Source organism: Leptodactylus fuscus, chromosome 7 (assembly GCF_031893055.1).
Source record: "Leptodactylus fuscus isolate aLepFus1 chromosome 7, aLepFus1.hap2, whole genome shotgun sequence".
In the NCBI taxonomy this organism is placed as follows: Eukaryota; Metazoa; Chordata; class Amphibia; order Anura; family Leptodactylidae; genus Leptodactylus; species Leptodactylus fuscus.
This window is the reverse complement of record NC_134271.1, coordinates 137,209,844-137,281,932: the sequence shown is the minus strand read 5'-3', so window position 1 is coordinate 137,281,932 and position 72,089 is coordinate 137,209,844. Positions and strand designations below refer to the sequence as shown.

The 72,089-nt window shown below is 44.0% G+C and overlaps 2 protein-coding genes across 2 annotated transcripts; both read right to left on the bottom strand.

The window, feature by feature from the left end:
- Window positions 1-15,785: 15,785 nt before the first annotated feature.
- On the bottom strand, window positions 15,786-16,670 carry LOC142214566 (taste receptor type 2 member 20-like). The gene has a single exon (XM_075283509.1). The coding sequence runs from the start codon at window positions 16,668-16,670 to the stop codon at window positions 15,786-15,788; it is 885 nt and encodes a 294-aa protein (XP_075139610.1).
- Window positions 16,671-27,874: 11,204 nt separating this feature from the next.
- LOC142214565 (taste receptor type 2 member 105-like) lies at window positions 27,875-28,747 on the bottom strand. The gene has a single exon (XM_075283508.1). It carries the CDS (start codon window positions 28,745-28,747, stop codon window positions 27,875-27,877), a length of 873 nt encoding a protein of 290 aa, XP_075139609.1.
- Between the last annotated feature and the right edge of the window lie 43,342 nt (window positions 28,748-72,089).

The following is a 72,089-nucleotide window of genomic DNA, read 5'->3' as shown; positions in this document are numbered from 1 at the left end:
CTGAGCTCGTCAAAGACGTCTTTGAACTCGGTAATAAATTCCGGAATTTTGATATCATTTTTGATAGTACAAATAGTATTAATATGAGAAGTACAGGAATCTCCCCATCTAACCAACTCTGAAGTTTCCCAATTAAACACTGGATTATGTACACGCAACCAGGGTAAACCAAGAATAACGTCTGCAGCAAGTTTTTTCATAACAAAAAATGACACTTTTTCAACATGTAAACTGCCGACAAAAAACTGCACCTCAGCAGTACAGGCTAAGATTTTCCCTTCAGACAAAGGGGTTAGATCTGCTCCAGATACCTGAAATGGGTATTGCAAGGGAATTAATTCAATTCCTAGAGCTTGCGCCACCACTTCATGGATGAAGTTCATGGCGGCACCTGAATCCACCATTGCCTGACATGCAAAAGTTTTACTACCATTAACAAGAATAGCAGGGAGTAAACATTTCTCAATATTATTAGGAGGTACCTGTGTGCCTGAGTGACCCTCCCGGCAATCACTCAGGCATTGGCGTTTTCCCGGCGGTGGTTTAGGTCTGGTTGGACAGTTTCTCAGGATATGTCCAGGCTTGCCGCAATACAGACACAGAGCGTTTTCTAGGCGATACTTTCTCCTGGAGGCGGTTGTGGACCCCAATATCATCGGTTCTTCTTCAGGTATAGGACTAGAGGTAGGGACAGCAGAAGGAGGTATAGGTTCCGAAAGGACAGAGCAGGATTTAGCTGAGGACCCAGGTTTGCTTAATTTCTCTCTATGCCTTTCCCTAAGCCTCCTATCAATAGAAATAGCCAAGGACATAAAGTCTCCTAGATTTTCAGGGACTGGATGACTTACTAGAGCATCTTTTACAGAATCAGATAAGCCTTGTCTGAAAAGGGTTAACAAAGGTCTGTCTGTCCACCCTGACTGAGAGCTCCACTGACGAAACTCCGTACAATAGTCCTCGGCAGTTCTAACTCCCTGCTGAATAGACAACAGATGGGACTCGGCCAAGGCAACTCTATTAGGGTCATCATAAATCTGACCTAATGTTTGAAAAAACGTATTTAATGAATTCCATTCAGGAGCTCCAGCAGGTAGAGCCAAGGCCCAGTCTTGTGGTGACCCTCGTAGAAGGGACACCACCAGCGCCACCTGCTCTGCTTCAGAAGAAAGGAAATTAAAACGAAAAAATAAATGGCAAGATTCCCAAAATGTTCGGAATCTGTCTGGTTTACCGTCAAAACGGTCAGGCAAGAGCATTTTAGGATCCTGACGGGTATTCAATATGGGAAAAACTGGTGTTTGAATAGAAGAACCTGCAGCGGCTGATGCTGGATCAGGCAAAGCCTCCAGACGCTGCAAGACTTGGTTAATTAACCCAGCCATGCCCTGCACCTGCCTTGACAGTTCGTCCAGTTGGTCAGTTACGGAGTGTTCGGCATCCACACTAAACCGCCGGGCGGCCTGTCTAGGGTAAGGGCCAGCCATTATGTAAGGATTGGAGTCAGGGTCAGGCAGTGCAAAGTGACACAGCTGGGAAAGCAACACTGTGCAACTAATGACAAAAGGGGTCGCAGGCCCTGCAGCTACAACTATGCTGTAATATCTGAGATGAGGCAGACCCATGCACTTCCTAATTGAAGTGCACCTACCACGGCTCCTAACCTTCTATCCGGCGGCTAGGATAAGGGGAGAGGAGGCCCTGAAAGTCCTAGGGACTGGAGTCACAGGGGTCACACCTAAACAGAAAGCACAGTGTAACTGCAATGCAAAACAAAAGACTAAACAGCATGGAACCAGGGAGGACCACAAGTCCCAGCAAGACACAGAAGAGAAGGCGAGGTCAGACGAGCAAGAGGTCGAGCCAGGAGATATAATAAAGGTACCGAATCAAAAGACAAGGGATAGTCAAAAATACAAGCCGGGTCAAAAAAACCAAGAAACATATGGAATACAAACAGACAAGGAATCAGACTGAGCAGGGGGACCAGGAAACCCAAAGTGAATGGCTGGCAAGGATCCATGCCTGGGTGGGGATTAAATAGCAGCAGAGAACACACCTGATGGCTAATGGCATGGAGACTGAGAGCAAGGAAAAGATTAACCCTTAATGACCTAAGCACACCCAATAGAACTCCTAACACGTCTCCCAGGGAGACGCCGCGCAGCAAGGAAACCGCGGCGACTCCGTATCCTGACAGCGTGAGTGTGATTATTTAATATCGCATTCTGTTGTGGACGGCCAACCATTTCAGCGACTGGCACAAGGTAGATTCATGGCTATGCTTTCAGTCCTTAGTGTATATGTTCATGTTTTTGGAATAAACAAATAGATGCAACATGGACATAAGATATGGCCATGAGTTGTGTCCTAACTTTGATGACATTACTGGTCCTGACTAGGGATGAGCGAGTAGTATTCGATCGAATACCTCGCCGGCATAGGAATGCGTGTAATCGGCCAAACACCAAGGGGTTAAATGCTTTGAATATTCATTTAACCCCTTGTTGTTCGGCCGATTACACACATTCCTATGCCGGCGACATATTGGATGGAATACTACTCGCTCATCACTAGTTCTGACGTCTAAAACTTGAAAACTTGATAAACATCTCTACCAGTGTCTTATCCAATTTTTTGGTTCCCTTAATTAAAAAATAGGAAGTGCATATATGACATATAGAGACTAGAATACCAAATAGATAAAGCCAAATCGATTTAGCGAAGACCAATACGAACACAGAAGTAAATATCAAAATATTCGAAGCCAGTAAAGTGGAGACCAATACTATTGCACCAATATGAGCGTCCATGTTGGGAGATCTGGATCCCTCCATATTCTCTTGGATTCTTATCATGTGTTTACACAGCGAGATGAGGATGCTCAAGGCCGATACTGAGCAGAGCAAAGTGCCCAGGACACAAATAGTCATAAAGATCAATAGTAGCCAAGAACATTTAGCACTTTCCTTCATGATTACTTCTGTAGACGTTGTGTTTAGGAGACACTTCGGAATTTGTTCTACTGCAGAATAAAGAGTCAAGAAGAAATATCCTAGGAAAAAAGTAATGTTAAGCTGGGGAAACAATTTGGGAAATCCTCTTTGAAGACAAACGTAGAACCTGTGGTTAATATTGACAATCTTCAGGCAGAAATGTACACTGAGGAGGGCGGAGAACCATAAGGTGCCCATGTTCAGGAACATTATAAGATGTGCCATTATCATATACTCTTTACTACTTATCCCAAATAGAAATTGGAACATTGCATAAACTTTCAGGATTCCATGCACAAGGTTGAAGACACTGATGCCGAAAATGAGTTGATCACTTAATAGAAACCTACTGTTCTTGAAGAAATCCAGAAAAATCACAACAATGATGAAGAGGTTTCCTGGAACCGAGAGTAGGAAAATCAAAAAATTGACATAGGTGAGGGAAATGCTTGCAGTATCCATCGCTCGCCTTCTTCCTTAGGAATGTTTTTGAAATGTTCCTTATTTTTCATACTATTTATGCACATAAACCATACGAAATGCAAATGGATGATACGACCACAACGTGAGAAACGTGTTTGTTTGTTTTTTCAAATGTTTTGCATTGAAGTATGGCATGGGGAAAAAATGGAAATCTTGTATTTGAAAGAAGTCCTCATTTCCCGTCACGAGTTTGTTACGGTTTCTGCATACTTTGCAGGGAGTATTAACTCCTACGCACACTAAGGTGTACTTGTGGAGATGTATGGTGCCTGCTAAGGAGCTGGATGGGTGCCATAACTGTTTTACACCACAGGGACTTAGCAGAAGGGTCTATGATTGAGGACACCTCTCTGTTGTTGTGGTCCTCCAAGCTAGTGTAAGATGTTGTGGTGAGGTGCAACCATGGCATCTAAGTAGTTTCTTTCATATTCACTTTTGTTTTAGGCAATGAAGGCCTGCCGCTAGTATATTACTATTGAGTTCTGTCAGTGGAAGGATCTCCTCTCTGGTCACCTAAGTATCCCACCATCGTAGCATATTGTGGGACTCATAAACTAACAGCAACCATAAATAAGATCAACCTTTTAAATGTTACCATGCAATAGTAGTAATATAGTAATACAATTACCAAGAAAACTACCGAACTAAGTTATGGGGTTTACTTATTTAGTCAAAATGATAAGCCCAAAAATCAGTTTGCACATATAGGTGTTCTTCCTTGCTTTTCCTCTTGACTGCAATGTCCAGATTTCTTTGAAACAAGATGAACAGATTTTCAAGATAACATCATTTTGAAAAAATTTTATCAGGAAGCTATATACTTTATGTTTCTATGTATGGCCATTCAGTAGTTGTGTTCTAAATTCACAAAATTGTGTTGAACTGGTTTCATACAAAATTGAAGTCCTTAAACGGAGTCTATCACTGCCCCAAGCTACTTTAAACCGCTCCCATAGTACTGTAGATGTTATTAGCAGAATAAAAATCATACCTTTCTTATGTTTCAGGGCTCCTGGGATGCAGCGTAAAAGCACTTTTATTCTTTAGTCAATGAGGATCTTGGAGCATATAGGGAGCTTTCTTCTATTACTGAGCAGTGAAACATCACCAGTAAATACGCCCATCCTGCATTCAGCTCCTCACCCTGGGCAGGGTGAGTCGATCCTCCCACAGATCACTCACTTCTCCTCATTGGCCTGGTAATATACTGGCCAACTGCAATCATAAGATATCTACTGCAAAACCACTGCAGGGATAGCTTTCACACATGAGATGTGTCATCCCTATGAATAACACATCATTACTTTGTTAGGCTTAACAGAATATGCGGTGTAGAATTGGACTGTAATATTCAAACTTTTGGGGAATAATTCCCCAATTTTGTCTTATGGTGAGGATCTGAGGGCACTGCCATCCAGTACTTATCCCTCTGCCTGATGCTGACAATACACTTATTGTTGTATAAACAGCAGAGCATACATCCTGCCATGCTTGCCAGTGTGTGCACGGACCCAGAAGCCTACCATGGTAGGGTTGGTGTTCTTGGCCAGCATGGTGGTCGTCATCATCTTCTTCTTGAAACAGATAAGAGTTTCTGGATTGTGGCCACTACCACTCAAAATATTGATCCAGTGGTCTGTGAAAACCAGGTGTTGTCCTTGTCCTTGTTGACAGTGGCGTGCACCTTTCGCCAGACTTACAAATTCAAGGAAAAGTCCAAGTTCTCCTAAATATGGCGATATATACTAGGGAGAGCTTTCCTAGAGAAATAAAGGCAACGAGGTATTCTCCATTGAGGTTGAGTGCATGCCATCATTTGTCAAAAAGCAGTGCAATGTACTAAGTGGTACACCAGCGACTGCACTAGTAGCTTGGCCGGGTGCAAATTAAGTTGTACAGTTGCCAGTTGACTGGGACCATATCGCTGTCTCCTGACCACACATTCCATTATGGATGACTGACATTAGAAGAGGAGCGGAAAAAGTGATAATGTTGATCATGATAGCCATGTGTTAGTGTTATGTGTAGATGTGGCTTGCCTATAGGAAGACCATGGGGAGGAGGGAGGTTCCCCTTAGTCCTGCACGGGTATGCTTTTCAGATGTTGTGCCTGCACAATGGCTGGAATTACTATCACTACTGCCACCCACCTCTTCATTTGATGTCACTTTGTCACCTTTGCCCTTTGTCTTACCTGCAAGAGAATCATCATTGGCAATGTCATCATCTTCATCATCTTCCCTGTTTTTTTTTTAACACATGATCATGGCCATGCGCACCCTCATATGCCTCACTTTAATTGGTGTGGGGCATTATACAATGTGAGGCCCACAAAGTAGTTATACTATATGGAGGGATAAGTGAACATTTTACTGTGTAGGAGACAGGGGGCAATATACAGTGCAGGAAACATAAGGGGGGATTATACTTTGTGTGGGGCACAAGTGGGCATCCTCTTGTGTGAGGGTTGTAAGGGGGCAATGTTCTATGTGGGGGACATACATGGCCATTATACTGTACAGGAGGCATATGGGGGCAATATACACTGCAGGAGATATAAGGGGGATTATATTTTGCATGGGGCATAGGTGGTTTGTAAGTGGGTAATATTTTATGTGGGGGACATACAGGGACTTTACATTGTGTGGGACATAAGTAGGAATTATGCAAAGTGGGGCCCATTAAGAAGACATTATACTATATGAGGGCATAAGGGGATATGATAATGTGTGTGGGTGGCAAAGTACTGTGTGGTGCTGACATTAAGGAAATTATTATACTGCATAGGGCACAAAGGTGGCATTATGTTGTGTGGGGACATTAGAGTGTTACTATACAGTGTGGGGAGACTTAAGAGGTCATCTGTGCTGTGCTTTCCAATTTTATGCTCAAAAAAACAAGAACATTTATTACAAAATGTTCAATATCAGTCTTCCCCTCACTAAACTCTCCCCTCTACAATCTATTCTGAATGCAGCGGCCAGGCTCATCTATCAGGCTAGACGCTACAGCGATGCCTCTGGTCTGTGCCAGTCATTACATTGGCTGCCTATTCATTATAGAATACAATATAAAGTTATCACTCTCCTCCACAAGGCTCTCCATAATGCCGCCCCTCCCTACATTTCCTCCCTCATCTCTGTCTACCGTCTAACCCGTGTTCTCCGCTCACTCAATGACCTAACACTTACATCCTCTATTATCAGAACCTCCCACGCTCGTATACAAGACTTCTCCCGAGCTGCACCACTTCTCTGGAATGCTCTACCCCGGACAATCAGATTAACTCCCAATTCCTACAGCTTCAAACGCAAACTAAAGACACATCTTATCAGACAGGCCTATCACAATTCCTAATGTAAACCCTTCCGTACTATAATTAGAATCCCCAAAATTTAACCCTCCTCTGTCCCCGCTCCCACATTACCCCACTGCCATCTCAGGCTAACTTTATATGTCCAGGCTCCATCCACATGTTACAGGACACGACTGTCGATGGCTCATAAAGTCTTATGTTTGTGTAATGACAGTCACCTCTATTACAGAAGTGTCTGACCTCTGTATAAGTAATACCGCCCCTGCTACCTCTTGTGTCACCCCCTCTACCTCATAGATTGTAAGCTCTTGCGAGCAGGGCCCTCAGTCCCCTTTGTGTGAAATGACTTTCTTTGTTATGTATCTTTCTGTCTGTATTTGAACCCTACAAATTGTACAGCGCTGCGGAATATGTTGGCGATATATAAATAAAATTTATTATTATTATTATTATTATTATTATTGTTATTATTATTATTATTATTATTATTATTATTATTATTATTTTACCTGTGTTCTATAACATGAGCAGAAGAAGGAAACCTATTAATCCCTATGATCATGCCCTGGCTTTGACAAACGTATCACAATATCACTTATTCGGACCCATAAGACGTAGACACCGGTTCAGTATCTCTGTCAGCGTCTTATCTAACTTTTTTGCTCCTTTAATCAAAAAGTAGGTACTGAAAATATGACATATAGAAACCAGAGTACCAAGTAGATGTATCAATGTAACATTCATAGCTAATACGAACAAAGAAGTAAATATAAGAATATTAGCGGTCAGTAAAGAGGAGACCGTTTTAATTGCACGGATATGGACGTCCACGTTGGGAGATCCGGATCCCTCCGTATTCTCTCGGATTCTGTTTATGTGTCTGTACAGAGAGATGAGGATGGTCAACGCCGAGACCGAGCAGAAGAAAGCGCACAAGACACACATTGTTACAAAGACCAATAACGACCAGGAACATCTTGGAGGCATCTTTATGGATATAAATGTGAGCGTTGTGTTTTGTAGACATTCCTGGTTTCTTGCCAGCGCTGAATAAAGACACAGGAAGAAGTATCCTAGAAGGAAAATCATCATAATCCAAGGAAACGACTTAGGGAATCTTCTCTGAAGACCGATATAGAAGCAATGGTTAATATTGACAATCTTCAGACAGAAATGTACACCGAGGAGGGCAGAGAACCACAAGGTGCCCAAGTTCAAGTACATCAAGACATGTAACGTTTTCTTATCATATTCATTTCTAGGCAATTGAAATACATCTTTGCATTGTATATACCCTTTCTGAAGTCCGTGTAATAGGGCGAAGATACTGAAGCCAAATATGAGCTGATCGCTTAGGAGAAGGCTCCTGTTCTTGAAGAAATCGAGAATATTCACAACAATGATGAAGATGTTTCCTGGGAACGAGATGATCAGAGTCATTAGATTAATAGGTATGAAGGGATTCATTGCAGTGCCCATCTTTCTCCTTCTGCATCCAAGCAGGTTTAGTAACCACTACATGTTCTTCATATTATTAATAGCTGAAATATGCAAATTGGATGTGACCACATCAGCATAGGCACGTGCTCCACCATATCAGAAAGATGGAAAGGTTGGATTTTAGCACTAGTTTTGTGTCTCAGTGCAGTTATATGTGTACTGATGCATGTGAACACCTACTACACGGTGTGGGTACCTCGATGGTTCGAGGTACAAGGGGGTCCAATCCATTAGTCTGCTGTTATATGGGCAGTGCACACTACTACATCTCTTGTTCTCTATGCTGATGTGAGGTTTCTGTACTCTGTATGGGGGTCTGTAATTCTATTCTCCAGGATGTAATTAGGAGAACAGTGCACTCTGTATGCCGCCCTCTAGAGAGTCTCCGTACTGCCTATATAGGCACACACTCTCTCTGATGTGTACGATTATCCCCTGACCCTGGTCTATAGGCTCTCACTCTGCCAAATCAGTATCCCTGCGCTATGCTGAAGAGGCACAATAGGCTGAAACAGTGCTGTCCATGGCTGGGAATCTGTTCCTTTTGGAATTTGGCAATTAAATCCGCATCATGAATAATTAGACTTTATACTATATTTGCATATTTTTTACCAAGAATCCCTAGCGGAGCAGGAATGACTTGTAAGTCTCCGTACTGTCTATGTAGGCACACACTCTCCCTGATGTGCACGATTATCCCCTGACCCTGGTCTATAGTCTCTCAGTATCCCTGCGCTATGCTGAAGAGGCCCAATAGGCCGAAACAGCGCTGTCCATAGCAGGTAATCTGTTCCTTTTGGAATAGAAATACTAATTTGGCAATTAAATCCGCATCATGATTAAACAGACTTTTTAACTGAGTCATGCATGATGTTAAGGAGGCTGCCCTCTAGAGGGCAGCATACAGAGGCACTGTTCTCCTAATTACATCCTGGAGAATAGATTTGCATATTTTTTACCCAGAATCCCTAGCAGAGCAGGAATGACTTGTAAGTTTCCGTACTGCCTATGTAGGCACACACTCTCCCTGATGGGTCTGTAGTTATTTTTTGGTCATTGACATATCTATTAGGGTTTTAGGGGTTCCACAGGTCACCCTCAACATAAGACTGATTCAACTTTTCGATGTCCTTTCTGGTTTCTTTCATGGTTGGCAGTATGTGCATTGTAAATGTATTATCCCTGCCCACTGGGGCCCCGAAAGGGAGAAAGGTAAAGATTTATGAAACACAGATTTCACTGTCAGAAAGGTTTTGATTTAACCTATAGTTGAAGTGGGATTCTGTAGAGGGGCATGGTTACCATGTGCATAGACATGTAACAAACAAATCTTCATGTTGGTTTGAGTATAGATAGAGAAGAAAAAGGAAATGCCTCTAGATATTACTATGCCCAAGTACTTATACTGAAGAAAAGATTTTACCCTAAGAACACCATCAAAGCAAAGTTCTTTATTCACACCAGTATAAGCCTATATTTGTCCTGTATGATTGTGGGCCGTTTTTTAATGACAGACGTTATGGAGCAGATCCACTAAGCCAAATTATATGCTGAGACTTCCTGTTTTCAGTAGGAGATTTCTTTGCAGCATATACCTCACTTACAGCACTCTGAGGCAGATAAGATTCAGAATCTACCAATTTCACAGATTACTATAGATAATTATCTACTCCTCTCTACACAATGATCTCCGCCCAGGTCACAGAGCATGAATTGAAAACTTTCCCAAACAAAAGAATAGGGTTGTGCAGGTATATTCCCTCTACAGGAAACAGGAAGTCACAGAATGTTCTAGGCTGAGTGGCAACAATTGTCATTGCAAGATTTTTAGAATTAAAAAAAATATATATAGATATGAATTTGAAAAATGAAAAAAAAAATCACAAAAATGTCTGGGTAGCGCGCGGGAGGATGGTGCGTAGGACCCACTTTGGGGGGTTCAAGGGGGGGCACAGCCATGCGAGGCCGGGGGAGCACAGGAGAAGGGTTGCCCTCCACGGCTCAGCGCCACCGCCAACTCGCGGCCGAAGTCGCAGGCAGGCGCTAGCTCTGTATATGTAGAAAGGTGCCCAGTACTACAACTCTTGCCTCATGTATACATAGACAATGAATTAGTTACTAATATGAAGACTTGTAAAAGTAAATACTGCACTTTCCTGAGAATTATTCACTGGCTGGAGGGGACGTATGGATGAGACACATATGTAAGTCTTGTAAGAACTGTATTATTTGTATTATTCCATCATAGAGTCAATCTGGTACACAGGCATTGCAGTCAAATTAATATGAGATTGGTTTCTCTACCAACCAGAATTTGCAAAGAATATTGAAGGAGATTTGTTTGCATATGTACTAGATGATATTTCTAAGTATTCAGCCATACCAGGATCACAATGGACTGATCCATGTAAACTGAGAAATATCATTTGACTGCTATTAAAATGAATAGTGCCATGCCTGGGCTGGAAACCAAAGCAGCAATTTCCGAAGAGTACAGATGGAGAGTCATTTAACTCTATGTGGGTGCATCATTTGCACTGTAAATCCTTATCAATCTCTGCACCCAGGTGTAAACCTAAATATTCTGCTGCCTGAGGCAAGGAGTGACATAATTGCAAGCCCTTACCATCACTGTCACCACTAAAAAAATATAGACATACATTTTTTTTTTAGCCAAGAATGGCTACAAATGGAATGGAAAACTCTTCTACGTGTCTCTTCAATCCACTCCTTTGAATGCGCATGCGCGATTCCCATTACTCACACATGCACTAAAGACCTCGATCTCTATACAGTATGTATAGTCATGATCCTTAGTGCAGTTTCTCTGGGCCCTTTAAAATTGGCCAAAGGGGACATTCTGTTTCCATTTTCGTCCAATCTGTCTTGGATTACATGAAGAGACACAATGATGTGATCAAAACTATATCCACAGAAGATCTGTGCTTAGTTTTTCAAGATATTTGGAATAAGGGCGGGTTCACACCTGTGCCCAGTCTCCGCTTTGTGGGTTTCCCTCTTCTGCCGTCAGGAGACGTAAACCCGGCAGTCATTGTCCGCCCGTGAGCGTCTTCTGGTCTCCTGTATGTCCGACTTTGTGTGCTATGACTAAGGGACTCAACATCATGTCTTGAAACGCGTAAGCTGTGCTTCCTTTTTCTTGTTCCTGGAACATGTATATGTTTCTATTTTATATTTAATGAAGTAAAAGTTATATTTTAATAATTTGATTGCCGGACGAAATCTTTTTTGGAATTATTGTTGTTGACCCCTACAGTCTGGGGTTGTCCGTTGCAATTGATGGACATTTATATAGTCAGATGTAGCGGTTAGTTTTGGAACTTTTCATTAAAAAAAATCGGTTTCGCTGCGGAGACCAGAAGACGCTCACGGGCGGACACTTTGCAAACCCATTCAAATGAATGGGTTTGAAAAGTGCCTTCCAGTTTCCATCTCCTGTCCAGTTTCTCGGGCAGGAAATGGAAACCTGCAAACCGGAGACCGGGCGCTGGTGTGAACCTGTCGTAAGTTGTGATGAGCAGCTATCCATTTGCATTGAAGGAGCAGGCCGAACATTCACATTGGTAACTGCATGCTCCTGCCTACTCTTCTCCGACAATGATAACTAAACATTTCAATGTGATCAAGTTACTCAGTCACATTTAAAGTAGGACACTAACCTACTCTCGTTGTGACCGCTAGTAACCCCATTCACAGATTTCTTAGTGGCCGTAGCCTCCTTCCTTTCCTCCCACTTTCTCAAACTGAACATGGAGAAAACGGAGTTCATCATTTTCACCCCACCCCGTATGGCCCCTCCACCTGACCTGTCTATCAAAGTTAACGGAACCACACTTACCCCTGTCCCACAGGCCCGATGTCTTGGGGTTACCCTGGACTCTGACCTATCCTTCAAGTCACACGTTCAAACCTTCAACACCTCCTGTCGTCTCCAGCTCAAGAACATCCACCGAATCCGCTCCTTCCTCACCCAGGAAACTACCAAGATGCTCGTCCAGGCCCTCATAATCTCCCACTTAGACTACTGCAACACCCTTCTCCATGGACTCCTAGCAAACACCCTCACCCCCCTCCAGTCCACCTTACACTGCGCTGCTCACTTAATTCACCTCACCCCCCAATCCTCATCGGCTGCTCCCCTCTGCCAGTCCCTCCACTGGTTACCCATAGCCCAGCGAATAGAGTTCAAGCTACTAACGTTAACATACAAAGCCATCCACACCCTGTCCCCTCCATATATCTCCGAACTAATCTCCCGCTACCTGCCCACACGTAACCTCAGATCCTCCAATGACCTCCTACTCCGCTCTGCTCTCATCCGCTCCTCACACAACCATCTCCAAGATTTCTCCCATGCATCCCCCATACTCTGGAACTCCTTACCAAGACACATAAGACTGACCCCACAATCACAGGATTCAAGAAGGCCCTGAAGACTCCCCTATTCAGGAAGGCCTACACCCCCCAATAACACTATCACCGCACTGCCATCTGTACAGTCTCCCCCTCTCCTTCTGTCTCTCCCCCTTCCCCCATAGATAGTAAGCCCTCACGGGCAGGGCCCTCTACCCCACTGTGCCAGCCAATCACTGTTAGTATTATATCTACCTGTATATTCTGTGTATTGTATGTAACCCCCAAATGTAAAGCACCATGGAATTAATGGTGCTATAGAAATAAACAATAATAATAATAATAATAATAATAATAATAATAAAGTTACTCAGTCACATTTAAAGTAGGACACTAATCTGCTCTCGTTGTGACCGCTAGTAACCCCATTCACATACTGTGGCTAATGCCGGGGTTCCTATATGACGTATTCTGGTGCACAGACCTTCCAAAATGTGCAAGAATTATTAAGATCTACTGATATCTTTGGTGCATCTCTAGATCCTCTATCACAATAGAATCCTTGGTTCATTATGTTTCTGTTCAATGAATGGAGAAGTGAGAAGACAGAAGACAGCTGCAGATGAGAAGTTTATTTTATTTTTCATACTTCTAACTTTTTGTGGATTTGTTTTGTATGTTCTGCAGTATCATTTTAACTGCATTGAGTTTGTGGGACTCTTTTGATTATCATCATGGTTTTTTTTTTTTTTTAACAAAATGAAGATGCTAAAGAGGTTTGTGTCGGTGAATTTTTATTTCAGTCTTTGTTATATTTTATTACTGCCTTAGTAATCAAATCAAACAAGCTTTATTGGCACGTCCGAATAGATATTGGTGGGTATGGGGGGGGGGGGGTTGATTTGGGGTATAACAGTCCGTGGAGTCTCATCTTCCTCTTAGTTGGTGGCCGCTATATGGGGAGGTGGGGTGGGTGGTTTGGGGTACAACAGTCCGTGGAGTCTCATCTTCCTCTTAGTTGGTGGCCGCTATATGGGGAGGTGGGGTGGGTGGTTTGGGGTATAACAGTCTGTGGAATCTCATCTTCCTCTTGTTTGGTGACAGCTGGACACGTATTGGGCAGCGATCTCCACAGTGGCCTCTTCTTCTCCCAGTAGGATTTAGAGTTTCCTCTTCTCGTCTGCAGATATGAAGTCTGGGATGTGGGCAGAGAGTCTTTGGTAGTAGACGGCCCTCACAGCTGAGTATAGCAGGAACTGGGTCTCGTCTTCTAGGGCCCCCTAGTCACAGTGCTGGCACAGTCTGTTCTCCCATGGCTTGTACATCTGCCTGTGTCACCCCGTCTGTATAACTGTATAACTGACAGAATCTATTACTAATACAGCACTTAGTGATAACCACTAAAAGTCTAACACTGACCTCCAGTTTATTATCCCCTCGTACACCACCACCATCATGAGTACTGGAAAGAGCTGGATGCAAACCAGTGCCAGGCTACCTGAAGTGATGATTTGATACCACAGATGTGGACATGTACATAAGGCCTAAAGATGCAATACTCATTGTGTCTCGCATCTAGCAGCCCCCAGCCTTGAGGAATTTAGGAAAATGTAAAGTAATCCACTCTCAATGTGTGGCCTCAGTCTTATACTAAGTAATCTCCATGAACTGATCTTAATATCCTCCACATGTCATATACCGAGAGTATAGGTTTGTATTTGCTACAGTAAATACACAGACACACATGTTACACGCTAATTTTTATTCTTACATTTTAACATGAAAAACTTATCAGTAAATGAGGCCTATTGTAAATATTCTAAGTGTAACAGTAAAAAACAGAGCAATCAGACAAGAGACCGCAAAAAGAGAGTAATATAGTGATGAAATATCAATTAACTGTCATGATCTGCACACACGAGAATCTTCAAAAGTAGGAAAGAAAAATCAAAGCATAGCATAACCTGTATACTATAATCTGTTTAACAAGATAAGATAAGATAATCCTTTAATAGTCCCACTGTGGGGAAATTTCAGCATGTTACAGCAGTATAGTAATACAGATACAGGATAATACACAGTAATATATTACAGACGTAGACACACATATACTGAGAAGAGAAGATATACTAGGAGTCCATAGCAGCTAAGGAACAGAAGAAGGAAGAAGGAAAACTTCATAATCATAATCATTAGTTCTCTGTGCGGAGTGTCTTCGCTTGGTCTGATGTAGATTATACAGCCTGGTCGCGGTTGGAAGGAAGGACCTGCGATAGCTCCTTCTCACACTTGGGGTGAAGCAGACGGTCACTTACAGTGCTGCCAAGTGCCATCAGGGTCCCATACATGGGGTGGGATTTGTTCACCTGCATGGAGGTCACTATGGACAGTATCCTTCTGTCACCCACCACCTATACTGGGTCCAGGGGGCTCCCCAGGACAGAGCTGGCCCTCCTGATCAGCCTGTCAAGTCTATTTCTGTCCCTGGTTGATATACTGCTCCCCCAGCAGGTCACACCGAAAAAGATGGCTGAAGCAACCACAGAGTTGAAAAAGGCCCTAAGAAGTGTCCCCTGGACTCCGAAGGCCCTCAGCCTCCTGAGCAGGTAGAGTCTGCTGTGGCCCTTTCTGTGCAGCGCCTCCATATATATATAATCTTAAAAAATTATAATCGAACTGTATCTCTAAGACCCAGTTCACATCTGCATTCAGGTTTCCGTTTGGGCAGTCCACTTGAGACCTCCACCAAATGGAAACCTATACGCATATAAAAGTGGTTTCCTGGGAAACCCGTGGACCCCATAGACTGTAATAGGGTCCGTGTGGTTTCCGCTCGGTTTACACACAAGTGGAAACCACATGGACCCCATTAAATTCTATGTTTCTGCACCCATTACAGTCTGTGGGGTCCATGGGTTTCTATGCGTATAGCTTTGCATTCGGGGAGTCCCCAAGTGGACTCCCCGAATAGAAACCTGAACGTAGATGTGAACCGGGCCTCATAGATATATAATTTAGGAAGTTAGTAGATCTTTTTACTGGATGCCAAAAACTAAGAGTTGAGAGTTGGATACATTAAGCTTGCACCCAAACTATAATAAAGTGGTTAATACTTAGGATTACCGGTCCTGGCCACTAAAACATGTGAACTTGCTCAATATATCGATCATTGCCTTATCTAGTTTTTTTGTTCCCTTGATTAAAAAATAGGAATTAAACGTATGACATAGAGAAACTAGAATACCAAATGGAAAAAGCAACAGAAAATTATCTGTAGGCAATATGAACAGACATATTAATATGAGAATATTGGCAGCCAGTAAAGAGGAGACCGTTTTAATTGCACGGATATGGACGTCCATGTTGGGAGATCCGGATCCCTCCGTATGCTCTTGGATTCTCTTTATGTGTTTGCACAGAGAGATGAGGATGGTCAACGCCGATACTGAGCACAACAAAGAACATAAGACACATATTGTCATGGAGATTACCAATAACCACCATCTTGAAGACTCCCTTTTGAATAGAACTGCAGACGTTGCGTTTAATAGAGATTCCTGATATCTGTCCAGCACGGAGTAAAGACTCAAGAAGAAGTATCCCAAGACAAAAGTAACGGTAATCCAAGGAAACAATTTAGGAAATCTTCCTTGAAGACGGATATAGAACCCGTTTTTAATATTGACGATCTTGAGACAGAAATGTATACTGAGGAGGGCAGAGAACCATAAGGTGCATATGTCCAAGTATATTGTAATATAGATAGCTTGCTTATTATACTCATCGCTGGAAAACTCAAACACAGCATTGAACTGAGCATACGTTTTCAGAAGTCCATGGAGAAGGCTATAGAAAGTAATGCCAAATATCAGCTGATCGCTTAATGGAAGTTTTCTGTTCTTGCAGAATCCTAATATAGTCACAGCCACAATGAAGAAGTTCCCTGGAAAGGAGACGATCCAAGCCACGAAATTAATGGCCATGAAGATAACGATCAAAGCCATTGCTCTCCTTCAACAATCAAGAAGGATTCACAATCTCTAAATGTTCCTCGTGCTATTCATATCTGAATTATTTTAAAGTCAAATTGAACGTGACCACATCACGAGACTGTTGCTCATTCGTACCATCAAAATGGAAATTTCTTATTTTGAGATAAGCCACGCGTTTTGTGTCTCAGAAATGGCCTGACTTGTAACAATGTGAAGGTTATAATTATGTAATGTATGAAAAACATTGTTATTAGAGATGAGCGAGTAGTACTCGATTGAGTAGGTATTCGATCGAATACTACAGTATTTGAAATACTAGTACTCGATCGAGTACCACTCACTATTCGAATGTAAAAGTTCGATGCAGAACCAGCATTGATTGGCCGAATGCTATACAGTCGGCCAATCAACGCTGGTTCTTCCCCTACCTTTCATTGTCTTCTCCGCGCTGCCATTCGCTTGAAATCCCAGTTTTCGTCGGTATGCAAATGAGCTCAAACAGTACTGGAGGCGTCCCCAATGCTGCAAGAGAACTCTCTCCAGCATCGCCTCCATCTTCTTCAACAACGGCCTTTTCACGCGTCTTCTTCTGGCACGCGGGGGGGGGGTCAAAATTCAATGCATGTGCAAGCCAGCTCTGCCAGTGGGCCTCGGGGACCTGAAAAGACCCTACAGTATAATACCAGTTCTGTTTCGGACCAAATAAATCTAGTCTGAAAAGAAACTGCCAGGCGAACCTCACAAGTATTCGCAGGACATTCTCACAAGCTTTGGCCATTGGTTAGCCATGATTTTAGATCCTTGCTATAAAGACAAAACGAGAGAATTTTTTTCTGCATCCAAAATTGGGATATTTTCAGGATAACTGTACCTGGTTTTCTGCAGCTTTCACCAAGATGATGGTACTGCCTGCTGAAGGTCTAAACTGGATGCCCCTTCCACTCCACCCTTAGTCAATACTCCACTGCCTCTGCCAACAGCAATTCCACCAGGTTCAACATGTCCAGGCACCACCATGATAACTCTTACTCACTATGCAGAGATACAGCTGAGGAATCTCAGGTACTGACCCATCCAATCAGTGTATCTACGACTGGATATTATTTTTGATAATGTACACTGCCAGGAATAATATGGAAATACGGGACAAATAAAAATATTTGAAGTATGAGGCTGAGGCCCCACATTGCAGAAATGCGGCATTTTTTGTCGCAGATTTTGCTGTTTTTTTGGGGGGTTTTTTAGCCAAAGACAAGAATGGATTGAGCAGAAGGTAAAAAAATATAAGAACTTTTTCTATATTTCCCATTCCTTTTGTAGCCATTCATGGCTTTGGCTCAAAAATCTGCAGCAAAATATGCAACAAAAGAAGCTGTGTTTCTGCAACGTGGGGCCTCAGCCTAAAAGGGATTTTCCAGGAGTTTTAAATTGATACTATTCTTAGGTCATCAATTCCAGAGTATAATGCGGTGGCCATTTTGGTTGGTCCGAGTGGAATCTACTAGAGATGAGCGAGTACTGTTCGGATCAGCCGAACCGAACAGCACGCTCGCATAGAAATGAATGGACATAGCCGGCACGCGGGGGGTTAAGCGGCCGGCCGCCGTCAAAGCGGAAGTACCAGGTGCATCCATTCATTTCTATGGAGCGTGCTGTTCGGATCGGCTGATCCGAACAGTACTCGCTCATCTCTAGAATCTACATTTTGTTCAGTTTCATAAATAGACAAACAATTTGCAATATATGGGTCGAACCTGACACGGTATGAACAGACTCACCAATCTCTGCTCCTATTACACAGAGTGCTATTTCTTTATCTCCATACTGTAGAATTATTCTATATGTATTTCTTGTCCTGTATATATATTCTGAATGGTTCAGAAACAGAAAAGACTTTACATGTCTCTGTATGAGATTAGAGGCATACAGGAGCACAATAGGTGCCTATAGAAGTCTATGGGAAGAATATGCAAATCTGACTTCCATGATGTAATTAGGAAGACAGAGTCTCAGTCAAACAAACCTATAGAGGGCGCTCCCTTTAACATCATGCCGACCTTCTCAAAGGCCTTTGTTTGCAATTATGTTGGGATTATACCAGATACAGTCTTCTCAGCCAAGGACAGCTGTTTCGATGTATTTGCATCTCATCAGCTTGGTGCAGAGAGGACTGATCCGGCAGAGGTGAGAGGCTTAGACAGGGTTGAGGGGATATCTTGCACCAATAGAGGGCGCTGACTGAGAATGTGCAAGAATGTGCAAGACATCCCCTCAACCCTGTCTAAGCCTCTCACCTCTGCCAGATCAGTCCTCTCTTTGCCAAGCTGATGAGATGCAAATACATCGAAACAGCTGTCCTTGGCTGAGAAGACTGTATCTGGTATAAACCCAACATCATTGCAAACAAAGGCCTCTGAGAAGGTCGGCATGATGTTAAAGGGAGCGCCCTCTATAGGTTTGCTTGACTGAGGCTCTGTCTTCCTAATTACATCATGGAAGTCCAGGCAACCTACCTTTTTTGCCGACCGGGGCGGACGACAGAAAGCCCCCCCCCCCCCGGGAGGAGGGGGCGGAGCGGAGCGGCGGGGCGGAATGAGGGGGTATGGTGGAGCGAAGGGGGCGTGGCGGAGCGGCGTTAGCAGGCAGGGAGAGGACCTGATCTCTGCCTGAGCGTGAAGGGAGGCAGCTGGAGCAGCTCTACGTCCACAGGGCCTCCCCAATCAACCGCTCGCTTCCCGTGCCGGGCTGCTGAGATGGTGACGCTAAGCCAGTCCAGCACAGCTTGTCCTGGACTGGCTTAGGTAAGCAAAAATGCGCCCCCCCCCCCCGGGGCCCTGGCATAGCGCCGCCTGAAGTGGTTGCTTCAGGTCACCTCATGGGAGGTGCGGCGCTCTTGAAGTCAGATTTGCATATTCTTCCCATGTTCCTTTGCACAGTGGAGCGCTCATGGCTTAATAAGACATCACACACCTAAATGGTGGTCTCTCCTTATGGAGTGATAATATCCCCTCAACCCTATAGAAGTCTACTAATACTGCAGTATGACTCTATACAACTCACAGTTCATAGAGAACATTAATCTGTTAGTGTAGAAATTATCTTTTATGACTTATATCATTCTATTCATAGAATAGTCAGTCTAATATACGCTGCATTACAGGCAGATTGGTATGAGCTTGGTTACTCTGCCAGGCAGAATTTGCAAAGGATATTGAAGATTTGTTTGCATATGTTCTAGTTGGTATTTTTAGTTATGGTGCCATGTAAACTGAGAAATATGATTTGACTTTATTAAAATCATTGCCTAGTGCCACGTCGGGTTCAGATAAAAATAGCAACGTTTGCTCTGAAGTACAGATGAAAGGTCATTTCACCCTCTGAGGTTGTATCATTTGTGTACCCTCATAATTTACAAGTGGGGTTGAGCTGATCTTAAGATTTCAGGATCGATTTTAAAATCTGATTTCCAATCATTTTCCAGTCAATTGCGATTGTGAAATTTGCTTTTGAGATAACCTCTGACCTCGATCCCGCCGGAAAAGATCGGGATCGGAATTCTGATCACGATTGTGAAATTTACTTGTTCGACGATCGAAATCCGATCTTTTCTGATCCGGATTGCTGAACCCTATTCACGAATCCCACTTTACTGCAGGAAAGTGAAGGTCTACTTATATTAATACCAAACATGCCGAAACATAAAAGGTGCCCACACTCTAGTGATCAAAAACACACATTAACTAGTTAAGACTGTCTCACAATGGGGACCCTAAACAAATCCTCCGTTATATTCTCATTGTATCACCATTAGAGATGAGCGAACACTAAAATGTTCGAGGTTCGAAATTCGATTCGAACAGCCGCTCACTGTTCGAGTGTTCGAATGGGTTTCGAACCCCATTATAGTCTATGGGGAACATAAACTCGTTAAGGGGGAAACCCAAATTCGTGTCTGGAGGGTCACCAAGTCCACTATGACACCCCAGGAAATGATACCAACACCCTGGAATGACACTGGGACAGCAGGGGAAGCATGTCTGGGGGCATAAAAGTCACTTTATTTCAAGGAAATCCCTGTCAGTTTGCGATTTTCGCAAGCTAACTTTTCCCCATAGAAATGCATTGGCCAGTGCTGATTGGTCGAGTTCCGTACTCTGGCCAATCAGCGCTGGCTCTGCTGGAGGAGGCGGAGTCTAAGATAGCTCCACACCAGTCTCCATTCAGGTCCGACCTTAGACTCCGCCTCCTCCGGCAGAGCCAGCGCTGATTGGCCGAAGGCTGGCCAATGCATTCCTATGCGAATGCAGACTTAGCAGTGCTGAGTCAGTTTTGCTCAACTACACATCTGATGCACACTCGGCACTGCTACATCAGATGTAGCAATCTGATGTAGCAGAGCCGAGGGTGCACTAGAACCCCTGTGCAAACTCAGTTCACGCTAATAGAATGCATTGGCCAGCGCTGATTGGCCAATGCATTCTATTAGCCCGATGAAGTAGAGCTGAATGTGTGTGCTAAGCACACACATTCAGCACTGCTTCATCAAGCCAATACAATGCATTAGCCAGTGCTGATTGGCCAGAGTACGGAATTCGGCCAATCAGCGCTGGCTCTGCTGGAGGAGGCGGAGTCTAAGGTCGGACCTGAATGGAGACTGGTGTGGAGCGATCTTAGACTCCGCCTCCTCCAGCAGAGCCAGCGCTGATTGGCCGAATTCCGTACTCTGGCCAATCAGCACTGGCTAATGCATTGTATTGGCGTGATGAAGCAGTGCTGAATGTGTGTGCTTAGCACACACATTCAGCTCTACTTCATCGGGCTAATAGAATGCATTGGCCAGCGCTGATTGGCCGAATTCCGTACTCTGGCCAATCAGTGCTGGCCAATGCATTCTATTAGCCCGATGAAGTAGAGCTGAATGTGTGTGCTTAGCACACACATTCAGCTCTACTTCATCAGGCTAATAGAATACATTGGCCAATCAGCGCTGGCCAATGCATTCTATTAGCTTGATGAAGCAGAGTGTGCACAAGGGTTCAAGCGCACCCTCGGCTCTGATGTAGCAGAGCTGAGGGTGCACAAGGGTTCAAGTGCACCCTCGGCTCTCCTACATCAGAGCCGAGGGTGCGCTTGAACCCTTGTGCAGCCTCGGCTCTGCTACATCAGAGCCGAGGGTGCGCTTGAACCCTTGTGCACACTCTGCTTCATCAAGCTAATAGAATGCATTGGCCAGCACTGATTGGCCAGAGTACGGAATTCGGCCAATCAGCGCTGGCCAATGCATCCCTATGGGAAAAAGTTTATCTCACAAAAATCACAATTACACACCCGATAGAGCCCCAAAAAGTTATTTTTAATAACATTCCCCCCTAAATAAAGGTTATCCCTAGCTATCCCTGCCTGTACAGCTATCCCTGTCTCATAGTCACAAAGTTCACATTCTCATATGACCCGGATTTGAAATCCACTATTCGTCTAAAATGGAGGTCACCTGATTTCGGCAGCCAATGACTTTTTCCAATTTTTTTCAATGCCCCCAGTGTCGTAGTTCCTGTCCCACCTCCCCTGCGCTGTTATTGGTGCAAAAAAGGCGCCAGGGAAGGTGGGAGGGGAATCGAATTTTGGCGCACTTTACCACGTGGTGTTCGATTCGATTCGAACATGGCGAACACCCTGATATCCGATCGAACATGTGTTCGATAGAACACTGTTCGCTCATCTCTAATCACCATATAACTTGGGTAGGCGTGTCTGCAGTAGACGTCTTCACTGTCAATGGTCATATACATATACAACCCCCTACCTGTATCTGAAGTCTCCACGAATCAGCCAAGACCCTGTAGAACCAACTCCTCCCCCACCATATTATTGGCAACGCAATAGGCCAATCCAGTGTATAGAAAGTTGTACTGTTGGCGTGTGGAGAACATGTTGGAGTATATGTTGGTGTGTGAGGCAAATGCATGTAAAAACAGGGTAGAAGAATTGCCTGCACAATATGTTGGAGAAAACTTACTACTAGACATGGGCGAATCGATTTGTTACAAGCCAGTTTCCACCCAAGTATTCCAAACTGTTTGCTTTATAACTAAGCCGATTACTTTGAGAACTAAAGTGGCCATCGCGCCATGGATTGCGAGCGTAAGCAGCCACAAAAAAATGGTCGCGGGTATGTGCAGTCAGCTCTGCCCGAGACCTGATGGCAGAGTCAACTGCGCATGTGTAGAAGTTTGACCCCTAGTTCCAGAAGAAGACGCGGAGAGAGGCCGTTCCAGATGAAGATGAAGGCGGCGCTAGAGATTTCTCTCGCAGCATTAGGCACGCTACAGCAGATTTTAATTAGATTTAATCAGGCAAATAGATCGATCATAGGAGTGGTGGGAGGGAGAATTTTCGTATTGTGCTGTGAGTCTGTCACTGCATAGAATTAAACCAGTTAACCTATTCATGGCCAATAATCTAATTTTGTTCACTCTTTGTTCAACAAAACGCTCGCGGAAAAAAGAAGCGGGCTGCCCTTTCTTCAGGCAGATTCCACAGATGATTCAGCCGCGGATGTCCACCTCGCGACACCTCCCTTCCAACTAGGCCCATTCATTTGGGCCTACTCCTGAGCGGGAAGCCGCGACTGAATGTGTTCACGGGGAATCCTGTGTGAACTAGCTCTTAAGGGTTTTTTTAGGTACTAAATATACAACAATCTTGCCAGCTACCACCACTGCCACCAGTCAGCCAGACATGTCCTGCAGCCTGGTCCATCATATTACGCCCTGCCACACATGTTTCGACAGCTACCACCGCTGCCACCTCTCAGCCAGCCCTGACAGTGTTATACATTATGTTTTAAGCCAATTTAACCCCTTCCCAAAACCCACTGCATAAGAGGCAATAAATATTTCTTTGTGCTGGCAATTAACTTTCCAAGGAAGAGATCAATTTGTTTATTGATTTTTATATCTATATCAATAAATATATTGATCTTTTCCTTGGAAAGTATACGTGCACATCTGGGCAATAGCGGAGGGTGATCTACAGTCACCCACTACAGAGTCAAAATCCAGTTGTGGTTATGTTGGGGACGGGACCCTCACCTCCGAATTTCATGTTAATTTTTAGTGCTGTTGATTATCAAACAAAATGAATTTGTTAATTATGAATCATGTGTTATGAGTTAATTATTCAGGCAATAGCCATATAGGAATTGTGTTTGATATTATGCAGATTAGCACATTTAGTATAATTGCTAGCTATTATACTGGTGAAGTATAGGTTAGTAATATCAAAATACAAGTGTGCATGGACTTGGACATAAGAAGTTTGTTTCTGCAGCCCTGGAACTCATCCTCTACCGCTTCCCATGGTATATTTGCACATACAGGATTGGTGGTCCTGCTGGTGGAAGTCCTCATAGTCCACAGTAAAATTTTCATCCAGTGGCGTGAATAGGAATGGCAGGGTCCCAAGGCGAACATTGGACATGTGGCCCCCCCAACCTCCTGACCCTCCCCTCCCGCACAAACTGCATTCCTGCACACACTATTATGCCCCATAGTGCTCCTACACACACTATTATGAGAAATAGTGTCCCCTGCTCACAGTATTATGTCCCTTAGTGGCCCCTGCACACAGTATTATGTCCCATAGTGGCCCCTGCACACAGTATTATGTCCCCATAGTGGCCCCTGCACACAGTATTATGTCCAATAGTGGCCCCTTCACACAGGATTATGCCCCATAGTGGCCCCTGCACACAGTATTATGCTCCATAGTGGCCCCTGCTCACAGTATTATGTCCCATAGTGGCCCCTTCACACAGGATTATGCCCCATAGTGGCCCCTGCACACAGTATTATGTCCCATAGTGGCCCCTGCACACACTATTATGCCCCATAGTGCTCCTACACACACTATTATGAGAAATAGTGGTCCCTGCTCACAGTATTATGCCCCATAGTGGCCCCTGCACACACTATTATGCCCCATAGTGCTCCTACACACACTATTATGAGAAATAGTGGCCCCTGCACACAGTATTATGCCCCATAGTGGTCCCTGCACACAGTATTATGCCCCATAGTGGCCCCTGCACACAGTATTATGCCCCATAGTGGTCCCTGCACACAGTATTATGCCCCATAGTGGCCCCTGCACACAGTATTATGCTCCATAGTGGCCCCTGCACACAGTATTATGTCCCATAGTGGCCCCTGCACACACTATTATGCCCCATAGTGCTCCTACACACACTATTATGAGAAATAGTGGCCCCTGCACACAGTATTATGCCCCATAGTGGTCCCTGCACACAGTATTATGCCCCATAGTGGCCCCTGCACACAGTATTATGCCCCATAGTGGTCCCTGCACACAGTATTATGCCCCATAGTGGCCCCTGCACACAGTATTATGCTCCATAGTGGCCCCTGCTCACAGTATTATGCCCCATAGTGGCCCCTTCACACAGGATTATGCCCCATAGTGGCCCCTGCACACAGTATTATGTCCCATAGTGGCCCCTGCACACACTATTATGCCCCATAGTGCTCCTACACACACTATTATGAGAAATAGTGGTCCCTGCTCACAGTATTATGCCCCATAGTGGCCCCTGCACACAGTATTATGCCCCATAGTGGTCCCTGCACACAGTATTATGCCCCATAGTGGTCCCTGCACACAGTATTATGCCCCATAGTGGCCCCTGCACACAGTATTATGCCCCATAGTGGTCCCTGCACACAGTATTATGCCCCATAGTGGCCCCTGCACACAGTATTATGCTCCATAGTGGCCCCTGCTCACAGTATTATGCCCCATAGTGGCCCCTTCACACAGGATTATGCCCCATAGTGGCCCCTGCACACAGTATTATGCCCCATAGTGGCCCCTGCACACAGTATTATGCCCCATAGTGGCCCCTGCACACAGTATTATGCCCCATAGTGGTCCCTGCACACCGTATTATCCCCCATAGTGGCCCCTGCACACAGTATTATGCCCCATAGTGGCCCCTGCTCACAGTATTATGTCCCATAGTGGCCCCTTCACACAGGATTATGCCCCATAGTGGCCCCTGCACACAGTATTATGTCCCATAGTGGCCCCTGCACACACTATTATGTCCCATAGTGGCCCCTGCACACAGTATTATCCCCCATAGTGACCCCTGCACACAGTATTATGCCCCATAGTGGCCCTTGTACACAGTATTATGCCCCACGAACAATTATTATACTCTGAGGTCTTTTCAGACATCAGATGATTGGAGACCCGGGGGAGGCAAAAAACAAAAAAAAACAATGTTACTTACCTCTCCCTGGCTCCAGACCACTTCCTGCAGATCTGGACCAGACCTCACCTGACCCAGGCTGTCGTCGCGATGCATAATGACGCTGGCCTTGGCCACGTGATGTCATGATGTCACTAAACATGCCAGAAGCCTGCTGGAGCACAAGTGATATAAGTAAAGGTGTTTTTTATGTGTCCTCACCTCCCTAGGCCCAGCGATCATCAGATTCTGGGATCTGAAAAGACCCCAGAGTATAATGATAGAAGTGTTTGTGGGGTTTGCGGGCCCGCAGCCTCACTTACTGTTCCCCGCTCCAGTCCACAGCAGAAGGGGAAGTGCAGGCGGCCGTGAGCCGGAGCAGGGATTAGTAAGTAAATAGGACCTGTTACCTGCTGAAGTTACTCCAACAGGTAACTGCCAATTTTAAGAAAAAAAAAAAACATCAGGGGCCCCCTAATGTCCCAGGCCCTGTGGCAGTGGCTACCACTGCTACCCCAGTATTTACGCTCCTGTCTCCATCCCACAGCTGTGGTTTTGAATGCCCTGGAGTCAGTGCCTAGGCCATATGCTCCGATGTCTAAAGCAATTAAATGGTACTTGGCATCTGCAATGGCCATGAGGATGAATGAGAAGTACAGTTTACAGTTGTAGAATTCAGATACAGTTTCGGGAGGCTTCTGAATCCGAATGTGCTTCCCATCCACAGCACCAACGCGGTTCGGAAATTGTGTGACTCGTCAAAACGTTTCGGCAGCCTCAATCCAATGTTGTGTTCATGGCTTCAGAATGAATTGATCTTGAAGCACTGGCCACAGGACTTTGCAGGTCTCACAGCAGGCTACATTTACAATTTATGCATTTTGTGAAGGAACATGTATGCATGAGGCATGTAAGTTATGGTCATGTACAGACAGGGGTGAACCTACCTTTTTTGCCGCCCGAGGCGGACGACAGAAAGCCGGGAGGAGGGGGCGGAGCAAAGGGGGAAGGGGGCATGGCGGAGCGGCGTTAGCAGGCAGAGAGCAGGCAGGACCTACTCTCTGCCTGAGCGTGAGGGGAGGCGCTGGAGCAGCGCTGCGTCCACAGGGCCTCTCCAATCCACCGCTCGCTTCCTGTGGCGGGCTGCCGAGACGGTGACGCTAAGCCAGTCCAGGACAGCTTGTCCTGGACTGTCTTAGGTAAGCAAAAATGCCCCCCCCCCCGAGCCCTGGCATCAGTCGCTTCAGGTCTCCTCATGGGAGGTGCGGCGCTGTGTACAGACACAACAGATTTTAATTTCCTGCTGTTTGATATTACATCACAAAAACCATTAAAAGCCATCTAAAAAATCAAGTAGATATTTCTTCATCTATAAAATGCCGGAGGAATATCTGTTTAAAGTGCCGCCCCAACCACAATCTCTGCCGTGTTGCACTGTTCTTGAGGCCCTCCAAACATACTCTGCTTCCAAGCAGTGCAAAGATTTCAAATTGCAATAAAGAGGGGGGGGGGGGGGGAATTGGATTTCAGCTCAGGATTTCACAAAAAGGAGCCACAATTTATTAATAAAATATATTACAATATTTATAAATGAATTATTTTCATTTCTTGAATTACCGTGTACGTATCGGGCATGTAACTTATGACCATGTACAGAGGCAACAAATTTTAACTTGTTACAATTTGATATTACATCATACAAACCATTACAAGTCATCTAAAAAGTCAAGTAAAAACTTCTCCAACTATTTATTTAACATGTTAACTCTGTATACACCTACGCTTGGGATTCCTTTCTTTGGGTCTGCTCGGGGACCTAAAAGACGGAAACCCATAATGGGGTCCGATGGGACTTTTTTGAAGCGGAATGGAGAACGGAATCCCCGAATGGAATCCGAGCGCTGGTGTGACCCCAGCCTGTTTGCTAAATCTACATCATCGTAACTGGTTATTTCCTTGAGCACCAGTTCAGTATCTCTACCAGTGTCTTATCCAGTTTCTTCGTCCCCTTAACTAAAAAGAACGAGCTAAGTATATGACATATTGAAATTAGGATGCCAAAAAGAGACCCCAAGGGATAGTCAGTGAAGACCAATATGGAGACAGAAATAAATATAAGAATATTGGCAGCCAGTAACGTGATGACCGTTTTCATGGCACGAATATGAGCGTCCATGTTGGGAGATCTGGATCCCTCCGTATTGTCTTCGATTCTTTTCATGTGTCTGAGTAGAGAGATGAGGATGGTCAATGCCGATACCAAGCAGAACATGGCGCACAAGACACAAATTGCCGTAAAGATTGCCAAGAGCCAAGAACATCTTGAAGAATTCATGTATTTAACTCCGGATGTTGTATTTGGTAGACATTCCGGATATGCTACCAAGGCGAAGGAAAGACTCAAGAAGAAATATCCTACAAGAAATGCAAGAATAATCCAAGGAAACATCTTAGGAAACCGTCTCTGAAGATAAATGTAGAATCTATGGTTAATATTGACAATCTTAAGACAGAAATGTACACTGAGGAGGGCAGAGAACCACAAGGTGCACAAGTTCACGTAGATAAAGACAAGTTTCTCATTGTTAAGATACTCATTATTGGGGAGTGCGAGTAGATCCTTGGAAAGTATATATTCTTCATCAAGTTCATACAGAAGGTTGAAGACACTGAAGCCGAGTATGAGCTGGTCACTTACTGAAAGTCTTACGTTCTTGAAGAAATCTAAAACATTCACAACAACGATGAAGAAGTTTCCTGGAAATGCGATGATCACAGTCACAATATTGATGGACTGGAAAATATTCCTTATTGTATCCATCTCTCTAGCTCTCTCCTCGGGTGCCGGAGCAGGTTTAGCAACGCGTCTCAGACTTCGTGATAGGATTGCGCTAGAATACAGTGAACTATATCAAGTGTATGATCGCAACGTGAGACACGAGTTACTGATTTGCAAGTATACAATGACGGTGAATGGAAATATTTATCCTGGTTTCTTCGTGTAATCCTAGACAGACTGGATGAGGGTTAGCGCTGGGCTTTGTGAGGACGATATCATCACTTCTAAGGCCTGGTTCACATCTGCGTTCGGGATTCTGTTCAGAGAGTGCGCTTTGGGACCCACCGAATGGAAACCTATACACATAGAAAGCAGTTACCTGGGAAAACACCCGGACCCCATAGACTATAATTAGAGATGAGCGAACAGTGTTCTATCGAACACATGTTCGATCGGATATCAGGGTGTTCGCCATGTTCGAATCGAATCGAACACCACGTGGTAAAGTGCGCCAAAATTCGATTCCCCTCCCACCTTCCCTGGCGCCTTTTTTGCACCAATAACAGCGCAGGGGAGGTGGGACAGGAACTACGACACCGGGGGCATTGAAAAAAATTGGAAAAAGTCATTGGCTGCCGAAATCAGGTGACCTCCATTTTAGACGAATAGTGGATTTCAAATCCGGGTCATATGAGAATGTGAACTTTGTGACTATGAGACAGGGATAGCTGTACAGGCAGGGATAGCTAGGGATAACCTTTATTTAGGGGGGAATGTTATTAAAAATAACTTTTTGGGGCTCTATCGGGTGTGTAATTGTGATTTTTGTGAGATAAACTTTTTCCCATAGGGATGCATTGGCCAGCGCTGATTGGCCGAATTCCGTACTCTGGCCAATCAGTGCTGGCCAATGCATTCTATTAGCTTGATGAAGCAGAGTGTGCACAAGGGTTCAAGCGCACCCTCGGCTCTGATGTAGCAGAGCCGAGGCTGCACAAGGGTTCAAGCGCACCCTCGGCTCTGATGTAGGAGAGCCGAGGGTGCGCTTGAACCCTTGTGCACCCTCAGCTCTGCTACATCAGAGCCGAGGGTGCGCTTGAACCCTTGTGCACACTCTGCTTCATCAAGCTAATAGAATGCATTGGCCAGCGCTGATTGGCCAATGTATTCTATTAGCCTGATGAAGTAGAGCTGAATGTGTGTGCTAAGCACACACATTCAGCTCTACTTCATCGGGCTAATAGAATGCATTGGCCAGCGCTGATTGGCCAGAGTACGGAACTCGACCAATCAGCGCTGGCTCTGCTGGAGGAGGCGGAGTCTAAGATCGCTCCACACCAGTCTCCATTCAGGTCCGACCTTAGACTCCGCCTCCTCCGGCAGAGCCAGCGCTGATTGGCCGAAGGCTGGCCAATGCATTCCTATGCGAATGCAGAGACTTAGCAGTGCTGAGTCAGTTTTGCTCAACTACACATCTGATGCACACTCGGCACTGCTACATCAGATGTAGCAATCTGATGTAGCAGAGCCGAGGGTGCACTAGAACCCCTGTGCAAACTCAGTTCACGCTAATAGAATGCATTGGCCAGCGCTGATTGGCCAATGCATTCTATTAGCCCGATGAAGTAGAGCTGAATGTGTGTGCTAAGCACACACATTCAGCACTGCTTCATCACGCCAATACAATGCATTAGCCGGTGCTGATTGGCCAGAGTACGGAATTCGGCCAATCAGCGCTGGCTCTGCTGGAGGAGGCGGAGTCTAAGGTCGGACCTGAATGGAGACTGGTGTGGAGCGATCTTAGACTCCGCCTCCTCCAGCAGAGCCAGCGCTGATTGGTCGAGTTCCGTACTCTGGCCAATCAGCGCTGGCCAATGCATTCTATTAGCCCGATGAAGTAGAGCTGAATGTGTGTGCTTAGCACACACATTCAGCTCTACTTCATCAGGCTAATAGAATACATTGGCCAATCAGTGCTGGCCAATGCATTCTATTAGCTTGATGAAGCTGAGTGTGCACAAGGGTTCAAGCGCACCCTCGGCTCTGATGTAGCAGAGCTGAGGGTGCACAAGGGTTCAAGTGCACCCTCGGCTCTCCTACATCAGAGCCGAGGGTGCGCTTGAACCCTTGTGCAGCCTCAGCTCTGCTACATCAGATTGCTACATCTGATGTAGCAGTGCCGAGTGTGCATCAGATGTGTAGTTGAGCAAAACTGACTCAGCACTGCTAAGTCTGCATTCGCATAGGAATGCATTGGCCAGCCTTTGGCCAATCAGCGCTGGCTCTGCCGGAGGAGGCGGAGTCTAAGGTCGGACCTGAATGGAGACTGGTGTGGAGCGATCTTAGACTCCGCCTCCTCCAGCAGAGCCAGCGCTGATTGGCCGAATTCCGTACTCTGGCCAATCAGCACTGGCTAATGCATTGTATTGGCGTGATGAAGCAGTGCTGAATGTGTGTGCTTAGCACACACATTCAGCTCTACTTCATCGGGCTAATAGAATGCATTGGCCAATCAGCGCTGGCCAATGCATTCTATTAGCGTGAACTGAGTTTGCACAGGGGTTCTAGTGCACCCTCGGCTCTGCTACATCAGATTGCTACATCTGATGTAGCAGTGCCGAGTGTGCATCAGATGTGTAGTTGAGCAAAACTGACTCAGCACTGCTAAGTCTGCATTCGCATAGGAATGCATTGGCCAGCCTTCGGCCAATCAGCGCTGGCTCTGCCGGAGGAGGCGGAGTCTAAGGTCGGACCTGAATGGAGACTGGTGTGGAGCGATCTTAAACTCCGCCTCCTCCAGCAGAGCCAGCGCTGATTGGTCGAGTTCCGTACTCTGGCCAATCAGCACTGGCCAATGCATTTCTATGGGGAAAAGTTAGCTTGCGAAAATCGCAAACTGACAGGGATTTCCATGAAATAAAGTGACTTTTATGCCCCCAGACATGCTTCCCCTGCTGTCCCAGTGTCATTCCAGGGTGTTGGTATCATTTCCTGGGGTGTCATAGTGGACTTGGTGACCCTCCAGACACGAATTTGGGTTTCCCCCTTAACGAGTTTATGTTCCCCATAGACTATAATGGGGTTCGAAACCCATTCGAACACTCGAACAGTGAGCGGCTGTTCGAATCGAATTTCGAACCTCGAACATTTTAGTGTTCGCTCATCTCTAACTATAATGGGGTCCGTGTGGTTTCTGTTTGGTTTCTGAACAAAATATGTGGCAGCGCTGAGGCAGTTTCCCCACCGTGCCGCAACCAAGGGCACCACATCCATCCATGTACAGCAACCAAAACCGTCCGTGGCACGTAACAACGTCCCCAGCCAGTGCTATACACACAAACTCCAACAGGCGGCCCCACTATCTATTACCTCCCACCACCCCTCACCCCCTACCAGTCCCAGAAGGAGACCAGCAGCCTCCGTTCATCGCAGCGGAGGCTCCGTCCCGGCACTTGACAAACAGTATATTATTCCTATCTTATTTATACCGCGTGGACGTATGTTGTCAGCCATCGCAGTATCAGAATGGACTGATCCATGTAAACTGAGAAATCTGATTTGACTCTTATTAAAATAATTGAATGTTGCCATATCTGGGTAAGAAATCAAAGTGGAAATTTCTGTAGAGTTCAGATGAAGAGTCATTTAACTCATTAAAGTCGCATTATCTATGTATTCTCATAAGTATCCAAGGAAAATTGTCCGTGATCTTATCTCAGGATAGATTTTCCTGAAAAGGAACTTGACCAATACTATCCCCCTCGCCCCATCATACTTACCTATCTCCTGTCCAGATCTTCTGGGCAGGGGAGATGACTTCCTTCTGTAGGTATGGCTCCTTCCCTTCTTTGACATCTGCCAGCGCATGCGCAATAGTGACGGAGTCCCAGAATTGCGCTGCAGCAGGCACTCCATCTTTATTGCGCAGGCGGGGGAGCCCGGAGCAGCCCCCCAACACCAATTAGATATACAGTGGGGCAAAAAAGTATTTAGTCAGTCACCAATAGTGCAAGTTCCACCACTTAAAAAGATGAGAGGCGTCTGTAATTTACATGATAGGTAGACCTCAACTATGAGAGACAAAATGAGAAAACAAATCCAGAAAATCACATTGTCTGATTTTGTAAGAATTTATTTGCAAATTATGGTGGAAAATAAGTATTTGGTCAGTAACAAAATTTCATCTCAATACTTTGTTCTCTCTCCTTTGTTGGCAATGACAAAAGTCAAACGATTTCTGTAAGTCTTCACAAGGTTGGCACACACTGTTGTTGGTATGTTGGCCCATTCCTCCATGCAGATCTCCTCTAGAGCAGTGATGTTTTGGGGCTGTCGCTTGGCAACACGAACTTTCAACTCCCTCCAAAGGTTTTCTATAGGGTTGAGATCTGGAGACTGGCTAGGCCACTGCAGGACCTTGAAATGCTTCTTACAAAGCCACTCCTTCGTTGCCCTGGCGGTGTGCTTTGGATCATTGTCATGTTGAAAGACCCAGCCACGTTTCATCTTCAATGCCCTTGCTGATGGAAGGAGGTTTGCACTCAAAATCTCACGATACATGGCCCCATTCATTCTTTCATGTACCCGGATCATTCGTCCTGGCCCCTTTGCAGAGAAACAGCCCCAAAGCATGATGTTTCCACCCCCATGCTTTACAGTAGGTATGGTGTTTGATGGATGCAACTCAGTATTCTTTTTCCTCCAAACACGAAAAGTTGTGTTTCTACCAAACAGTTCCAGTTTGGTTTCATCAGACCATAGGACATTCTCCCAATACTCTTCTGGATCATTCAAATGCTCTCTAGCAAACTTCAGACGGGCCCGGACATGTACTGGCTTAAGCAGTGGGACACGTCTGGCACTGCAGGATCTGAGTCCCTGGCGGCGTAGTGTGTTACTGATGGTAGGCTTTGTTACATTGGTCCCGGCTCTTCTCAGGTCATTCACTAGGTCCTCCCGCGTGGTTCTGGGATTTTTGCTCACCATTCTTGTGATCATTTTGACCCCACGGGGTGAGATTTTGCGTGGAGCCCCAGATCGAGGGAGATTATCAGTGGTCTTGTATGTCTTCCATTTTCTAATTATTGCTCCCACAGTTGATTTCTTCAATCCAAGCTGGTTGCCTATTGCAGATTCAGTCTTCCCAGCCTGGTGCAGGGCTACAATTTTGTCTCTGGTGTCCTTTGACAGCTCTTTGGTCTTCACCATAGTGGAGTTTGGAGTCTGACTGTTTGAGGGTGTGCACAGGTGTCTTTTTATACTGATAACAAGTTTAAACAGGTGCCATTACTACAGGTAATGAGTGGAGGAAAGAGGAGACTCGTAAAGAAGAAGTTACAGGTCTGTGAGAACCAGAAATCTTGATTGTTTGTAGGTGACCAAATACTTATTTTCCACCATAATTTGGAAAACAAATTCTTACAAAATCAGACAATGTGATTTTCTGGATTTGTTTTCTCATTTTGTCTCTCATAGTTGAGGTCTACCTATGATGTAAATTACAGACGCCTCTCATCTTTTTAAGTGGTGGAACTTGCACTATTGGTGACTGACTAAATACTTTTTTGCCCCACTGTATATGGTCTATCCTAAGCCGAAAGTATTAGGAATTCATTCCCAAATATGCAGACAACTCTTATCCTCTTTCATACCAATGACATATTATTGGATATTATTAAGGGTTGCGACTTGGTCTCATATATTCGGTTACTAATATTTTTCTTATCTATACTATATGGGAAAAAATATTAATCCCCAACTCTTAATATTTGAACTCAGGTGTTTCATTCAGAGTATTGGCACAGGTATATAAAATCCAGCCCCAAACCAAGTCACCTTTAGACTAAGGCCCCAAGTAGTGTGCCACCACCAAAAAATGCAAGGAGTTGTTCCAAATTGTGGACTCCCCAACATGTTTAGTCTTACTAACCCCTGAGGCAAATAAGAGTGGACAACAAGATCTGTGTTCTCCAGATGTATACTGTGAGAGAGTCATGCACAAGTCATGGGTACGATAGATTAGGGGGCGTTCACAGTTGCGCTGCTGTCCGCGCCCAGTGATTCCGCCGAAAATCTAGGAAAAACTGCTTGGGGATGGTTTGTCAGGGGTCAGTTTAAAAACCCATTAATTTAAAAAAAAAATTACTGTGTTGAGTATGGTTGCATTTTTTTCTTTTTTAAAAAGTTGAATTTTTAGGCTAGGTTGACATCTATGTCGGAGTCTCTGAAGCACATTCTGCTGAAAATCAGTGGAGAGAAGAGGACTTTTCTCTGTGCCATTTTCAGCTTGGGGTCTTCAGGTCTGTGCAGGTAACCATTGTTTTATTGGACAGGCCCTGGTCATTGGGGTTTCCTGCCAGACCCAAACGACAAAGAGCCTGGCACAAGTGTGAACCTAGCCTGAAAAGTTACAAATCCTGACCAAGCATCCAGGCCATGGTTATCTTTACAAAGTGACAGGGTCAAGGACTTGTTTTTGTTTCGGAGGTAAATTCCATTGGGCTAAATTTCTCGAGAGATCTAGAGAATTGGGCACTGACATTATTGATTTACAAGGGCTGGATATCCTAGAACAGGGGTCCTCAAACTCTTCAAACAGGGGGCTAGTTCACAGTCCCTCAGACCATTGGAGGGCCGAAATATAGTTTAAAAAATGTAGGATTATATGCTCCACAGTAGCTCCCCCCCACAGCATTATTTGCTCCATAGTGCGCCTCCCCCCACACAATATTATATGCTCCTCAGTACATCCCCCAACACACAAAGTATTATATGCTCTTGATTACAACTTCCCACACTGTATTATATGCTTTTCAGTATACCCCCACACAGTATTATATGCTCCTCAGTATAATCCCACACAGTATTATATGCTCCTCAGTACACCCCAATACTGTATTATATGCTCCTCAGTACTCCCTCCCCCCCCACACAGTATTATATGCTTTTCTGTGCACGCATACACACACACACTCTGCAGTCAGTATATGCCGTGGTCGTGCGCACCGCTGCCGACACTGACAGCTTACAGTTGTATGTGCATTTGCACATACAACTGAAAGCAGCAAAAGCTCACGAACGGGGAATCCTGTACCGGATTCCCTGTTAGTGAGCAATCCGGGCGATGGCACAACAGCCACATGTGGAGGGCCGGACCAATGTCCTCGGTGGGCCACATTTGACCCGCGGGCAGTAGTTTGAGGATCCCTGTCCTAGAGGACCTTTGGAATGAGGGTCAAGGGGTCCCAGTCAAGAGTTCAGCCACTCCACCAACATGTGACACCTCTCATATCGATATATCTGAGAAAATACTGGTCATCGCTCACAGTGGCTCACTTGTCTTCCAGTTAGATGAGGGCACTCATGAATCTGGAGGGTGACGATTTTATTGTTATCAAACCCTCAGACACAGGTCATAATATCGTCATCATTGACAGACCTGATTACTTCAAGATGTGTTTGGACAGACTCTCTAGACAAGAGAATTATAGAGTCCTCAAAACAGATCCCACTTCCAGCTTTGCGGTGGACTTATATTCCATCTTAGACCAGACCAAACAGAGGGTTTCATTAGTAAGAGGGAGTGGTGGTTCCCCATTTATGTGATCGAATATGTGCAGCTCCTTACCATCATACGTTTAATTTATTGGCCGTAATACATTGTTCATGTATCTTGCCATCCCAAATATTCCCACTCTGATTCTCTGTATCATTGTGAAGTCACTTGGGTTAATAGGAGTTGGGCAATCTCACCACTTTGTTACTAGTGCATACCTCTTCTTGTGACCACTTGTCTTTGTTGACATCGCGTCCATGCCCCTCTGATGACACGTATCTACACCAAGTGGTGTGTCTTTCTTTTGCTTGGTTCCTGGTATATGTTGGCGCAATTGGAATGGGCTCAGCCATAAAAAGCCGAGTGCCTTCTCTAAGTGTGAATAAGCATTACATTTGTGAAAATGAGGAACGGTTCATTGAGGATCTTCACACAACTTTCCCTGATGCGAATGAAGAGATCTGCAAGTGCTGACAACATGGACTGACTGGTTATCACTGGCCCTATTATACCACTACTGCTCTCTGCCTTGTCAGCCATGTTCCATACTGTACTACTCCACTCTTAGTATCACCATATTGAAGTCCAATTGGTATATGAGCAGCTTGGAGAATCATACACAACACCAGAGCGTGTTTCAGACAATTCCACTTTATTGAGGGAAAGCCGGGGGTTAAATACATTGCATAGATAAAGAAGGCATGGCACCGAGTCACATAACTTATCATAAGTTAAACATAAGCTTAAAGGGGTTGTCTGGGATAAATTAGGAATTAACCCCTAAACTAAACCCCCTACCCTCACCTAACTTCTAATTTACAGTACTTCTATTAAAAAGAATGTATAATTACCCATATCCCTGGGACAGTCATGTGATAATACAGTGATGCTTCACTGCTTCTGCATCCAACTCCATCAATACTTACATGCCTTCTTGTCCAGGAACAGCTCCTCCCATCTTCCTCTCTGTAAGCCATTGCACAGTGAAGCAGAAAGGAGGAGTCATCTCCCAGAGTGGATGGTAGGTAAGTATGATGTGATGGGGGGTTGGGGGGTGGACTAGTAGTGGATAGGGTAACTTAGCTAGGGAGACGGGGATGGGGGGTGGGCTCTAGTAGTGGGCAGGATATCTTAGCTAGGGAGACAGGGATGGGGATGTAATGGAGTGACAGAGGAGGGGGGCTGAGTAAGAGGGAGCTAGAGTGGAAGGTACACAGGAAGCTGCACAGCAGGAAGTTACACCTTGTAAACAAATGCAGAGGATGCCAGGAGCTCTTACAGACACCCAGGAATCACTCAAAACACCGCTAAAGGTATATGAGTGTACTCATTAACCCTTTACTAGCGCTGTAAGCCATGACGGATTTTCACACACATTTGACTGGATAACCGAGACCCCTGTGCTGCATAATATGGTAGGCTCTATGTGTCCATATTACCTGACTATAGTTTGTCTACCGACAAGTCCGTCTAGGACGGCCGCCTAAATTACCTATTAATACCTCTGATAAAGGAGGAAATATTTTTTGTGTGTGTAAATCCAACTTACTGGTGATGCAGCACATGGATTAACAAACTTATGGACAACTCTAAACCCAGACCTCCCTTTGCCCCCTCCCTTAGTACATACAATATAATGTGATCAGCATACAATGTGTGACTCTATACAACTATACAGCTCATCACAAACAGGGCAGCACGATGACAGTGGTTAGCACTGGAGTCCTGGGTTCGAATCCTGCCAAGGACAACATCTGCAAGAAGTTTATATGTTATCTCCGTGTTTGCGTAGATTTCCTCTGAGTAGTTGCAAAATAACAGTTTTGGCTCAAATGCACTTCTAGAACTTGTGAGAACTGAAATACAGATGTAAATGGAGCTTAAATTCAGCAAAATGCACCAAAATTGGCTTAAAATTCTCGCCTAAAGTATGCTAACTGATGGTCATCATTAACTTAGACAAGACAGCCTAAAGAGACATCAGATTTATTATCCAGCATCAGTCACTGTGATAAATCTGGAGCATTTCATACTGCCTGATGCTAGGTTCACACGAGTTTTTGGTTTCCGTCCTTAGGATCTCTATGGGGACCCAAAAGACAGAAACCCTATCTACTTAAAAAGTGGTTACATGCGGAAACCTGCGAAACCCATAGACTATGATGGGGTCCATGTGGTTTTATATTGTAAAACTTTTCGCTCCACCAATTTTAAGCAGAATTTGCGGTGGAATTTCATATGGAGGCTCCAAAGCAGATGTTAACCTAGTCCAAGTTTACATTATATTGCTGAATAGATATTTGGCATTGCCAAAGCTAGTAAAGTGTGTGTGTGGGGGGGGAATTGGAGTCGAGGGGAAGAGTATGGGGGGTGGGGGGTTTGATTTGGGGTATAACAGTCCGTGGAGTCTCATCTTCCTCTTAGTTGGTGACCGCTATATGGGGAGGTGGGGTAGGGTGGGTGGTTTGGGGTATAACAGTCCGTGGGGTCTCATCTTCCTCTTAGTTGGTGACCGCTATATGGGGAGGTGGGGTGGGGCGGGTGGTTTGGGGTATAACAGTCCATGGAGTCTCATCTTCCTCTTGTTTGGTGACAGCTGGACACGTACTGGGCAGCGATCTCCACAGTGGCCTCTTCTTCTCCCAGTAGGATGTAGAGTTTCCTCTTCTCGTCTGCAGATATGAAGTCTGGGATGTGGGCAGAGAGTCTTTGGTAGTAGACGGCCCTCACAGCTGAGTATTTGGTGCAGTGTAGTGGGAAGTGGGTCTTGTCTTCTAGGGCCCCCTGGTCACAGTGCTGGCACAGTCTGTTCTCCCGTGGCTTGTACGTCTGCCTGTATCGCCCCGTCTCCATCTCCAGGTTGTGGGCGCTCAGTCTGTACCGGCTCAGGGTCTGTCTGTGTTTGGGGTGGGGTATTCTCTCCAGGTAGGGGGCCATGGTGTAGTCTCTTTGCAATGACTGGTACACGGTGAGTTTCTTGGAGTTATTTATTGCACTTCTCCATTCCTCGATGTACCGCTCATTGTCTCTCTCAATGACTCCTTTTATTTGAGCCTTGTTCAGGGCATGTTGGGGGTTTTGGCTTGGCAGATGGCTGATGCTTGGTTGGGGGTATCATACTAGCACTAAAAACAGACTAATATTGTCTTATATCCATTGCCATGACATAAGTAAAAAGTATACATCTAAATCTTTTAGTGGTGGTATTGTAGTACCCATGAGTCTTTTATATGTCCCAAATGGACTGAAGAGCCAGAAATGTCAGCGTATTATGTACAGATCTTCAACACATCAAGATGTATCGAAATATTTCATTCCATGTCATTAGAGCAGAGCGGTAGCTAGCGGGAGGCAGAGGGGCGCTGACACTGTGGGGCCCACCCTGGGGCCGCCATTAATGCTTTGCTTTAAACTAGATCGGAGTCTGCAGACACTGATGTAGTTAAAACCCATCCCTGTCTTCTAAACCGCAAGCCAATTCAGGCCTCCGGTTTACAAAACACTAAGACCAAACTAAACATGTCTGCTCTCAGCACAGGCCAGTACGATGATGTCATCACACCTCCTGCGTCGAGACGTAGATGTTCTATGCGTGAACCCTGCACATAGAGTCTGGGGCCAAGAAGCGGAGGCGGCAGCGGCTCCATTTACTAAGGGATCACAGGTAGGTGATAATAATGGGGGGTTTTTTTAGTGCAGTTGTGGATAACTTAATAGTATAAGAGGTTGTTAGAAGGGGTAATATAAGGGAGGCTCCATTAGGGAGCATTATGACGATAGGGGGTTCATTTATATAAGTTGCGTATTTTTCTGCAATGTGTGGATGGAATTCGCTAAAATCCCACCCACTTTGCAGGGATTGTAAAACGCTGCATTTTTTTATCTGCAGCGTTTGCAATGTGACCACACTATGGCTTTTACACAACATGCGGCCCTGGCCTTAAGAAGTTTTCCAGCTCATTTTTATTGATGATCTGTCCTCAGAATAAGTCATTAATAAGAGATCAGTACCCCCATGCTGATCGGCTGTATGAAGGGTCTATGGCGCTTGTTTATATCACATGTTGTCTGTATATAGTGACCATGTGATGTAATTCCTGCCTTGTCACATAGACGTGAATAGGACCAGGCTATAGTTACATGACATGGCCGCTATGAGATATATGATACTATATAAACAGAGAAGGGGTCACGGCGCATACACAGATGCCACGGTTCATTCAAACAGCTGATCCTGGGGGACCAGGCTATTGAAACCACACTTTAATAAGAAAATGCCTGGGGCATTATTTATATGGGGTTATTAGTCATTATGGGGGTTATATTATATATTTTATGGGGGTTATATTATATATTTTATAAATGGGGTAGCAGCAGGATGGGTGTGCAGGTTAGGACAACGTGGGTTGCCAGGAAAAGTGAGGAGGCAAAGATGTCTGTTTTGCAAACTTTACAGAGACTGGAAGAAGTGGCCATGGCGGTCCAGCTGGAAGAGAAATGGAATGGAAATGTGATCGAGGAGACAAGATGTTACCGTAAGTCTCTAAATGTTACTGCCCTGTATTCACCTAAATCGCCTGCAGAGCCCTGTGTACAGTCGCTATCTACCACTATAGTGACTATAGTGATAATATCGGTATATGTAAGTTGGACATGTTCACCCCCCCCTGACCTCAACCCCTAGCTAAGTCTCTGCATTAGAATTATTGGTACAATGTAATCCACTGAATATGTTACCGAGAGCCTTATCCAGGTTGCGATTTCCTTTGATTAATCTCCAGCACCCCACCACTTTCCCTATGCTAAGAAAAGGATATATAACATAACTCCATATGTTGTCTTCCGTCATTAAACATATCGAAACCATAAAAATAAAAATAATAATCTGCGTAACGAGAAAAGAGATCACAGTCATCGAGGCTTGGAGGTGAGCCTTCATGTTAGTAGCTTGGAAGCCACCAAAGTTGTGTTGGACGTGAAGGACATGCTTTCCAAGAGAGAAGATGAACGCGAAGGCTGAGATGGTGAAAAGTAACATTGCAGCCGAGAACAGAATCAGGAAAGCTAACGTATCAATGGTCCGAATACTCACTGAGGTCAGATGTTCTTGCCTATTTATGGCAGAGTCATTAACCTTTGAATTTTCTGAGATTTCCTCAAAGAATTTAGGAAACAATGGCAAACTCACGAGCATGGACCCCACTACGGAGGAAACAAGAAGCCACGGCAAAATCTTATAAAAGTTCTTCTTCAAATGGATGTATAAGGTTTGCTTCACGTTCACAATTTTCAGACAGAAGTATACACAGAGCAAGGTGGAGAACCAAACGTGACCAGAAACCACCATAAAACAGAAGACAAGGTAAGTCTTGGTGAACACGAGACTGTCATAAATTATGTTAAGGACTCTTAAAGTCTTGCTCATTTCTTCCACCAGGTTACATACGCTTATACTGAGAATCAGCTGGTCGCCTGGCTGAAGTTTTTTCTCTTTCCTCCAGTTCTGAAGATTAACTATTAAAATAAACATGTTTGCCGGGATCATGTATAAAAAAGTCAGAAAATCAAAAATGTCATAATATAAATCAAATAGGAAAAGCATCTTTGGCTCCGATGAAAAGACACCTTAAGCTATCGAAAGCCGGGCTGTTATCATTCGTGTCCTCCGTTCAGTCCAGAATTTAACATGATCCAAATGCAAATAACATTGTAATTGATAGCAAGGTACGCAGTGAATATAATATATTCTCCATTATAGATAGGAATGACGACAAATAAACCTGAGCACTGAAGACAAAGGAGCCGATAGGACTGTTTAGTGAGACATATGACATCTGCTTGCCTGGGTATAGTGTTTGTTTTCTCGTATAGCTCATTTGCAGGTGCAAGGAATCTCTTGGCATCCTACCCGGTGATGTGCCAAGTCATTTTAACCTATGGTCTACGAGGACATCTGTTTCAAATGAAACTCACCAGGCGTGAACTGGTTTCCATACAGCAGATTCACCTTCAGAAGCCCCTTCTGTTATTAACAGGGTCAAGTATAACAGAAGTAGTAGTCTATCAATCAAATTGGTTGGCCATGTTGTATAGATGGGTTTTCACATCTCCCTCTCTCATCAGCTTTACCTGCTATCTCTTCTTTGCACTTCCTGTATTCTTCAACAAGCTGGTGGATGGGTTTTGACATTTGATAGACACTATGAAGCACCTCAAAATGCAGATCAAATAATATGCACAGTAAACATATATTGCACAGGTTTGGAGAGGTGTTTACCAGGTGTTGTAGTGTTTTGCGCACTGCAATTCCCCAAATTCATATTGTTCCTAGTACAGTCTATAGTAATTCCATTCGATATGGCCTGCTTGGGATTCCTGTAGTGACCAGTTCTGCTCCTGACCCCTGACTTCTTGTTGACCTTTATTGGATGCTAATTCTATCTGTCATTCTATACCCTTTTTGCTTTTCTTTGCTTTTTATTTTTTTACCCCATTTTTCTCCCACTCTCTTACTCTATTTTATTTTTTACCTACACGATTTCCGTTGTTCTGATATGTATATGTTGGATGTGCTTCATAGGCTGAAGGCAAAAGAGGACTGCAGTTTATACAATTGCATGGGTAATGGGGTGTGGATGAGTGGACCCAATGCGTCCCCTATTAGAAGGGTACTGGGATAGGTAGCTGCTGACCTCGGACCGTACAAACTTTGGTATGAGGCACCACAAGGGTATGGTAGGAAAGCCAAGGTCATAGGCAAGCCAATGGGTCAGGGTGGGCAGTTCAGGTTCATTAGTCCAGGACAGGCCTAGGTTATACATGGGTAGGCAGCAGCACAGAATTAGGATCAGTAGTGTGGTCAATGCACAAGCAGAGGTCAATAATAGATAATCCTTCCACAGTGTAGTATGGGGACCTTGCTGAATCGTAAGCAGCAGATTCAATATTCCTTGGGCATATTTCAGAAGGCTGAGTAGACTAGTATAGATAGTTACTAGTTATAGCTTATGGGGAGGGGGGGTTACGTCCCATTCAGAAACAATATCATGGAGCAGGATAGGACTTGCTCTATAATTTTGAGATCACACCAGAGTCCTCCTCGGACTTGGTCAACGGCATGAGACATTATTCAGATGCAGTCGAAAGGACCAAGGAATGCAATGGAGCATTCAGTATACAGTGTCCCAAATCCCTAAATAAGGGATTATCCAGGAAGAGGCCAGTAGAAGAAATCAGAAAAAAACATATTAACAACATAGAATAAGGCATATGATTGAGTAATCTGGCCATCTTCCTACTGCCAGGAATTACCGTACATTGCATCGTAACACTCTATCATTTTCTGAGTCCTACCTTTTCTGGTGGACCTGGTCGTCTGGTTACGTTTGTGAGCGCTAATGTTTGTTTAGGGATCAGTGCGCTTATCTGCTAAACTTCTGTCTCCTAATCCCTGTTTGCCTGTGTGTATATAAGTCTGCTTCTCTGGTCACACCCTTCATTTGCAATGTTCAGTTGTCTGTTGCACGATCTGCTGTTTGGATGCATGCTGTCCTTCTGTCTGCAGGTCTGAGTTATGTTTTGTCTGAAGCTGGACTCTTCTGCTATACTTTCTGTTATCTGTGACCTACAAGCCTTCCATTAGTAATCTAATCTCTGTTCTGCTTGCAGTACTTTTCTATGCTATGTTCGTGCTCGTGCTCTAAAAACTTTTTATTAGAATCACCTTCATAGACACGCGGGACAACTAAGAATACAATACAGGAATAAATAGTCTTCTACTAATATTAATAGATCCTTTATTACGCACATTGAATATATCCAAGGCAATAATTTATATAATACAGAAATAGACACCATAGAATAGACCAACGATACACAATTAAATAGGAAAAAATCTGTAACAGCCACATTAACTGCTTCATGACTGGACACTTATATGGGAGCAATGGAGATACCTAACCATCTCTCATACATCCTTATCCAGCTTATAGTTTCCTTTTATCAGTCCCCCGTAGCTAACAATACTACACACATAATTGAAAGTTATTACAATGTATGGCCAATTGTCGTCAGATAATCTTATAGATATTATGGTGAAATTAACAAATGACATAAGAGACAGAATAAAAAGGGAGACAAAAGTTATGGTGGCCTGGATATGAGCGTCCATCGATGAACTTCGAAAATCTTGTTCTTTAAGACATTGATGTGTCTACGCAGAGTATAGACAATGGTCAGGCATGAACTGGCGAACAGGACGCAGAGGGTGAAAAATAGTATAAAACTGATATTTTTATCCTTTGGAGGATGAATATTGAGAGATACATTCATCATGAGGCGACTGGGCTGACCATTAGAGATGAGCGAACAGTAAAATGTTTGAGGTTCGATATTCGTTTCGAGTAGCCCCTCAATATTCGACTACTCGAATCGAATATCGAACCCTATTATAGTCTATGGGGGGAAAATGCTCGTTTCAGGGGTAGGCAACATTCGATCAAATTATACTTACCAAGTCCATGAGTGAGGGTCGGGCTGGATCCTCCGAGAAGTCTTCTCCTTGCAGCGTCCCCGCGGCGTCTTCCGGCTCTTCATTCACTCTGCCAGGCATCGGGCACTACAAGCGGACATGCGCAGTTGGCTCTGCCCAGGCCCAATGCCTGGCAGAGTGAATGAAGTACCGGAAGACGCCACGGGGAAGCTGCACGGAGAAGACTTCTAAAGGTAGGAGAAGAACCAGCATTGATTGGCCGACTGTATAGCCAATCAATTTACATTCGTACAGCGAGTGGTACTCGATTGAGTACGAGTATTTCAAATACCGTAGTATTCGATCAAATACCTACTCGATCGAATACTACTCGCTCATCTCTACTGACCATTGAACAACATTGAAGACGTCAACACCACATGAAGGCTCACAAGCCCAGATCCTACAACAGAGAGCACTAGAAGCCACGGTAATGTCTTGTGGAAGGTCCTCTGGAGATAGATATAGAAGGACTGATTGATCTTCACAATCTTCAGACAGAAATGGAGTCAGGTAAAGAACCAGATATTGCAAGACATTGTATTCAGGCTAAAGGTGAGAATCACTATTCTCATATTATATAGGGCGCTGAGGCATCTGATAAGCTTCATCATCCCATAGACCAGGTTGGAGATACTGATACCTGTTATTATGGTATCACTTGTCTGCAGGGTTCTCTTCTTTCTTCGGTCCAAAATATTAATAGTAAGAATGAAGACGTTGCATGGAAATAGGAAAACTAAACTGGTCACATCCATGAATGCTAAAAACATGGTAGCTGACATTTTGTTGCATTGGCTCATACAAGCTGAGTAAGATTTGTCACCTCTGTTTCAATGACATTTTTATGCAGCACTAGATGCAAATGAGATTTGCATGTAATCCAAACGATCTATTGACTGGCAGCCGGAAATCTGAAGATATACTCGAGTATAAGCCAAATTATTCAGCACAGTTTTGTGCTGAAAAAAACCCCCTCGGCTTATACTTGAGTCAAGCAAAAAAAAAAAAAAATATATATATATTTTTTTTTTTGGAGGGGGGGGATCTATGACCAGCTGAAATACAGTCCTATGAAAAAGTTTGGGCACCCCTATTAATCTTAATCATTTTTAGTTCTAAATATTTTGGTATTTGCAACAGCCATTTCAGTTTGATATATCTAATAACTGATGGACACAGTAATATTTCAGGATTGAAATGAGGTTTATTGTACTAACAGAAAATGTGCAATATGCATTAAACCAAAATTTGACCGGTGCACAAGTATGGGCACCTCAACAGAAAAGTGACATTAATATTTAGTAGATCCTCCTTTTGCAAAGATAACAGCCTCTAGTCGCTTCCTGTAGCTTTTAATCAGTTCCTGGATCCTGGATAAAGGTATTTTGGACAAACAATTCAAGTTCAGTTAAGTTAGATGGTCGCCGAGCATGGACAGCCCGCTTCAAATCATCCCACAGATGTTCAATGATATTCAGGTCTGGGGACTGGGATGGCCATTCCAGAACATTGTCATTGTTCCTCTGCATGAATGCCTGAGGATTTGGAGCGGTGTTTTGGATCATTGTCTTGCTGAAATATCCATCCCCGGCGTAACTTCAACTTCTTCACTGATTCTTGAACATTATTCTCAAGAATCTGCTGATACTGAGTGGAATCCATGCGACCCTCAACTTTAACAAGATTCCCGATGCCGGCATTGGCCACACAGCCCCAAAGCATGATGGAACCTCCACCAAATTTTACAGTGGGTAGCAAGTGTTTTTCTTGGAATGCTGTTTCTTTTTGGACGCCATGCATAACGCCTTTTTTTATAACCAAACAACTCAATTTTTGTTTCCAAAATGAAGCTGCCTTGTCCAAATGTGCTTTTTCATACCTCAGGCAACTCTATTTGTGGCGTACGTGCAGAAACGGCTTCTTTCTCATCACTCTCCCATACAGCTTCTATTTGTGCAAAGTGTGCTGTATTGTTGACCGATGCACAGTGACACCATCTGCAGCAAGATGATGCTGCAGCTCTTTGGAGGTGGTCTGTGGATTGTCCTTGACTGTTCTCACCATTCTTCTTCTCTGCCTTTCTGATATTTTTCTTGGCCTGCCACTTCTGGGCTTAACAAGAACTGTCCCTATGGTCTTCCATTTCCTTACTATGTTCCTCACAGTGGAAACTGACAGGGTAAATCTCTGAGACATACTTGTGCACCGGTCAAATTTTGGTTTAATGCATATTGCGCATTTTCTGTTAGTACAATAAACCTCATTTCAATCCTGAAATATTACTGTGTCCATCAGTTATTAGATATATCAAACTGAAATGGCTGCTGCAAACACCAAAATATTTAGAACTAAAAATGATTAAGATTAATAGGGGTGCCCAAACTTTTTCATAGGACTGTAGTAATATATAGAATCTCCCATAAAATAGTGGGAAAAAAAAGCTTTAAAAAAATTTAATAATATAATAAAAATAAAGTAAATAAAAGTTGTAAATCCCTCCTTTCCCTAGAATACATACAAAAGTAGAAAATGACTGTGACACACATACACATTAGGTATCCCTGTGTCTGACAGTGCCCGGTCTACTGAATATAGGGGATCTGCAGTGCTCCTGTTCCATCGGGAAGGGGTTAATAGGAGCTCTGCAGATTCCCTATATTCAGCCAGACTGAATTCCAAGTGGGGGAAAAAAAACCAGTCCTCAAGCTCAGGGAAGGGGCAGACAGACAACCAAAACACCGCCTCCCCTTCCCCAGCACCTACTGCACCCAAAAACTCCAACCATTTTAATTTTTGAAATTTTCCAGTAGCTGCTGCATTTCCCCCCCTCGGCTTATACTCGAGTCAATAAGTTTTCCCAGTTTTTTGTGGTAAAATTAGGGGCCTCAGCTTATATTTGGGTCAGCTTATACTCGAGTATATACGGTAGTTTGTGTACAAAATGCAAAGACTGTCAACCATCAAAGTAAATCAAAGACGTTTATCTACCCCTTGTGTGTTCAGGGTGCCCCGTGGACTCCCCTGGTTAATGGACCAATTTGTAGCTGCGACCACTGTGAATCTATAGCTACGCTTTTTTTTAACCTTTCCTGGCCTCCTTGACAAAAAAAAAGGTTTATCCCGTATAACCCAATAATAATGATAATAATAATAATAATAATAATAATAATAATAATAATAATAATAATAAATTATTTATATAATGACAATCCCTATAACCCCTTTAACCCCTTCCCACTTGGGCATTGCATTAATTTAATTTACAGAAATGAATACGCAGCTGATCGTGAAAAGTGAAAATTGCCATTTCTCCATAGATTTGCCATTTCAATGTCCAATATGTTGCGCCCAGCTTGTACCAGAAGAGACACACGCTGTAAACTGTTTTTAAACAGCTTTTGGAGCGTTGCCATTTTCATCTTTCACCATCAGCTCCACATTCATTTCTGGATAATAAATTACAGCAACACTTGGGGATATAAATTCTCACTGTACCTCTGGATAAATTTCTTCAGGGTATAGTTTCCAAATGGGGTCACAGGTCAGGGGATTCCACTTTATTTGCATTTCTAAAACCAAACCATCTAAACCTGTGCTCCAAAAACAAAATAGTGTTCCTTCCCTTCTGTTCCCGACTGTACTGAAACAGCAGTTTATACCCACATATGGCATTAAAGGAATAAATTAAAATTTTACCCCCACCTAACTTCTAAATTACACCCTTAAAAAGAAACATATACAGTCCAGACACATTAATGTGACCACCTGTCAAAATCCAGAATAACCACCTTTGGCAGAGCGGACCGCTGCGAGACGTGCAGGAAGAGAGGGGATGTTGTGATGATGTCACTGGGATGTTGAGCCATGCCGACTCCAGTGCCGTGGCCAGCTGCGCTAGGTTACACGGCTGAGCATCCATGGCGCAAACAACCCAATCGAGGTGATCCCACAGATTCTCAATTGGGTTCAGGTCCGGGGAATTTGCTGGCCAAGGGAGTGCGGTAAACTCATCCTGGTGCTCCTCCAACCACGCACATACACTGCGAGCTTTATGACACGTCACATTGTCCTGCTGGTAGATGCCATCATCCTGAGGAAAAACAATTCACATGTAGGGGTGAACATGGTCTGCAAGGATAGATGCATACTTGTGTTGATCCATCGTGCCTTCCACAATGATGAGTGCACCCATTTGGCTGATGACACGTGCCTTCTGTCATTGGCTATTTAACATTGACGTCAAAAGTAGGCGGTGGTCACATTAATAGGACTGGACTGTGTATATTTGCCTGGGGCGGTTATGTGACCACCTCATGCACATTTTCTGATTTCCTGGAGACGTCCCGTTTCGCTGTTTCTGGAGACAGGAGGCCACCAGTATTCCTCTCTCCTCTCCCCCCGCCCCCCTCATACTCACCAATGCTCACTTCCTCTCTGGCCATCACTTCTTTTACAAGTGAGCTGGAGCTATTGCACATGCGAGACTTCTGCCAGTGTTCTGTTGTGGAGGAGCAAAGTTCTGAATACCATGTGCGGACAGAAGAGGGGACAGCGGCACCCCAACGTTTTCTCCAGGACAAGATAGAGGAGGATCTGAGTGAACTGCAAAGCATCATGGTAGTTGTAGGCTAAGACAGCAGATCTCAGAGTGTCATACTAGACTTTTTGCGAAATTTGAATACTTTTGACTCAAAATGACATTTTTTTAGAGTGAAACAAATCTGCCATCTGTATTTGTAGAAATGTAAAAAACCAAAAGGACTGCGCCCACAGGTCAATAGATTTATTGGGAAAAAACTGGAGTGCACTTTTTTTCCCAATAAATCTATTGACCTGTGAGCGCGGTCCTTTTGATTTTTTACATTTCTTTCACACCTGGTCCTTTCCTATTGGTGTTCCTGTGACGTGCTGCTCCCTCCACCTAGTCATCAATCTTCTAAACGTAACTGTGAATGGGATCACAGTCACATTAGGTGAGAGGCCAATCAGGTCTATCTGTCACTTGTGGGTTTTTCAAATTGCCACAGAATATTTATGATTATCTGCACTATGAGTGTGCTTGGTGTCTACTTTTTGATCTGTATTTGTAGAAACTGACCTGAAACAAATCTTGGCAGTTTCACTGTTCTCTATTGTTTATTAACTTACATGATTGATCACTTTTTTTTCTAGCACAGGTTTCTGTGCAAACACGAGGTCTCTCTGCTGCCTGCAGATACTATGTGACCTCAGTCCTGTCCCCTCGATTTCTTCCTCTGCTTCTCATGTTTTCTGCTCCCTATAACCCCCCTCCCATATTCTACCTATATTCCCTTCTCTATCACAATCAGATCACCATTCACTCATCACCATCCACTATTACCATTATTCTTAGAAGTTCATGCAGTTTTACAAGAACCTTGCAAGACTTGTGGTGTCTAAGGCTTAGTACATATCTGCACCCTGACGCAATGTCTTCCTGAAACCAGCGGACAAAAAAGTCCCACACAAAGGACTTCTTCCTCCACTGGTTTCAGTTTTAAAACAATAGATAGACCCCATTATAATCAATGTGCATTACAGCGGTCTACCTGTTCATTTTTTCTTGTCCTCCAACTGACCAGACCAACTGATAGGCCAATGCTAGTGCTAACATATCGTTAGGTCCTAAAAGGCATGTAGTATTATGAGCTGTGCAGTATTCTGCAGAAAAAGGAAATAGCTATGGCTGCATGTGATGGACATGGGTACAGGTGCTAGACATGGGTACAGGTGCTGGACATGGGTACAGGTGATGGACATGGGTACAGGTGCTAGACATGGGTACAGGTGCTGGACATGGGTACAGCTGCTAGACATAGGTACAAGTGCTAGACATGGGTACAAGTGCTAGACATGGGTACAGGTGCTAGACATGGGTACAGGTGCTAGACATAGGTACAGGTGATGGACATGGGTACAGGTGCTAGACATGGGTACAAGTGCTAGACATGGGTACAGGTGCTAGACATGGGTACAGGTGCTAGACATGGGTACAGCTGCTAGACATAGGTACAAGTGCTAGACATGGGTACAGGTGCTAGACATGGGTACAAGTGCTAGACATGGGTACAGGTGCTAGACATGGGTACAGGTGCTAGACATAGGTACAGGTGATGGACATGGGTACAGGTGCTAGACATGGGTACAAGTGCTAGACATGGGTACAGGTGCTAGACATGGGTACAAGTGCTAGACATGGGTACAGGTGCTAGACATGGGTACAGGTGCTAGACATGGGTACAGCTGCTAGACATAGGTACAAGTGCTAGACATGGGTACAAGTGCTAGACATGGGTACAAGTGCTAGACATGGGTACAGGTGCTAGACATGGGTACAAGTGCTAGACATGGGTACAGGTGCTAGACATGGGTACAGGTGCTAGACATAGGTACAGGTGATGGACATGGGTACAGGTGCTAGACATGGGTACAGGTGCTAGACATGGGTACAGGTGCTAGACATGGGTACAGGTGCTAGACATGGGTACAGGTGCTAGACATGGGTACAGGTGCTAGACATGGGTACAGGTGCTAGACATTGGTACAGGTGCTAGACATGGGTACAAGTGCTAGACATGGGTACAGGTGCTAGACATGGGTACAAGTGCTAGACATGGGTACAAGTGCTAGACATGGGTACAGGTGCTAGACATGGGTACAGGTGCTAGACATGGGTACAGGTGCTAGACATGGGTACAAGTGCTAGACATGGGTACAGGTGCTAGACATGGGTACAGGTGCTAGACATTGGTACAGGTGCTAGACATGGGTACAAGTGCTAGACATGGGTACAAGTGCTAGACATGGGTACAGGTGCTAGACATGGGTACAGGTGCTAGACATGGGTACAGGTGCTAGACATGGGTACAGGTGCTAGACATGGGTACAGGTGCTAGACATAGGTACAGGTGATGGACATGGGTACAGGTGCTAGACATGGGTACAGGTGCTAGACATGGGTACAGGTGCTAGACATGGGTACAGGTGCTAGACATGGGTACAAGTGCTAGACATGGGTACAGGTGCTAGACATGGGTACAGGTGCTAGACATAGGTACAGGTGATGGACATGGGTACAGGTGCTAGACATGGGTACAAGTGCTAGACATGGGTACAGGTGCTAGACATGGGTACAAGTGTTAGACATGGATGCAAGTGTTAGAAATGGGTACATGTACTAGACATGGGTACAGGTGCTAGACATGGGTACAAGTGCTAGACATGGGTACAGGTGCTAGACATGGGTACAGGTGCTAGACATGGGTACAGGTGATGGACATGGGTACAGGTGCTAGACATGGGTACAGGTGCTAGACATGGGTACAGGTGCTAGACATAGGTACAGGTGATGGACATGGGTACAGGTGCTAGACATGGGTACAGGTGCTAGACATGGGTACAGGTGCTAGACATGGGTACAGGTGCTAGACATGGGTACAAGTGCTAGACATGGGTACAGGTGCTAGACATGGGTACAGGTGCTAGACATAGGTACAGGTGATGGACATGGGTACAGGTGCTAGACATGGGTACAAGTGCTAGACATGGGTACAGGTGCTAGACATGGGTACAAGTGTTAGACATGGATGCAAGTGTTAGAAATGGGTACATGTACTAGACATGGGTACAGGTGCTAGACATGGGTACAAGTGCTAGACATGGGTACAGGTGCTAGACATGGGTACAGGTGCTAGACATGGGTACAGGTGATGGACATGGGTACAGGTGCTAGACATGGGTACAGGTGATGGACATGGGTACAGGTGCTAGACATGGGTACAGGTGATGGACATGGGTACAGGTGCTAGACATGGGTACAGGTGCTAGACATGGGAACAAGTGTTAGACATGGATGCAAGTGTTAGAAATTGGTACATGTACTAGACATGGGTACAGGTGATGGACATGGGTACAGGTGCTAGACATGGGTACAGGTGATGGACATGGGTACAGGTGCTAGACATGGGTACAGGTGATGGACATGGGTACAAGTGTTAGACATGGGTACAAGTGTTAGACATGGGTACAGGTGTTAGACATGGGTACAGGTGTTAGACATGGGTACAGGTGTTAGACATGAGTACAGGTGCTAGACATGGGTACAAGTGTTAGACATGGGTACAAGTGTTAGACATGGGTACAGGTGTTAGACATGGGTACAGGTGTTAGACATAGGTACAGGTGCTAGACATGAGTACAGGTGCTAGACATGAGTACAGGTGCTAGACATTGGTACAGGTGCTAGACATGGGTACAGGTGATGGACATGGGTACAGGTGCTAGACATGGGTACAAGTGCTAGACATGGGTACAGGTGCTAGACATAGGTACAGGTGCTAGACATGGGTACAGGTGCTAGACATGAGTACAGGTGCTAGACATGGGTACAAGTGCTAGACATAGGTACAGGTGCTAGACATGAGTACAGGTGCTAGACATGGGTACAGCTACTAGACATGGGTACAGGTGCTAGACATGGGAACCTATAAGGTTTATATGGGGCAATAAACCACAGTTTTCCTATAGGTCAGCTTAGTCCTACCCTATATAGAACTGTATAGAGTTGAGCTGAACCAAGGGTACAGCCATTCCCAAAGGAAAAGTAATCCTACTCATGGACATCTTATTAAGCCACCGGATGACCATGCAAATAAAACAAAGACTGGCATAACAAACAAATAAATGGAAAATATATTTTGTCTTAAATGATAACAAAATCATAATTCCGTTTCATTAAAATGTTTCTTATTACATAGGCAGCAAACGGACATATTACTTAAACGTACATGACCTTTTATCAGGTTCAGACATGTAAGATTCTGAAAAATAGTATTTACAAAGGATAATACCAATGTCCAAATAGCGCCCCCAGCTACAGAGGTCAGTAGGTTAATAGCAGCATATAACACTACATTAAAGCCTACAATGGCAGACACAGCTTTAGCCGCATCCTTATGAAGAACTGAAGCTTCTGTATCTTGACTTCTTGGACCTCCAGCCTTCCATTTGACACGTCTTACGTTGACACAGAGAGATACGATGACGGCCATGGAAGAGCTTAACATGAGCAGGAACGCCAATGATGAAATCGCATACGAAATATATTCCAAGATGGAACCAATAAAAGTTATTGATCCGTTATCACCATTACTAATATCAGACGTTGTATTTGATGGTACAGAAGACATTGTCGTGTTTGAAGACTGGTCTTCTAAGGTCTTCCATGCAACAGGAATGTTCAACGCTGAGGACACCAGGACAGACAGAAGGTGAAGCCAAGGAACCATGTTAGGGAACGACTTCTGTAAGGAACGATAAAGCGTCATCTTTATCTGAACAGTTTGAAGACAGTAGTAGATACAAAGCCAGGTAGAAAACCAAACGTTACAGGACGTAAGGACCAAACAAACAGTCCCATAGATCTTACGTAGATATGTACTCTGGAAATCCTTCATCAGGAAGGTTGCTACGACCTGTAAGAGTCCCTGTGCGATGTTTATTCCGCTGACACCTAGGATGAGCTGGAGGAAAGGAGAATGGTTTTTGTTCTTGATCCAGTCCTGAATGTTCTTAACAACAAGGAATATGTTCCCAGGAATGTAAGTCACCAAAGCCAGAGACTCGATGATGAGAAGAACCAGGTACTGGACCTGTAACATCCTGAACGTGTGCTAGAGAATCCTCATCTCTACTTCACCTAGGCTAGTGACACGCTCCATGTATGTTATGTGGAGGACATGAGTATATGGCTGATAAACATTCCCTTTATTCTGTAACAATGGGGATTTCTATGTCGCGGCTCATCGCTGAAGATAAAGAATCAAAGTGTTTGTTCAGGAGATTTCATTGAATGGATAATTGATAGAGCGGTGGCTGAAGTAGATGGCACTAAAATAGGACATCTATCTCCTATCTATCTATCTATCTATCTATCTATCTATCTAATATCTATCTATCTATCTATCTATCTCCTATCTATCTATCTATCTAATATCTATCTCATATCTATCTATCTATCTAATATCTATCTATCTATCTATCTATCTAATATCTATCTATCTATCTATCTATCTATCTATCTATCTAATATCTATCTATCTATCTATCTATCTATCTCCTATCTATCTATCTATCTATCTATCTATCTATCTAATATCTATCTCCTATCTATCTATCTATCTATCTATCTAATATCTATCTCCTATCTATCTATCTATCTCCTATCTATCTATCTATCTATCTATCTATCTATCTCATATCTATCTTTCTATCTCCTATTTATCTATCATCTATCTATCTATCTATCTATCTATCTATCTATCTATCTATCTATCTATCTCCTATCTATCTATCTCATATCTATCTATCTCCTATCCATCTATCTATCTATCTATCTATCTAATTATCTTCTATCTATCTATCTATCTATCTATCTATCTCCTATCTATCTATCTATCTCCTATCTATCTATCTATCTATCTATCTATCTATCTATCTATCTATCTATCTATCTATCTCTCTATCTATCTAATATCTATCTCCTATCTATCTATCTCCTATCTATCTATCTAATTATCTCCTATCTATCTATCTATCTATCTATCTATCTATCTTCTATCTATCTATCTATCTATCTATCTATCTATCTAATATCTATCTCCTATCTATCTATCTATCTATCTATCTATCTATCTCCTATCTATCTATCTATCTATCTATCTATCTATCTATCTATCTATCTCCTATCTATCTATCTATCTATCTATCTATCTCCTATCTATCTATCTATCTATCTATCTATCTAATATCTATCATCTATCTATCTATCTATCTATCTATCTATCTATCTCATATCTATCTTTCTATCTCCTATTTATCTATCATCTATCTATCTCCTATCTATCTATCTATCTATCTATCTATCTATCTATCTATCTATCTATCTATCTCCTATCTATCTATCTATCTATCTATCTATCTCCTATCTATCTATCTATCTATCTATCTATCTATCTATCTATTTATCTCCTATCTATCTATCTATCTATCTATCTATCTATCTATCTATCTATCTCCTATCTATCTATCTATCTATCTATCTATCTATCTATCTATCTATCATCTATCTATCTATCTATCTATCTATCTCCTATCTATCTATTGTCTATCATCTATATATTATCTATCTATCTATCTATAGGCCAAACAGTACCCTGAGGTATAAAATAGCCTAGGCCAAACTATACCCCAGCAGGCCAAAATATACCCATCTAATGTAGAACTCAGTGTAACAGGACAAATTAACCCCCTACCAGATTACACTCAGGTATAGTTTGGCCCAGGCCAGGGTATACCCCGGGGATTAACTGTCCTAGGCCAAATTATACCCCAAATTGTAAAATATCCTGGGCCATACTATACCCATCCAGGCTGGAATATACCGCTCTGATGTAGAACCCGGGTATATCCTGGCCCAGGCTACAGTATACTGGAGATAAACTTTATAACTGGGTGTGTAAATATCCTAGGACTCTATCCCTCCAGGCCATAATGTCATCACTTCACTGGTTTTCTCACCCTGTCTCTAATTTCTTGAAAAGTTTGCAGATCTTTTTTTTATCATACCAGAAACACAACTGCTTCAACTTGTTGGAAAATACAGTACAGGGCTTACATTCAGCTGAGTATATGGCGCGGTCACATCAGTTTATAGTAACTTTATTTATGTACGCTCCTTTCTGCCTTCTGTGACGCCAAAGTTTTTCCAATTGTGACAACCATAGAAGACCAAACTGAAGTTGGGAGAAAGCTGCTGCCACCTGTTGGTAACATGCCATATGAATGGAGATCTATTTGTATTTGGTAAAATGTGTATAAATAACAAATAATGGACTGTTTTAATTAGCAAATTTATTCTTGCGAATCCCATGCCCACTTTGCGTTAAAACCGTGCCAGTTTTGGAAATCACAGCATGTCAATTATATCTATGGAAACGCCGGCGGCTTTCCCATAGATATAATGGTAACAGAAAGTCCGCGGAGGAAAACTCTGCAAACTTTATGTTTAAAGCGCTGCGGGAAGAACCGTGATCGTCCTGTGGGGCCTTAGCCTGAAAAATCCCAGGTTGATATCTCTGTAACCATTTCACCATTTCAGGACCGGACACATTTACCAGTTTATTCCTATATGCAGATGTGAGGACTATAACAGTTTTTCCCATGTCAGCACACAAGACAACCAAAGCGAAATAGAACAAAAAGTTCGTTAACATAATATCCTTTATTATGGCTATCAAACCTTGTCTATATACAAAATATATACATTAACCTAGTGATAGGTAAATACACAAAATATGGCTAAAACGGTATAAAAATCAATAATTATCGACTAATCCCAATTATAATATTCCATATCTAATACAAAATATTGGTAAATACATGAGATAAATTATAGGAAGACGTAAGGACGTCATTCCATGACCACAAGCTGAAGAGACATAAGGTGATGGAACTAGATAACAGAAAAGTCGGGCTTGATATTTCGCTCCCAAGAGGGCTCCAGTCCTCTTTATAGTCCTCCTTTCCCTTCCAGTGGTCTAACTCCGCTGGATCTCAGGTGATTTGGGTTCTCTCTACTCCAGGAACTACCTCCGCCTGCTTTGGACTATTAGGCTGGACTTGAAAAGGTGGTGTAAGGGAACGTATACGTGGTTCGGCCGATGGGCTATCTATAAGATGAGTGTCATGCCCCGCTTGCTCCTGACTCTGCCGCTCCATGTCCCACCTGCCTTTTTCAAGCTCTTGTACAGCGATCTTCTGCACTTTGGCAGGGCAAGTGCGCTAGACTAGCCCTCTCAACTTTTACCTTGCTGAAGCAGTGGGGGGGGGGGGGGGTCTGGGTCTCCCAGATCCCCAAAAATACTTGCAGGACTTTTTCTCCGATACCAGATGGACAGCAACCAATCTGATTAGAAGATTCTGGCTTGGTTCACATCTGTGTTCGGTAATCCATTTGGGGAGTCCACATGGGGACCCACCAGAATGGAATACCAAATGCATTGGCAAGTGGTGAGCTTATGAAAGCACACAGACCCCGTATACTATAATGGAGTTTGTGTGCTTTCCACACGGTGTCCGTACAGAACATGCGGACAGAACAGTATTTCATGATCTACTGTCTCTACATGCAGAGACTAGAGATGAGCGAACAGTGTTCTATCGAACACATGTTCGATCGGATATCAGGGTGTTCGCCATGTTCGAATCGAATCGAACACCGCGTGGTAAAGTGCGCCAAAATTCGATTCCCCTCCCACCTTCCCTGGCGCCTTTTTTGCACCAATAACAGCGCAGGGGAGGTGGGACAGGAACTACGACACCGGGGGCATTGAAAAAAATTGGAAAAAGTCATTGGCTGCCGAAATCAGGTGACCTCCATTTTAGACGAATAGTGGATTTCAAATCCGGGTCATATGAGAATGTGAACTTTGTGACTATGAGACAGGGATAGCTGTACAGGCAGGGATAGCTAGGGATAACCTTTATTTAGGGGGGAATGTTATTAAAAATAACTTTTTGGGGCTCTATCGGGTGTGTAATTGTGATAAACTTTTTCCCATAGGGATGCATTGGCCAGCGCTGATTGGCCGAATTCCGTACTCTGGCCAATCAGTGCTGGCCAATGCATTCTATTAGCTTGATGAAGCAGAGTGTGCACAAGGGTTCAAGCGCACCCTCGGCTCTGATGTAGCAGAGCCGAGGCTGCACAAGGGTTCAAGCGCACCCTCGGCTCTGATGTAGGAGAGCTGAGGGTGCACAAGGGTTCAAGTGCACCCTCGGCTCTCCTACATCAGAGCCGAGGGTGCGCTTGAACCCTTGTGCAGCCTCGGCTCTGCTACATCAGAGCCGAGGGTGCGCTTGAACCCTTGTGCACACTCTGCTTCATCAAGCTAATAGAATGCATTGGCCAGCGCTGATTGGCCAATGCATTCTATTAGCCCGATGAAGTAGAGCTGAATGTGTGTGCTTAGCACACACATTCAGCTCTACTTCATCGGGCTAATAGAATGCATTGGCCAGCGCTGATTGGCCAGAGTACGGAATTCGGCCAATCAGCGCTGGCTCTGCTGGAGGAGGCGGAGTCTAAGGTCGCTCCACACCAGTCTCCATTCAGGTCCGACCTTAGACTCCGCCTCCTCCAGCAGAGCCAGCGCTGATTGGCCGAATTCCGTACTCTGGCCAATCAGCACTGGATAATGCATTGTATTGGCGTGATGAAGCAGTGCTGAATGTGTGTGCTTAGCACACACATTCAGCTCTACTTCATCGGGCTAATAGAATGCATTGGCCAATCAGCGCTGGCCAATGCATTCTATTAGCGTGAACTGAGTTTGCACAGGGGTTCTAGTGCACCCTCGGCTCTGCTACATCAGATTGCTACATCTGATGTAGCAGTGCCGAGTGTGCATCAGATGTGTAGTTGAGCAAAACTGACTCAGCACTGCTAAGTCTGCATTCGCATAGGAATGCATTGGCCAGCCTTCGGTCAATCAGCGCTGGCTCTGCCGGAGGAGGCGGAGTCTAAGGTCGGACCTGAATGGAGACTGGTATGGAGCGATCTTAGACTCCGCCTCCTCCAGCAGAGCCAGCGCTGATTGGTCGAGTTCCATACTCTGGCCAATCAGCACTGGCCAATGCATTTCTATGGGGAAAAGTTAGCTTGCGAAAATCGCAAACTGACAGGGATTTCCATGAAATAAAGTGACTTTTATACCCCCAGACATGCTTCCCCTGCTGTCCCAGTGTCATTCCAGGGTGTTGGTATCATTTCCTGGGGTGTCATAGTGGACTTGGTGACCCTCCAGACACGAATTTGGGTTTCCCCCTTAACGAGTTTATGTTCCCCATAGACTATAATGGGGTTCGAAACCCATTCGAACACTCGAACAGTGAGCGGCTGTTCGAATCGAATTTCGAACCTCGAACATTTTAGTGTTCGCTCATCTCTAGCAGAGACCGCTTGGAAAAGACACGGACCCCATGTCCATTATAGCCAATGCATTCGGTATTCTGTTCGGTGGGACTCCCCGAACGGATTACTGAACGCAGATGTGAACCGGACCTAACTGTTTGGAATCAGTTTTTGGACCAACCTGATTTTCTTTTTTTTAATTGGATTGGCAGCAGACGAATACCAGGTGCAAGTGTGACCCTACCAGCAATAAACGTAAGAGGGCTAGGACAAGAAAATTTCTGTTTTGGAATGACCAAGTCAGAGTTCTGATCTTAACCCTATCAAGACTGTAAGGCCTCATCCCCGAAATATTGATGAATTGCAACACATTTGCAGGGACACATAGGAGAAACTAGTGTCGGGAAACCACACATGACTCATTTCTTGAATATTTCCAAGGCTCTGGAGTTTCTTTTTCTTCTTACCCAGGAGTATAACAGTGGTTCACGGTGGCGAATCATAAAAATGTTAACATTTTTGGAAAATGGCTTGTTACTAGGGTTGAGCTGATCTTGACTTTTCAGGATCGATTTTAAAATCCGATTTCCGATCATTTTTCATTTGATCTCGATCCCAATTCCGATCCCAATGCAAGTCAATGAGATTTTTTTTTTTTATTAATCGGAGATTGGATTTTAAAAGCAATCCTATTCACTATACAGCATGGAATCTAACAAATGAACGCTTTAATTGTTAGAATCCACGCTGTGTAGTGAATCACTAAGTAGCCAGAGGATTTTTTTTAATCCTCTGGCTACTTAGACCCCCCTGGTGTCCACTTACCTGCAGAGATGGCTGCTCCGTTGCCCGGTGTTCGTCTTCGCCTCGCTGCCGCTCCACTTGCTCTTCTCACCTTGCTGCCCCCTGCCTCCCAGATTAGGAAAGTGTGGGCGGGTTAGGAGAGTGTGGGCGGGTACTGGGAGGGGAGACGTCACATCTCTCCGCCCTGTTCCTGCCCACACTCTCCTAAGCCACAAGCCCTGCCTTCCTAGCTCTTTAAACACTAACCTGGGAGGCGGCGGCAGCGAGGCGAGAAGAGCAGCGTGGAGCGGCAGCGAGGCGAAGAAGAAGGAGAACACCGGACACCGGAGCAGCCATCTCTGGAGGTAAGTAGCTACTAGAGATGTTAGTTTAGTCTCCCATTAGAATGAATGGAGGCATCCAGCGCACAGGGGGTTAAGGCTGTGTGCCGGCTGCTTCCATTCATTCCTATGGAACCGCAGCGGAGCCTTCACATTGAGTATACACTCCACTCAGAATGAGCAGAGCATATACTCAGTGTGAAGGCTAAGCAAAGCATTGTGGGAAATAGATCCCACCTAAAAAGATCGTGTTCGGAATTCCGATCGCAATCGTGAAATTTTCTCGATCGCTGATCTGATCTGAATCCGATCTTTTCCGAACACGACCGCTCAACCCTACTTGTTACAAAAAAGTTCATTCAACACCAAAATCCTGCTACAAAGTACAACACAGGTAAGTGAAGGGGTAAAGAGTGTTAAATCCATTGCGGTGTCTGGGTGTTTGTATGGATTTTCAATTGTGGAAAAGCGATGGATTTGCACCTGGGAATTTATTTTTTGCAATGCATTGACTAAAATCAGTAACTAAATTCCATCCCAATGCCAACAACTAAATCTTCATGGAACACAAGGGGATGTCATGAGTGATTTGGGTAGTGAATATCAGTATAATTTATGAGCTTTGTGTGAAGCTTGGAGAGTCTTCTATGGGAGATGCAAAGTTCTAATGTTATCCCATCAATGTCTTCTGCCATCCATTGGGTGCACTTGATAGACAAATGTTTTTAGATTCAATGGTACTACAGATTGTACTCAGTAGATCGGAAAATAAATTATTATTTTTTAATTTGGTTTGACTGCAGAATTTCAGTATAATGTTAGTATTTTGGTGGATAGTCATACTTGATCATCTTAACCTAAGAGGACCTCATCGTCAAAGGTTGTTCATGAATTTACCGATGGTTGTCAAGCCTGCTACATTACGTTGCTTAGGAATCTGGACTTTCCATACTGTGTGAAGCCATGGTAATCTCTTATGGAAGGTCCTCTGGAGATAGATATAGAAGGACTGATTGAACTTCACAATCTTCAGACAGAAATGGACGCAGAGCCATGTAGAGAACATTGTAGTCAGGACAATGGTGAAGGTGACTCTTCTCCTATCTGTAAAATTGAGGGATCTAATAAGCTTCACCATCCCAGAGACCACGTTGGAGATACTGATACCTGTTATAATGGTATCACTTGATTGCAGGGTTCTCTTCTTTCTCCAGTCCAAAATATTAACAGGAAGAACAAAGAAGTTGCATGAAAATAGGAAAAGTAAACTGGTCAAATCCATGAATGCTAAAAACATTTCTGAGACCATTTTGGGTGGATCATCTCACACGACCCAAGTTACATTTGTTCCTTGTTTGTCAATGAACCATAAAGCTAAATGCAAAAAGCATTTGCATGAAATTAATGGATCTGATGACTACCCATCAAATAGCTGAAGAAAGACTTCATGATCAAGTTGGAATATGGAAAAAATAGACCATGGAACCAGGTGGTATGAGATTACACAAAATGGTTTATTTTTCATCTTGTGTTACTCTTGTTCAGAGATGTAAAAACAGTTTTGCCATTTTTGGGATTTGCGGTGAAATGTAATTGGAAGTAGCAATATTTTTAGTGTTGCTGTTGGCGTTGACGCGTAATGATGGTGGTCATGGAACGTGATGTATTGTGGAAAAGACCACAATTTGACCCTGTAAAAGGAAATCGGACGTAATGCCATCCAGTGAATTGCCAGACTCCCTTTCAATTCACCTGTCAGGGATCTTGCCCAAAGTGTCTGTGCATCGACTGGAGGTGAGGGCTGATATGGTCTATGTTTCTGTTAGGCCTAGGCTTGTCCACTCAGTGGGCTAGAGACTGAAGTGGTGCCTGAGGACACACTATCTAATGGGAACCCAGGAGAGTAGAAGTACAATATTGGTAGTGCACAGTAAGACCCCAAAAAACAGGCCTTTAAATAGAGAAATAGACAGTGAGCTAACAGGTGGTTCTATTGACTCCATAAAGAGTCCAGATGACTTGGATGTGTTCGCACCAATCTCCAACTTTGTTAAAGAGTCCAATTTGTCTTGAAACCAATTCAACATATTATCACAACATGCTAACACAAGTTTACCAGTTATTGACAACCCATAGACACAAGGGAAATAGCTGATAAATCCCTTTACGATAACTTACCACAAAACCATGTTATGTTTAGAAAAGGTGCTTATCCTCTGATACTCGTGTCCAGCCAGGAGGACACGTAAGGACCACTTCTAAGGTTGTTGTCCAAGTGATCTGTTTCTTTCCTTTTCAAACCTTATACAGGAATATGGACTTTGCTGTATGGAGACCACTGGGTCAATACATCTTGAATTGATCGCAGTGTAGATGACAGCTGATGAAGGACCAAAGAATAGTGGTGGATATCACCAGGGCTCAGCAAGGGAGTGGTTAGGTATGTGTCTAGATAGGAGCTGCTAGAAACGTGGAAAGTCTAGATGGAGGTTGGTAGTCAGGAGAGACAGCAGAGGTTTGGTAGTCAGGAGCAGACTGGGTCAGCAACAATAAGACAGAATAATGTTTATAACTCTGTGAACTGGAACACAAGGTCTAAAACACAAGCAGTCAGGAAAATGCACACTATGCCGCAGGGGCGTAACTACTGAGGTAGCAAAGATAGCAGCTGCCACAGGGCCCAGGACATTAGGGGGCCCGGCAACAGCCGCTAGCTCTGCGTTTTTGTTTGTCTTTTAAATAGGCCATTACCAGCTGCAGTAACTCCAGCCGGTAACGGGCCCTATTTATTTACCAATCCTGGTTCCTGCCCACGGCAGCCTACGGAGGCCGCTATGTGCAGGGGTGGGGGTATCGGTAAGTAAGGCAACGGGCCCCACAAACACTATTATTATACTCGGGGCTTTTTTAAGACCCCCAAGTATAATGATCAGAGGCAAGGGGTGGTAAGAGAACATAAAAAACATTGTTTTTTTACCTCTCCGCGCTCTAGGCAGGCTTTGGGCCTACTTGAGTGACGTCCCTGATATCGCGACGCCGGCCCAGATCACGTGACGTGCCATATGTCATTGAAGATGGCTGACATCAACAGGGATTGTATCTGAGCCATGGATAGGTAAGTAACAGTGTTTTTTATGTTTTATCCACCCCTGGGTCCCTGATTATTATACTCTGGGGTCTGAAAAGACCCCAGAGTGTAATAACTGTACATGTATGTCCACTATGGGGCAATAATAGTGTGTTCAGGGGCCACTATGGGGCATAATAGTGTGTGCAAAAATGCACAGGAAGGGGGCGTTCGATCCAGGTCTTCGACGTCGGTCAGTGGGGCCCCATGTCAAAAGTTCACCACGGTGCCCCACCATTTGTAGTTATGCCACTGCTATACAGCAAGAATTAGAAAAGCTAGGAACCCGGCCCAGGCAGTAAACAGACAGCTCTGTTCTATGTGTAGTGGCCAGACCTGGTACTGCAGCTCAGCTCCCATTCGAATGAAACCTAAGTTGCAATGACTACAGATATACCACTACACAGAGCATATCTACCTCCTGCTATAATGTTCATGTAAGTTGTCAATATTTTTAGCTGGAAAACTCCTTTAACCCCTTCCTGACATTCTCTGTCATCCTCTGTTTCCCCGAAAATAAGTTCTACCCCAAAAACAAGCTCTAGCATGATTTTGTTTGGATTTTTGGAGATTGCTTGAAATGTAAGCCCTACTCCGATAATAATTCCAAGTCACGGTTCATTAAAAAAAGTATCCAGACAGCTATACATGCAGAATGCAGCAGGATAGATTCCATAGACCGTTTCTCAAGGAAATCAGATACCCCAAAAAGAAAGAAGACTCCCCCAAAAGAATCAGACAATGACTTTAAGGAATCTATCTGGATAAAATAACACTAGTGAGATCTAGAATTATCCACGACAATAGGGGTTGACTACCAGTGGTGTTGGGCTGTCACATACAGATCAGGTAATCCCAATGGCATCACTCCACTCCTTAGCCCGAGCATTGTGGCTGCTTCAGGGAGCCAACCGTTACACATGGCTGCAGTGGACCAGTCAGTGGGACCTGACTATGACAGGAATGACACAGATCTGTGTACAAGAGCCCATTTACCATTGGCACTTGCCAAAAAAAAGAGAATTCCCTCAAGTTTTCAAGTTGGATGTAAACCAGTACAAAGGCAAACCATTCTTTGGTACAAGATCAGGAGACCATTCTTGGCCGCAAAAGAACATCTAAAGTCATCTAAAGTGAGCTGACCCTACTTCAAGCTACTATATGTTTTTATAAAACCTGGCACCACCAAATTTATGACATGAGTAATGTAGGGATAATGTGTTATTTTACCTAACAGCAGTAAAAGTGGAATGGGGGACGGAATCCCCAACGGAGACCAAGACCTTAGTTATCTTAAATACGTTGAGGACTTTTGTGAAAATCTGATAAATTGTTCTGCAACCAGAACCCAACATACCAAGCCAGCCCTGCAGATAGATAGGTTAAGATCACCCAATTGACCTTAACCTCTCTATCTGTGGGGCGGGGTTGATTTTTTTGGATTCTGGTGATAGACTCCCTTCAAGGATGGTTGTCAACCCTCGCGACCCGTGAGCAGCGGAGATACGTAACCATCTCTCTAGAAGCCTTATCCAGCTTAGAGTTTCCTTTTATCAGTCCTCCATAGCTGACAATGCTACACACATAATTTAAAAACATTACAATGTATTTGCATTCTTCATTTGCTATTCGCATAACTATTATAGTCATATTAACAAATAACATAAAAGACAGAATATAAAGGGAGACAACAATTATGGTGGCCCGGAGGTGAGCTTCTGTAGTTGAACTTTGGAAACCTTGAGCGTTGTTCTTTAAGACTTTGACATGTCTACAAAGAGTATAGACAATGGCCAAGCATGAGCAGGTGAACAGGACAACCGTGAGGAAAGAGAGCATGAGAAACGGTGAAGATGTGATAACGCTATAAAGGTTTTGGGACAAGTTCTTGATGGTGCTATTGTGTGGAGCATTGACGTGGCTATTTGTTTCTAAACTGAATGTCACATGAAGGCTCACAAGCACAGATCCTACAACAGAGAGCACTAGAAGCCACGGTAATGTCTTGTGGAAGGTCCTCTGGAGATAGATATAGAAGGAATGATTGATCTTCACAATCTTGAGACAGAAATGGACGCAGAGCCAGGTAGAGAACCAGATATTGCAGGACATTATAGTCAGGGTAATGGTGAAAATCGCTTTTGTCGTACTAGATATATTATATAGGGTGCTGAGGCATCTAACAAGCTTCATCATCCCATAGACCAGGTTGGAGACACCGAGACTTGATATAATGATATCACTTGTTTGCAGGGTTCTCTTCTTTCTCCACTCCAAAATATTAACAATAAGAATGAAGAAGTTGAATGGAAATAGAAAAACTAAACTGGTCAAATCCAAGAATGCTAAAAATATTTTAGAATCCATTTTTGTTGGATCAGCTCATACACACAAGGTAAGACTTGATTCCTGTATGCCAGTGATATCTTTTTATCCAAAGCTACATGCAAATGAGGTTTGTATGAAATTAGATACAACCGTCTGACTGACAGCCGAATAGCTAAAGAAAGGAACAGTTCATGTACAAAGAATATGGAAAAAAAAACAACAAGTCTATTGATTTCAGTAGGTATGGGCAAACCTCAGAAGGCTCCGTTGGTTTGGTTCCCAGATTTGTTTCGGCTCAAATAAATTGTCATGTATCAGAATTTAAATTGGTTAAAAACATTATGTATGATACTGTCAGATCTCTTAGGACTCTATCTATAAAACATAGTGTATGACACTGTCAGGGTTCCTAGGAACCTATCTATAAAACATAGTGTAGAATACTGTCAGGACTCCTAGGAACCTATCTATAAAACATAGTGTATGACACTGTCAGGGCTCCTAGGAACCTATCTATAAAACATAGTGTAGAACACTGTCAGGGCTCCTAGGAACCTATCTATAAAACATAGTGTATAACACTGTCAGGACTCCTAGGAACCTATCTATAAAACATAGTGTAGAACACTGTCAGGGCTCCTAGGAACCTATCTATAAAACATAGTGTAGAATACTGTCAGGACTCCTAGGAACCTATCTATAAAACATAGTGTAGAATACTGTCAGGGCTCCTAGGAACCTATCTATAAAACATAGTGTAGAACACTGTCAGGGCTCCTAGGAACCTATCTATAAAACATAGTGTAGAATACTGTCAGGACTCCTAGGAACCTATCTATAAAACATAGTGTAGAACACTGTCAGGGCTCCTAGGAACCTATCTATAAAACATAGTGTATAACATTGTCAGGGCTTCTAGGAACCTATCTATAAAACATAGTGTAGAATACTGTCAGGACTCCTAGGAACCTATCTATAAAACATAGTGTAGAATACTGTCAGGGCTCCTAGGAACCTATTTATAAAACATAGTGTATGACACTGTCAGGGCTCCTAGGAACCTATGTATAAAACATAGTGTAGAACACTGTCAGGGCTCCTAGGAACCTATCTATAAAACATAGTGTAGAACACTGTCAGGGCTCCTAGGAACCTATCTATAAAACATAGTATACAACACTGTCAGGGCTCCTAGGAACCTATCTATAAAACATAGTGTAGAACACTGTCAGGGCTCCTAGGAACCTATCTATAATACATAGTGTAGAACACTGTCAGGGTTCCTAGGAACCTATCTATAAAACATAGTGTAGAACACTGTCAGGGCTCCTAGGAACCTATCTATAAAACATAGTATACAACACTGTCAGGGCTCCTAGGAACCTATCTATAAAACATAGTGTAGAATACTGTCAGGGCTCCTAGGAACCTATTTATAAAACATAGTGTATGACACTGTCAGGGCTCCTAGGAACCTATGTATAAAACATAGTGTAGAACACTGTCAGGGCTCCTAGGAACCTATCTATAAAACATAGTGTAGAACACTGTCAGGGCTCCTAGGAACCTATCTATAAAACATAGTATACAACACTGTCAGGGCTCCTAGGAACCTATCTATAAAACCTAGTGTAGAACACTGTCAGGGCTCCTAGGAACCTATCTATAATACATAGTGTAGAACACTGTCAGGGCTCCTAGGAACCTATCTATAAAACATAGTGTAGAACACTGTCAGGGCTCCTAGGAACCTATCTATAAAACATAGTATACAACACTGTCAGGGCTCCTAGGAACCTATCTATAAAACATAGTATACAACACTGTCAGGGCTCCTAGGAACCTATCTATAATACATAGTGTAGAATACTCTGAGGGCTCCTAGGAACCTATCTATAATACATAGTGTAGAATACTCTGAGGACTCCTAGGAACCTATCTATAAAACATAGTGTAGAATACTGTCAGGGCTCCTAGGAACCTATCTATAAAACATAGTGTATGACACTGTCAGGGCTCCTAGGAACCTATGTATAAAACATAGTGTAGAACACTGTCAGGGCTCCTAGGAACCTATCTATAAAACATAGTGTAGAACACTGTCAGGGCTCCTAGGAACCTATCTATAAAACATAGTGTATGACACTGTCAGGGCTCCTAGGAACCTATGTATAAAACATAGTGTAGAACACTGTCAGGGCTCCTAGGAACCTATCTATAAAACATAGTGTAGAACACTGTCAGATCTCTTAGGACTCTATCTATAAAGCATGATATCAGAATATCCTAGTAAATGTACCCACCTAAGGCTGGTCTTACACGACCGTAATGGTTTTTGCTGTCCGCAATTTGCGGATCCGCCACACAAATTTCACTTTAAAAATTAATTCCGCAGACATCCGCAAAGTGCATCCGCAACGCTCCGTGTGTATCAGTATTATGCGGATCCGCAAAAAACAAAACACACCACAAAACACACATGTTGATATCCGCAAAAATGCACGCGCCCATAGACTTCTATTGGACCTTCCGTGCCGTAAAAGCACGGCCATTATGGATATGTGGTATACTGTCTGGACCACGGTTGCGGCACGCCACACCACTGACAAAATCTACGATCGTGTAAGAAGCCTCATAGAAAATTATGGGACCGTAAATGGTCTGCAATTTTGAACCCGCAATTGCGGACCATTTGCGGTGCAAAACTACGGTCGTGTAAGACCAGCCTAACTGACTTCTAAATAACTGACACTGCCTGCAAGAAATAAATGTGTGAACTGAAAGGGTGCCCTGGCCAGTCAGACTGTAATTTAAGACAGCTGACAGTTTAAGAGTACAGTGACAGCAGGTCAGGCAGTGTGGGGCTTTTTTTGTATTTTTTTTTAACAAAAAAGGTGCTTTTACAAAAAGGTGCTCAAGTCCGCTCCCGACTTAGTTGTTGGGCAGTATACACACCACTCTATTCATTCCAATGGGAATGCTGGATTTAAGCCTACTATAGCGCTCAACCCTATGACATTCCCATTGCAATACTATAGCAGTGTGCACACCATCCAACCACTCCTCCATTCAGAACAGGGGACAAAAGTTCCCTGTTTGTCTGACTGGTGGGGACTTGAGTGATCAGATCCCTACTGATCTGAAATGTATGCCCTATGCTGTGGAAGACCACTTCACCAATATTTTAGTGGTGAATCATGGATGATGATCATGCTATGGGATGTATTGTGTAGAAAAGTCCACCATTTCAGTGCTTGATAGGACATTGAATGTGATGGTAGGTAGTGAAATGTCAGCCCCACTATGACATCACTGATGATGGTAGAGGGAACCTGCATATAAGGAGAGGGAGCAGCATTTTTGCCAGAGTATATGGGACATGCCAAATGGTGCACACTTATCCCCCAGCTGTATTTCCTGATTAGGTCCTTCTTTTTTGTGGACAGCAGCACCAGGGGGGGGGCAATGGACCACCAGACCTAGGGAACAGGATACAGGCAAGTGAGGCCAGAGAGAACTATGAATAACACATAAGGCTAGGCTCATGCCTGTGGCGGACCCTCTATGGTGGGGGACCCAAACGATGGAGAGCCAAATGACTAAAACAGTGGTTAGACCCCATAGACTAAAATGGGGTCTGCCTGGTGTCTATTGGGTTTCCGCTACATGCAGGACTTTTCAGTGTTTTCTGAGGTGGACTCGGCACAGATGTGAACCTAGCCTCGAACAGTTCTGAGCAGGAACAAAAAACTAAGGACACCTCTGTAGAAAAAGGTGGTAGGCTCTCTTTTGTAAACCTCCTAACATTTAGGTGTGTATCTGGTAATGGGGACTGTGTGTATATAACTTTAAAGGTGTGTTTTTGTATTGTGCTGCTGTGGATTTTTGTATGTTCTCTAAATGCAATGTACACTCACTGGCCACTTTATTAGGTACACCTGTCCAACTGCTCGTTAACACTTAATTTCTAATCAGCCAATCACATGGCGGCAACTCAGTGCATTTAGGCATGTAGACATGGTCAAGACAATCTCCTGCAGTTCAAACCGAGCATCAGTATGGGGAAGAAAGGTGATTTGAGTGCCTTTGAACGTGGCATGGTTGTTGGTGCCAGAAGGGCTGGTCTGAGTATTTCAGAAACTGCTGATCTACTGGGATTTTCACGCACAACCATCTCTAGGGTTTACAGAGAATGGTCCGAAAAAGAAAAAACATCCAGTGAGCGGCAGTTCTGTGGGCGGAAATGCGTTGTTGATGCCAGAGGTCAGAGGAGAATGGCCAGACTGGTTCGAGCTGATAGAAAGGCAACAGTGACTGGGCCACACGGTGGCTCAGTGGTTAGCACTGCAGCCTTGCAGCGCTGGGTCCTGGAGTTCAAATCCCGCCAAGGGCATAAAACCATCTGCAAGGAGTTTGTATGTTCTCCCCGTGTTTGCATGGATTTCCATCCCATATTCCAAAGACATACTGATAGGGAAAAATGTACATTGTGAGCGCTATATGGGGCTCACAATCTACATTTAATAAAAAAAAAAAAAAAAAAAAAAAAGGCAACAGTGACTCAAATAGCCACCCGTTACAACCAAGGTAGCCAGAGGAGCATCTCTGAACGCACAGTACGTCCAACTTGGAGGCAGATGGGCTACAGCAGCAGAAGACCACACCGGGTGCCACTCCTTTCAGCTAAGAACAGGAAACTGAGGCTACAATTTGCACAAGCTCATTGAAATTGGACAATTGAAGATTGGAAAAACGTTGCCTGGTCTGATGAGTCTCGATTTCTGCTGCGACATTCGGATGGTAGGGTCAGAATTTGGCGTCAACAACATGAAAGCATGGATCCATCCTGCCTTGTATCGGTAACGGTTCAGGCTGGTGGTGGTGGTGTCATGGTGTGGGGAATATTTTCTTGGCACTCTTTGGGCCCCTTGGTACCAATTGAGCATCGTTGCAACGCCAAAGCCTACCTGAGTATTGTTGCTGACCATGTCCATCCCTTTATGACCACAATGTGCCCAACATCTGATGGCTACTTTCAGCAGGATAATGCAATGCCATGTCATAAAGCTGGAATCATCTCAGACTGGTTTCTTGAACATGACAATGAGTTCACTGTACTCCAATGGCCTCCACAGTCACCAGATCTCAATCCAATAGAGGAGCATCTTTGGGATGTGGTGGAACGGGAGATTCGCATCATGGATGTGCAGCCGACAAATCTGCGGCAACTGTGTGATGCCATCATGTCAATATGGACCAAAATCTCTGAGGAATGCTTCCAGCACCTTGTTGTATCTATGCCACGAAGAATTGAGGCAGTTCTGAAGGCAAAAGGGGGTCCAACCCGTTACTAGCATGGTGTACCTAATAAAGTGGCCGGTGAGTGTATATACAGTATGTTGTACTATATTGTAGGTAATTTTGCCTTACACTGTGTACATCTCCAACTCTATATATCAGAGGACCTTAACCTTGTTTGAGGTACCGAACCCACCAGTTTCATATGCACATTCACCGAACCCTTCTTTAGTGATAAATCAAAATTGATTTTTTTTTTCCAAATTCAAGACATAGGTATATGTTTTTTTACTGGTACACAAAATGAACCGTGCATAGGGCCCAGGGTTCGATCGAACCCTGGTTAAGAACCAATGCTCTATATTCTTTAACAGGTGCCTAATTTTAGCACTATTGGATTTTCTTTTCTCTAATCTCCACTGGTATT

Excerpts from the sequence above, each read along its gene's own strand:
- LOC142214566 (XM_075283509.1), bottom strand. The coding sequence starts at position 16,670 with ATGGCTTTGATCGTTATCTTCATGGCCATTAATTTCGTGGCTTGGATC.
- LOC142214565 (XM_075283508.1), bottom strand. The coding sequence starts at position 28,747 with ATGGATACAATAAGGAATATTTTCCAGTCCATCAATATTGTGACTGTG.